This window comes from Platichthys flesus, chromosome 5 (genome assembly GCF_949316205.1).
Source record: "Platichthys flesus chromosome 5, fPlaFle2.1, whole genome shotgun sequence".
Lineage (NCBI taxonomy): Eukaryota > Metazoa > Chordata > Actinopteri > Pleuronectiformes > Pleuronectidae > Platichthys > Platichthys flesus.
Window position 1 is genome coordinate 8,769,029 of NC_084949.1, and position 65,224 is coordinate 8,834,252.

General features: G+C 42.1%; 1 protein-coding gene across 1 annotated transcript; it reads right to left on the minus strand.

Moving 5' to 3' along the window:
* Window positions 1-20,781: 20,781 nt before the first annotated feature.
* On the minus strand, window positions 20,782-34,014 carry slc2a15b (solute carrier family 2 member 15b). The gene is made up of 12 exons (XM_062388063.1): window positions 33,905-34,014; window positions 31,958-32,056; window positions 28,843-29,003; window positions 28,416-28,540; window positions 27,554-27,699; window positions 26,844-26,976; window positions 26,468-26,655; window positions 24,676-24,786; window positions 24,066-24,167; window positions 23,620-23,695; window positions 22,302-22,429; window positions 20,782-21,611 (listed from the first exon to the last, which is right to left on the minus strand). The coding sequence occupies exons 1-12, from the start codon at window positions 33,947-33,949 to the stop codon at window positions 21,384-21,386; spliced, it is 1,542 nt and encodes a 513-aa protein (XP_062244047.1). The 5' UTR covers window positions 33,950-34,014; the 3' UTR covers window positions 20,782-21,383.
* Window positions 34,015-65,224: the final 31,210 nt, after the last annotated feature.

Below are 65,224 nucleotides of genomic sequence, written 5' to 3' on the forward strand. Positions count from 1 at the left end.
GCTAAGCTAACCGGCTGCTAACCAGCTGTACTCTCACCTAACTCTCAAAAATGTCTGTCTGTATGTAGAATGCATAGCACACAAACCGTTCATCTAATCAGCTTCACATTTAGCATTTCTATTGTAAATGCAGGGGAAATCCAAATTATACGTTTAAAATACGATATGACATCTGGGTCAAACTTCAAGATGATTTATATTTTAGATTTTTATCATCAACTCTATTTACCATATTGGACTGAAATAGACATTCACGGATGTACTGGATGCTGAGCGAAGCACAATATTAGTTTTGCTTCTGTAACACTTTATACTTAGTGATATTGCAGAACTTTTATACTGAATAAAGGTCTGAACATTATGTCGCTTGGTTAAAAGAGATAGTCGACATGCAATGTAATTGTCATTGCAGATAAAACAGGTTGGATGAACTTAAGGTTTTCTAACCTCACTCTGCACCACACACTGTTTATAAAAAGCTCTGTACACAACGTCCAGCACACAAACAATAAAAAAGTGATAGTATATTGTAGAACTGTTTGAGGAGGACTCACTAGTGACAAGGAATAATTCTGAAGTAGCTCCGCTAGCTCAACAAGCTAACAGCCCATTCCAATCAGACACTTTTACAATGGGAACTGCACTATAATTCTGAACGGCTCTGTTGCACACAACATCGTCTCACATGCTGTCCGTGCCCCGCAGTCATTCACTGCTGTAGAAAACGTGACAGGGAACATTTGTTTTAGTACTACAGAGTCGATACATCTCTTTGACTTCATTACAGTCCACAGCAGCCACTTACAATTTAGAAACAATTTCATCTCTGCAAGCCCAAAATGGCATTTGGTTAAGGTGACCTGTCAGCCAGGTTGGGCTTAAATTCTCCAGACTGTACATGAAAGGCTCCTTCTGAAACACGATCAAAAGCTATCATTTTTTATTCTAGTGTTTCACATACCGAACTGTCTGCTGCCTCACCCCTGAGATTCTCTGGTGACCGGCGTTTCTGGCCTCCTAATGAGTTTGAGAAGAGTTGACGCAGTTCCAAGTTTTGCCCCAGATCCCCGCTCTGTGCCTTTTCTCCTGGACTCCCAGTGCTGCTTTTCTCATTTGGATCACAGTGTGCTCGTACAAAAGCTTTGGTATCGGAGTGACGTACGAAAAAACAGCAATCGCAGGACGCTGTGAAAAACAAAACAAAAAAATTGGTGAGAGAGGAACCTCTTTGGCAAATATACTCGTTGGTTATTCTTAGAAGAGAAGTGACTGAATGTCTGAAAGGGCCCCAGAGCAGACTACCATTCAGTGCGAGGTATTATTCCCCCTAGCTAATGCAAGACATAAAAATACACACTCTTGCATAAGGCAGAGCCAATGGAAAGGTAGACACCATGGAGGAAGAGAAAACACAGAGCCAGAGAGGAAGACGGGCAGAATATGAGACTGTGTGTGTGTGTTTGGATGGAAAGAAAATGGGGGATGTTGTGGTTCTAGGTGTCATATGGTAGTGGTGTCGCTCGTCGCCCAAACCTCAGTGGTTTATTTGGAAGAAAAACTCTTCAACCACCTGTTGTAATTACGCACTGCTGCTTTGCTGCAACAACGCGGACCACATAAAGTGCCTGTTACCACATCCCCACACCGCTGACTTACCTTGAACGGCCTCGAGGGTGCGCTGCCTCATGGCTACATCACTGGAAGACACAATATGTTCCTTGTTGTGTTTGACACGCAGGATTAATCACATAGATTCTTCTAATGGAAGTCAAACACTCAAATTATTTGCTGACATTGTTCACAGAAAAAAGAATTTCAACGGACAACGACAAAAATGACACATATTAAAATGGAAACCATCCTTAACAGGAGCATTTGACCCCTGACCTTTCACATCGTCTATAGGTGGTCGATACCAGTATGTGTCAACAAAGTTAGCATTACAGAGTTGGATGTTTTGCAGGAAACCCTTCATTCATGTATTACCATTTACGTAAACCTGTATTGCTGTAGGCTTTTGATTTATTAATAACATTCTTATTCCCATTTATTAATGACTTATTACATGGCTGGATTAAACTGTTGTGAGGTCCCAGGGCAAACATTTGCTGTTGGGCCCCGATTGAACTTCCACCTAGCACCCACTGTGCAACATGTGGGTCCCACTTTACCTCGAGATTCCTATTAACTCTAGGGCCAGAGAGGAGGACTAAGATCAGTGTGGCTCATTAGAGTTGATGCTGTTTTCATTGATGCATGGTCAATATATAATATACAGATAAACAGAGAATTAAAACCAGCTGACATGCAGAGACTTGGCCTTTTGTGGCACCTCAGGTGATTGGGCTCTGCTTTCAATCACTGGTTGAGAAAATAACCTCACTGGCTGACATTTAGAATATCAAACCTGATGGTTTATTACAGTTTATCACTGACTTACTCATATTTATATCAGCCCACTTTATTGTAAAACACTTATTAACAATTGTTAACTTATTAACATTTATCAGTATTGATTTGATGTTTCATTAAAAAGTGAAAAACTATGGCTTGACTTCATTGATATTCAACAGTAATATGTAGCGTTTTTCAACTCATAAGTGATGTATAAAATAAAGCCGTCAGTTATGTATAAACCCTCATATACAGTTTTTTCATCACAGACTATTATTGGAACCATTTTTCTCTGAATGGGGAGTTTTGTAGTCATGTTCCTGACTCAGTGAATTTAACTTAGTGTTATATGTCACACACAGAGCTGTCTGTGACATGTTTCTATTCTAGCTGTCATCTTAGAAATTAATTTAGTCTGATGGAAAGACAGCGTGAGAGGGACAGTAACAGTCCTTTCAAGTTAGGTCATCGGGGCGGGCTGGGGTGTCTGTCTACCTTTCAGTGAATCGGAGCTGCTCAGTCACACGGTGATTATTTGCTGAGCGCGCGTGTGTGTATATATGGTTGTGTCCCAATGCCAGCGCCTGAGAAAATTGTTACGGTGAGAAAATTTGGAAAATCAGGTCCAAGTTGTTGCCACTGGATGACGTTTGAAGTACTTACTCGTGTTCGGCGGCGCGCAGAGCTTGAATTACTTTTTAACTGGATGAAACGACTGTCTGGGAATGACCCCAGTGTGTAGAAGTGATTAAGGGGACCCAATTTTGCCATAATCTAAATGTGTTTTCATAATGACTTTGAGTGGTGTTCCGAGTGATATTAAGTAGTGTAAAGCTCTCTGGTGAAGCTTTTTACAACGGCTGAGCGTAGCACTTCTGTTTTGCTATTTCTCTTGGTCGGCCTGTTTTTAAGTATCTCGACTATAATTGTATCATTCAGTGGGTCTTAAATTACTCATTCGCCCTTGTCAGAGCAGATGAAAGTGAGTGTGATGAAGACAGAGGGCCCCACAGTGGCATCCCCGTCAATTCCCCGTGAGAATAGGTGTGTGTGTGGCGTGAAGCGCTGGCAGTGAGGTAGAAAGCGGCAAAGTTGTTGTTGGCTCAGCCGGAGCGGTCTTCGTTTCCCAGTGTCTTGGATGTTCCCCCCGTATTTCAACCCGTAGCCCCCCACCCCGAATGGAGTGTGATTTACTGTCTTGTAAACACATAGGAAGTAGCATTGAAAATGGTTTAACAAAGTCAATAAAAGCAGACATCATTCCTGGTATCAGGGGGTGGTGAGGGGGAGTCTGGGGTGGCTGAGGGCAGGTATCCTCCCCCATTTCTACACGACCCCCCCCCCCCTCCCTTGCACATCCATCCCTCCATCTTCATCTCTTCTCCCTGTCTGTCATCTGTGTCCTCTGTTCCTTCTCTCTCTCCTCTTTATGTTTCTCTTTATCCCTGTTTTCATATCATCCTCCCGTTTCCCTCCTCCAGCCTGCCTCCTCCAAACTCCCTCGCTGTTTCTGCCTTTTTTATTTCATGCGTTGGGCAGAGGACAGCCAGAGCAATGGCTTTAACAGACCTACCTGCAGGGCTGCTTAGGGCGGCTCTTTCATCTGGGCTCTGGAGAAAGAAGCCCCCGGCCCTGAAACAGCTGTGTGGACCTGGGAGTGAGAGGACCATGAAAAACGCAGAGAAGAAAGAAAGGAAATTCAATGGTCCTCTGGGAATTGTACCTCCCCTTGCCTCTCTCTTGCTCTTTTTCTCCCCCTCTCTCTCTGTATGTCTTCCTCTCCTTTATCTCGCGCATTAGAAAGTTTTCCTATTTTGAAGAAATATCATTTTAATCGTTCTTCCTCATCTCAGTCTGTTGCTCACGCTTCTCAGATACTTATTTTTTTTTAACTTTTCTCACAGTTACAACTTGTCTCTCTCAAAGTTGAAAAAACCCAGGTTCAGATTCACATTCTTCTTTCCCAGATGCTGTCTTTCATCAAATTGCATGAAAATAAAACTGATGGATAAATTATTGTCTCATCTTAAACACTGTAAATATATTTCATATATATTCTTATCTACATTATATTGTTATAATTCATGTCATTCATAGGTTTTAAACTTAGGCTGTAAATAAAAATGGACAACATGACAGCCCTCAAAAGTGAAGCCAAAACATCTGGATCATCCCCTGGTGGTTGGCTGCAGTACAGGTCATAAACCCCGCCTCCTGAAAACCCAAAAGTCAAAGTAGACATTAAATATATTTTTCATAAAGAGGGTTTCTGTCATTGTAGGTATATATGTAGGTCTCATCACACTGATGGTTGTTGACGGGTTCACATTTGGACAGGTTTGGTTTTGATTAGTTATTTGATGCTAATAATTTTAATGATTGAGTGTAATATCAATTGTTAGTTCTGTTTTGGTCTCTAGCAATTTCTAGTGTCTTGATGTCCTTCATCGCCAAATGGCTCTCAGTCTTTATATGGGGGGAAAAAAAACAAAAAACAAACAAACATTGAGTAGTTACCAAGTAGTTATCAAGTTGAGTAGATCTGCAGACGTCAGCACTACACACAACACATCCATCCATTTATTATCTCAACCACTGGAGCCAATCCCAGTTGATATTGTACAGGTCACCAGTTTATTGCAGGACTGACACAAGGAGACACACAACCATCCACACTCAGCATCACACCTACGGTTAATTTTAGACTTCTCCAATTAACCTGATATGCATGTGGTCAGATTGTGGGAGGAAGCCGGAGAAAACCCATGCAGACACAGAGAGAACGTGCAAACTCCACACAGAAAGACTCCAGCTGAACTGGGATCCGAATTGGGATTCGAACTGGGATCCTTCTTGCTGTGAGTGCTAACCAACATACAGCAGTGCCACATTTGATTCAGTTAATCACAAATTTGAATACAGGCTTAAAGATTGTTAATTTGACCACATATCACTTTGAGAGTCCTGGGTGGGCTGGAGCCAATCCCAGCTCACATTGGACAAGAGAGGGGGGACACCCTGGACATGCTGGATGATTGTTTATGTAAATCGTGTTCGTGTGGCAACACTGACACAATGCTAACCCTGGCTGGCCTCTATCAATAAAAGCTGCTTCTCAAATGCAAGAAAGAGGGACTGGAGTTTTGGAGCTGAACGTAATGTCCCTCATGCATCATCATCATCAGTGAGATCACTCCTGGTTTTAAAATTCCTCACACTTCTCCAAGAGGTGGGATAAAATATAAAAAAGAGCAATTGGTGAGAATCTATACCCCATGGGTGCTGTTTGAAAATCTTCTCTGTTTTATAACTGCTTAGTGTTAGGCAATCCTATTGTTGCCCCCCAGTACATATACCAGCCACACCATGCACAGCTTGTATCAGATGATTTGTTCTGTGTGGTTATGCTTGTTGGGATGCGTTGGTCATGTCGGTTAGGATTGCTTTAGATTGCCAAGTTTGCAGTTATGGAATTTCTAGTGTCCTATATGTATCTTTTATTGGTGTGTGTATGTGGAAATAAGATACACTGAATCTTATGTAATAAACATCCTTATTGTGCTGGATGTCCCACCTAACAGGTGTGTGTGGGTGTTGATGGACATTTATTCCTATTAATATCATGTGTGACCCATGAGTGTTTTCCTACTTGCTAGATGTTTACTGATAATAAATCACTTGTTGAGCATCTAGCTTAAGTTAGCACAAATTCTAGAAACAGGGAAAAACCATTGAATATATATAAACAAGGACAACGCATCTCTACTTTTCTCCCATTGGAAAACAATGAATGGTAATATCTATTCGGTAATAATCTGCACAATATTAATTGTCGCGGAGTGGAGATGCGATATCAAGGTCTCAATTCACATTCGTCGCCTATAGTAAGTTACTGTTGACTGTCAATCATGATTTCTGAGTCAATGTTTGGCAATTATTTAGTTTCAAAATTTGCACATGTAAAGACAGTCGAGCGTTTGTCAAGTTAAATTTGAAGACTTTGGAGGTGGGGATAGTGGCCTTCCATTGGTCACTTGGATGTTCTTCCCATCTATGGTTTTTACATGCGTAAATTATGAGACTTAATAAACACAATACCCATGTCCCATCCACTAACAAAGAGGAAGTGGGGTTTATTTACCGCTGGCAGCCAGCAGTCAAGATGTTTTGGCTCCAGTTTTGGGGAGAAGGCAAGTCGTCCATCTTTATTGTCAGTTTGTGAGGAAAATTAGTCAAGTGAAGGAAGGAAGAAGGGAAGAGGAAAAAGAGAAGTGAAAGCCTCTTCCAAAGAGCTAGCTAACATGTGTTATCATATTTGTTTAATCTGTACTAAAACCAACCTGTGGAGACTTCTTTATTTCACATTTTGGATTGATTAATTGGTTTCTGTAAATTGTTTTGGCTTTAAAGGAGCTGGTGAGATGATTTTTGTAAACCTTTGAACTGGGCTGGAGCTTCACTTTTCATCTACTGAGTTAGACAGCATACCATGTCTTCAATGTTTTGCAGGAATGTGATCACAAGTATTTTTTCTTATTATAACAACATCAACAGAACTTAAAATACCAAGAAAAATCAAAGCATACATTTTCCATTCCCATACTGTCAAGTGTTTTAAAGGCCACTTAACAGAGGGGACTTTAATAGTATCATAACACTTATGGATTAATAGTTAAGTATTCCAGCAGCACTGTTTCCTCCCTCACTTTAAAGCCAACTTTAGAAGATGTAAAAAACTGACCTGTGAATCACCTGGTCCTTCTCTCTCTCTCTCTCCCTCTCTCATTCCTACTCCCCCACCCTTCCTTCCCAGGAGGCTCCGCACAGAGAGCGAGGCCGCAAAATGTGAAACGCAAAAGGGGAAGATGAAGGGATGAGGAATATAGGTGCGGTGGGGGTGGCTGGTTAACACAAGGGGCTGAGCGTGGCAGATAACAGAGTGAGAAAGCAGAGAAGGAAAGTCCGCTTTAAAGGAGGGAGGGAAGGAGTCAAGAGAGTGGACGGGGCTGGTGTTGAGTGCTGTTGTGTTTGTTTAGTCCCCTTCAAAGGCAGGCTTAATTATTTTACCATGCTGTGCCTGCAGAGACCGCAGGATTCATGGGCTGCTCTCAGCCCCTATCTCTTCCAACCAACCGAGCACTTAACCCTTTGTCTCCCACAAAACACTTCAAATGTTCACATTCAAGAGGACATCAAGGTTTAAATAATTTGCCTGGTCAATGCAGATAATGTTGAAATACACCATAGATTATCACTTTTTTGTCATTTTTGTAAGTTTTCCACCTCTGGCAGAGTTGTGATTAATAAAATGTCTCATCCCATCACACACAGAGAGCGAGCTGATGACTGTGCAGTGTCTAAGGCTGGACTGATGCTTGCCGCCTGCAAAACAGCTTGCTTTTTAACAGTGGGAGCAACAAATGTGTGTAATAAATAAGTCAGTAACAGTGTCACAGTATGTTAAAGTGTAAACTACTCATAAAAAGGCAATCTAGACATTAAAGGAACAGTTTGACATTTTAGGAAATGCAGTAATTTGCTTCTCTTGCCAAGAGTTAGGTGAGGAGATTGATATAGCACTCTTAGTCTTGTACATCAAATATAAAGCTGGAGCCAGGAACAAGTAACTTATCTCATAAAGACAGGAAACAGAAGGGGAACAGCCAGGCTCTGTCCACAGGTAACAATATGCCTATCATCACCTCTACAGTTCAATAACACAATATATTTTGTTGATATTGTACAAGAGCCGAAGTTCTTGTCAAAGGTAATCCTTCATCTTGCGCAAAAACTTCAGTTGTTTTATAATAAACACACTAACTTCTTAATTTGTGAGTTAGTGGAGTATATTTTAAATATTAAGAAGATGTATACTATTTGAATGCTGTAATTACTATTAGAGGCCTGTATCCTGGTCTGAACCAAGGCTCATGTTTGTTACATCGTATCTAATCGGGTTAGTTTTTGTTTAACATTGTAATTTAGGTCGCCCACTAAAGACTATTGCATAACACACACACATCCTGTAGTCATCATTTGCATTGTTGGTTTGTAGACAGGCATGTTTCTGATGTTTGTTGTCAGTTCAGTCGGGTCCTTGAATGGAGAATATTAATTAACCAGTTCATGTAATATAATTAAGGTAGCTTCCCAAACTTCCAGTGCAGAACTTAACACGAGTTTGAATGCATCAAATGAATGTGCTCTCGGGTCAATCATTATATCCTTGGAGTCGAAGATTGTTAGGACCTCTTCCAGACTGAGCAACTGTGTTCATGGAGAGACAAGTAAAGCTTTCACTTCTTTTCTCGTCTATTGTTTAATGCTGTCTCAACTTCCTGTAGTTGGTCCAAAAGTCGGAAACAACCCCAACTGTTTGTTGGTCAGGGCCATGGTCCGAGGCACATTTCACACCTGGTATTTAACTTTCCCTTGAGGTGTCGTCAGGTGGATTTATTTACTTGACCATAGCCATGCTAGCCGTTTCTTTCTGTTTCCAACATTAATGCTAAGCTAACTGATGACTATGGCTCCAACCTGGTATTTTGGGTAGTATCTTTTCACTCTGTGATTATTCCTTTATACCACAGTGCGCAAAAGCACACACACACACACACACACACACACACACACACACACACAAATAGCAGCCAACTCACTATGTCCAAATCTGTGGTCACTTGACTTTACTTCTAACGTTAACAGTCCCAGTGGTTAGCCAGCTGTCCTGCTAGCTGTGCTGCTATCGTTACATTGTCGACGCACTGGATGGGTTTGGGCTCTATAAATATGTCGGAACAGAGTCCAATAAACCATTTCAATCTGGACACATAGTTAAGGAACCAGATTTGACCAGTTCTCTTTAATTTAAAAGATATGGTAAAGGCTTACACTTACTAGATATGTGACACATTCATAGCACATCTATAAACTCACCATACAAAATCTGTAATACATCCTCAGTATTATGTGTCAGTACATCTGGACCATAATAGTTTAGACGTGAGTGCAGCTGTACTGTAACTAAGCTGAAACAGCCCATTTTGATCTTTAAAAAATGATTTAAAAATGCTCTAATTTGTTTTCTGTCTTTTATGTTTAAATTGCATGGCTACTTTTCACTCCATTTTTACTGCAGCGGTGTCACACACAAAAGCACAAGGTTCTAGAACCTTTAAACTGAGAGACTGCTTCAAATAAATTGTATAACAGGAATAGTGTCAGTGATCTTGTTCACTCAGTCCTGGCAAGCACACAGCAGATCACTTTACATCAAATGGGAATGCCACTCACTTTAGGAATTTATATATATATTATTGCTGTGGTCTAGACAGTCTAGGACAGATGTCATGGAGATGTAAAATTGGACCTTGTCCATTTAAGATTGAACAATGCAGCATGGTGAAGGTATAAAAGTGAAAAATGTGTATGTTAACAAGAAAATCCTCTTTTTCTCAAAAACGTGAAATTGAGTGTCGGGTAATTCCGCTTGTTCCCTGTGTAGTATCCCTGTCTGTGAAACTCGGTTGTAATAAGAAGCACTATTTAAGTTTAACTCAAGGCGCATTGCTCCAGTATTATCAAACGAGTACATTTATTTTAGGAAACCTTTCAAGAAATTTTAAGCATTTTCTATCTGGTTTTGCAACGGTTTAATGGTGAAAACACTTCTCCCCACTGACAGGTTTAACTCCACTTTTTTTTTTCTTAAAAACTAATATTTTAAGAGTCCTTACTAGATTAAATGACTTGTAAGATTTCGTGCTGTGTGACAGCACCCAGGGTGATTTTTCTGGGAATACCATTTTCTGCTTCATAACTACCAATAATACAGACTACAGCTCATCGGGGTTTAAAAAGAAATAAATACTCTGGGGACTCGCAAAGTCACTCCTTCATCTGCTGAACAGTTCCAGATTTTACTTCTCAATGGCATCACAGCTTTGAGGCTTTACTGGCCATTGTGCTGAGCTTGTTCCTTGTCCCATTGACTGTACAAACAAATAATGTAAACCAATCAGAGAAAGCAGTCACAACAAAGAAGATGCTCTCTTACGTGCCTCATATTTTATTGTTTTCTCTTAAAGCTAATTAAATCCTTCGTGTAAAGTCTTTAAATTGCGATTGATAGCAAAACATGCTCTCCACAGCGCATGGAAATTTCATTAGCTCATAATGACTTCTTATAGTTATAAAGCTATTTTAAGGTTATGTTTTTAACAAAAGTATATCAGAACATTTAAGCAAAACCCCAAATATGTCAAAAGTCGAGGTCCAGTTAGCCAAAATGAATTTACAGACAGTTTGACATTTAACCTGAGGTCCATGTTTGAGCTCTCCTGAATCCCAGCAACTCTGATCAAGGTCTCCTAGCTCCGGGGAGGCTGCTCGGTTCCTGACCCTGCTCTCTCAACAATTTCCTCTTCAGGGATTGACATGCTATCACAAGAAAAAAAAAAACGGAAAAGAAAATCCTCACTTCACCACCTCTGATAGACAGCAAACAGGTTTCTGTTGGACAGGGAGCACCATGATAAATACAAACACAGACTCTTCTGAATATATAGTATCATCGACAAATTGTAAAGGTTATTATTTTCTCGTAAATAACAACATTATGGCAAAATCTGCCCATCACTCAGTGGGTCCAATATTTAAGTCTGACATATCTCATTAACTACTGGATGGATTGCTATGAAATTTTGACCAGGAATTCAATGGATCACTCCTGATGCCATATGGCCACCAACTTTTCTTTCAGCCCGACCATTCTGTTGAAATGTCGGTTGGAGTGAAAAGATGTGTTGCCATTTAGTACCAATACATCGTAGCCTATATGCTGTATGCCATTCTGCACTAAACAGTAGTGAGACTTTAACTTTCCACATAGCACCAGCATCAGGTCACGGCTTTAATCTGTCCAAATTATTTTGCTGATAAAAAAAACAGTTTCGACAAAAATAAGCTAATTACGCACTGGCTGCAGCAAACAAGGGTTTTCCTCTGCTTGTGGAGACATATTTACAAAGTAAAACAGCTTCACCTGCCTTTTCCCTGAAGTGAATTTATGTGTCTTAATGTTACATTAATAATACAGCACAGCACTGGAGACTGACAAGTGACACCTAGCAACCCTAACCCTAACCCTAACCCTCCCACTATCAGATGCTCATGCAACTGTGAGCTACCGTCTGCTGCCACTGTGTTCCATAAAGTTTTTATCGTCCGCGCAGACAGTCAGTCCTCATGCTTTTAGCTGCAGTAGTGGAATGCAATTCAGTTCTTTCTTTCACGTTGCCACTCTTTGGTGTGTGTACCTGTCACTCGGACTCTGAAGCTCGTGAGAGTTACCTTCGTGGACCCAATAGATTGAATGAAATATTTGGGAAACGCTGTGATATTAGGATTTCGTTAAAACCATCAATATGTCTAAGTACAGCCTCATAAAGCTCCTTGCATGACTATATAGACTCTCTTGTCATTGCTTTCAGACTGAAGGGTGATAAGCACATGAAGTTTCCATGTCAAATTGTCCCCACACATTTTTATTTATTTATTTATTTTACTTCCCTCGATCTATCTATAACATTCTATTATGGTACCTAGGGCTGGAAGCTGCTGTCCAATCCCACCAGCTCTTTTTGACAAAATCTGTCTCAAAACTGCAGTAAAAATCACTGTCAAGCAGTTGTATCATGGAAACAGAACCCCTCCACTCCTCTCCTTCTCTTCCGATTTCACTCCATCTTTCCCTCTCTTCCTCTCCCCTGTCTTTTCCATCTCTGATCTCATTTTCTATCACTGTCTCCTATGTCCCCCCCCCCCAACTGCCCGATCCCTCCTTCCTGTACCCTCCTCTCTCCCTTTCTCTTTCTTCTCCGACCATTTATCTGTCTCTCGCTCCCTGCTGTTATTCTCCCCCTCCTCCTCTTCCCTGTTCCCTTCTTTCCTCTCTACTCTGCAGCCTGTGGAACCAATTAGAGCTTGTAAGCAGGGGCCTTTTGCCCCTGTCGTGTGGTCGGTTTAACCTGGTGCTCCAAAAGGACCTCGCATGGTAGCGCGACCACCACCACCTTGCCTGCCTCAGTGGGTGGGTTTGGGACAGTGGGGTTGGGGGAGGATGGGTGTAGCTATGTGACCGTAGGCGCTCAGGGACCACCAGGCCTCTCTTGATCCACTGTCCTGGGCTTGACTTGTTTTAAAAGAGAAAAGATGACAGCTCGTTGAAGCCAGGGTTGATTTTTGAACCATCAGTAACTTGAGATACTGTGTAATAGGCTGTAAACTTTTCATCAACTCGCTCCATCCTTATCTTTTCTAGGCTACGGGGAGGTTGCGGGGCAAGTTAGGATATGGTTCATCCTCTTCAGCAGTAAACAAACTCCTCTTTTAGCACCAGACCGTCTCCTTTCACCCTCTTTTCACCCTCACCCCAACTGTCAGGAATGCTTTTAACAATTCACTGTCGGACGCGGAGCAACACGGGACTCTGGGAGATTGTCGCATTCCAAAGGGGAGCGTTTTTTAGTTGCTCTTCACGTGTCAATCAGCGACGCTATCTCCTTGTCACCCCTTTAAAACCCCCCCCGCTCTAAGACACACAAACACCGACTCTTTGAGCCTGCAGCCCGCTTTGCTGCGTCTCGGTTTGAGGACGCAGTCATCGATGTGTTAAGAACCTAAGAATGCAGGCCTTATGGCGGGTGTAGGACACACAAACATAGTTTTCTCAGACTTCACACAAAGGACTCTTCCACCTCCAACATCTGTGATGTGGGTCACTGAGGAGCACCTCTCCTCTGGTGACATACGCAGCAGAGTAGCAGGTCGCTTTTAACAAAGAGTCTCTGAGAGAGAAAACTGAAACTATAGGTTTCCAGCCACATAACTTGTCAATGTGTTTTTTTTCCACGCATGATGATTTCATGTGGGTTTGGTTCCAGACACTTAACCTTCTGGCGCTTTAATCCATAGAGACGATACTAAATATTGCAAAATCAATCCAAGTATGCAGCTGATATTTATTTCTGTAGCTTGATCTGGAATGATGAGCAGAAAATTGTGTCGCAACTGGAACACACACACACACACACACACACACACACACACACACACACACATCCTCCCCCGTACAGTTGGGATAACAGTCCTGGTGAGATTCCTTGGCACATTATCAGTGCGTTGAAAGCACCTGTCTGGGATGTGACAGTGGCAGTTAGTGACAGTTCCCCTTTAAAGTGGGTGCAGTGGCGGTGGTGCTGATGTCGGGGGTAAATGGTTGATCCATCTGATACAAGTCCTGCTGAATACTTGACAGAAGCTGTCAGTGAGCCGAGGGGTGGGTGGTGCTTATCGATCAAACACCCCTCCTATCTGCTTGGTGACCTTCACGTCCTGAGGAGGGCTGTTTGGGTTGGGAGGTTTTAATGGTTGACACGGTTGGGTGTCGTCCTGTGATTGTGAAAGTATATTCCTTACAACATCATTAATTAATGTGTTTATGTGAAAGTGTTGCTACTCTGAATTTTTTTAATTACTGTATGTGCTCTTTAGAACGTATATATCTGGAAAAAAATGTTTTATTCTAAATAAAACGCATATTGACATCTTATTAAGCAACTTATTACTTTGTTAGTTAAGTAAAGATATATATAAAACCAAACTGAATTTCCTCACTTATGTATTGTTAAAATATAATGTATTAAGACTTCAATTAAAGGGTAAAACGTCTGCACCCAACTAAGATTTATGGTCAAGTGTACTGAAGTACAGAAAACTTAATGTATATATTACGTTTCTTTTGACAATTCAAATTATTATACATACTGTTGCAGTTTTATAGTATAGTATATCTGTAATGCTACAGTATATCTGGTTTAATTAAACACAAACACTCAGGAAATTTGGGGCTTAGTATTGTTTTCTATAAGGAAATCTAAGATATTACCACTTATTACTATTCTTGCTACTGTAACTTTAAATTATATTTACAATATAATAAAATGGTCCCAACAACTCAACAATCATTGATTAATTTCTCCCAATCTCTTTTCACTCAAGTTAATCAATTTCTCTGTGCCCCCCGCGTGTTCAAATAGTTTGTGTCTTCAATCCAAATCTTTACAAAAAATTACAATACAAAGATAAATGCAAATCTTGCCACTGAGAAGCTAAAACAAGCATTTTTAAATTAATTTTAAGTTTCAGCTTCAATCCCAACAAAGAGATCCCTGATTTTCCAACTTTGTGAGAAAATGGCTTGTGCTTGATAAATTATTGAGCCAGCACATTCCTATTTTTCTGACATGTTTAACTCTAGCGATGCATCACATATGAGCTAATGGTACATTTTATTTGTTAAGTCTATAACTTACTCTAAAAAAAGTCACTACAGCTGTTGAATAAATTCAGTGGAGTCAATAAACAGCTCCCTCTGCAAACTATGTATACATCTGTAAATCTTTCAATATTGTAAATAGTCAGTATCTTAGCAAATATGCTAAATTACTCTTCATCTATTTCTTCAAACCTAGTCCTTCTGACCAATGCCAAGGCTGCTTCTCTGACCTCCACCTACGCACACACACACACACTTTCCACATACACTATGACCACTGTAGGTGATCCTGATTTTTATTTTATTAACCCTACTTTCTTCAGATCTGGTGCAGTCCCACAGGTTATTTTGGCTGGAGAGGTGGACGCTGGTGAAACCGGAAGCATGCAAAGAGCTGAAGAGAGAGACAGAAAGAAGAAAAGTGAGACACAGGGACACCCAGTCATCTTGCGGTTGACCATAACCAGTGTTTACCCTGGACAATGTTGGGCCACTGGTCATCACAGCACCATGCTGCACGACTTTCAAAACACAGGGACTGCGTGTAACCGAGTGTGAGTGGACGGTTTCAATTTGTGGCTTTTGAATGGAAGTTTGAAGCGTCTGATCATCCTGATGAACTGCTCACTTGAAAGACGTCTGTCTCCACCTCTTGGTTGTGTGAAAGGCCGCACAGCCCTTTCAATCCAGCCAAGATGTGAGCGTAGACTGAGCGTAAGGGGTCTGATGTGTGGTTAATTGGCTCCCCCTGCTGTCTCCTGAGCTCCTCACCACTCTGTGACGGCTCTGCATTAAATGGCTTCATGTTACTGCAGAGGATCAGCTCAGCTCGTGTGTTAAAGATACATTCACAATTTATAAGACGATATGAAGACGTACAGATAAATATGTTCCATCACATCTGTATTTCTGTGCACACGCAACCGGGACACACATCCTGCCACCAGGCGTCCTCCCACTTTTCTCCCTCTCTCCATCCTGATCTATAAATACTCTCTCATCAGCAGTGGTTGGCTGCGAGAGGCGTCGACCCCGGTCTCTCTCCGTCCAGCAGAGCTGTGATTTATGGGAGCTCAGGCTGGCGCTAACCTTGCACTTGGGCCCTGGCAGTATAAATGATGGCAGGTCAGTGCCACTGTGGATGGAGGGGAGAGACTCTCTTCCCCCACCTCCGCCTCTCTCTCCCTCTCCCTCTCTCCTCTCTGTCCTGTTATCATCAGTGGGATGGAGACATCATCATCGCCTCCTGGGAGTATAAATAGTGCTGGATCAGGTGACAGTGCCAGCCCTGGCCTTTGATGGGGGCTTTAATTTCATGCCTAATTTCTCTCGGCACAGAGAGGATCGATGCTGCCCTGCTTGTGCTCCCGATCCCTCTGCTTCCCTCTGCTGCAAAGACAGAGAGCAAAGAAGGACAAATGCCCGCTGCTGACTGATGTGCACGCACCGAGACATTTAGCTTACCTGTAAACACACGTGTGCGGACATCCTTCACAGGCCACACAGATGGTGACAGATAGAGGAAAATGGCAGGTTAAGAAGCATATGCCGAGATCCTTTTTTCCCGCTGCCACAGATGACTTCAACAATCAATACAGCCGGAACAGATAGCTTTGGAAGTAAGAGCAACAAGCAAAATATAGCTACCCACCTGTGTGTTGTGTGTGTTACACATTGCCATGGTGATAAATATAAGCCCCCTGTCCCCGCTCGCTGCCCCAGGGAGGCATTGAACTCTAGCCCCTCCATAATGACTTTGTCTACCTATCGATCCGGCTATGATCCATGTACTGTAATTCTTATATCATCAGCCCCGGCCCCGGCAATAACTCCAAGTCATATTTCGGGGCCTCCCGTCCGCTTGACAACTTAATGATGCAGGGGTCCTTGCCGAGTTTGGACTTTTACCACCCCCTCCACCTCCTCCCCCTCTCTTTTCCTACTGCTCCTTCCCCTGCAGGGCTCTAATTTCACCTTGTTCTCCCAGACTAATATCAGCACAGGCACAGAAAGGCTGTTCTCTCTAAGGCCTTCCCACTTTGAACCACACATCCTCTCCTTTTCACCTCTGCGTGTTTGCAGTATAGCACAGGGTTAGTGTCTGGGACTGCTGTGCATCTGTCTCCGATTTGGAGCACAGCCCCTGCAGGCTCCTGAGGAGTCTCAGGCGTCCCTCTTTAGACCCTGTTCTTTTTCTCCCTTTGAGCCACAGCTATATTTCATTGTCATTTCAACCCTCTCTTCCTAGCCTGGATGTAATAGCGAAAGATATATGGGCCCCTGCTTCTGCGGCCTTCTGAGCTTCCTCAGCCTTTTATAAAACACTGTCAGAGTGACAAAACAGCAGCCCTTGGGTATTCGGGCACAGATGCCCCCTCATCCCAAGGCAATTTCTCAATATCCTGCGCTGATCCTTTTAGCAAAGAGATAACATCTGGGTCCTTGGACAGGAGGAGTTGGAACAGTCATCCTAGACAGAGTCGTAGCTCATCTCTATAGCTCTGTCTGCCCATGAGCCATAGGCTGTCTGTCAGCTCTGTTTTTATAAGAGCTGATTTAGGGAGCAGCCCTTGAATCCTGCTCCAATAGAAAACTACAGGAGCATGCAGGTCTGATCCAGCACTGATGCACCTGATACGGCTAAACAAGGAGCTCCAAAGTGTCTGAGCAAGAATTTAGATGAGGGGGGGTATGTGTGTGTTTTAATCCACCACCGTCTCTGTTATAAAGAGTCTAATGATGTTCCACCTGGCCGCAGAGACACATAACAACCCTATACCTCTGAGACGTGGCCCTGATTGAGATGTGAGTAAGAGAGAGCAGGATAGAGGGGGGGGGGGGGGGCAGATGAGTCTTTGCAGACAATTAAAGCTGCACGTGTCTGTCCTGGCTCCTCTACTTTGTTCCTGTCACTCGGCCTCATCCCGGTGACATCCATCCTCCTCTTATATGCATCTACCTCATTTTCCTCGCGGCTCCCACAAATTCTATCTTCTCCTCATCTCCATCTCTGCTCCTCTCAACCCCCCCCCCTTCTCTCTCTCTCTCTCTCTCTCTCTCTCTCCCTCTGTCTCTCCCTCCTGCACTCCGCAGCCCTCCCTCCCTCCCTCCCGCCCTCCCTCTCCCAGCCTTAATTGGGAGTCAGGGAGAGCAGTGGAAATCGCATTAACGCGGGCCCTGCCTGGATGTGCCATCCATCTTCTTTTTTATTACGCCGCGCCGGGGCAGCCTGGGCGCTGCCGTTCGATTTGTCACCGGCCTCGTTCGCTGATAACAGGCATTTGTCATCGCCTTGCCTCCCTGTTAATGTTATCATCTCCTCCCTGACAGCCGCCCTCCGCCGGGGAGCGCCGGCGACAAAGCACATCCGTCAAGCGAATATTTCCACGGCTAAGGGGACCGCACACTGCAATAAGCCACATTAAAGCACTTATGAAGGGTGCGGGCACGCAAGTGCGCGCGTCTGTGTGTGTGTGCATCTGCGTGCGTGCACTGGTGCGCGCTTGGCACTGTGCGCCGCGTGCGTGCCCATACGCATCCTTGCAAAGACGCACGCACACTCCAGGAGCGTGTAGTGCGCTTGTCGAGGTGGGGGCCGACAGGGAGAGGAGGAGGTAATTTGTTGCAATTAATTACGCGGTGAGTGTGGCTTTGTTATGTGGGAGAGCATTTTATCTGTTGGAATGCTTCCTTCTCCAGACTGTGATGCTATTTGTTTGATTTATAGCTTCTGCCTGCCTGAGGCGGGGTGAGCCTGCCCGTGTGTGTATGTGTGTTTTCACATGTGCACAATACTGTGGCATTATCCACAGAAATATACTGTAGTGTCGGTGACAAGGAGCCCTTTGTTTGGGAGTGATGTTACATATGAACAGCCACACAGTCCCTGTTTGTGTACCCCCCCCCCCCCCCCTCTGCAGGAGTAACACTCTCCTATGTCCATTTGTCATTCAGCAGCAAATCACCAGCACCAGAGGTTGACCTTCCATCGACCACCTTCGCCCGAAAGTGCAGCGACGCCCAGATTTACTGCGGCACACCCCGAATACAATTCAGAAGTGATGTTTCTAACACAGGCCCAGTCGACCCTCCTCTCCTCTCGTCTCTGTGGTGTCAGGACAAGCTGGGATGTGACAACATTTATCCGTTCTGCCTCAGCCGGGGGTTTGCCGGGGCCCCTCTGCAGGGGCTGACAGATGCATCAGCCAGCCTAAAGGCAGTGGGAAGGCATGAGAGAGAGCGGGGCGCCGCTCACCACCCATCCTTCAACATACTGTATGACTCCCAAATTTGCCAGAAAACATCACATGGTGTAGCAAATATGCAACCTTGGCAGAGAAGTGCAGCCATGAGACGGTGGCATCGTCACCCACTAAGAGAACAGTGCTTCATGTGATACCCTTCAAAATTGTGATCACACGGTTGAAAAATACCCTCTGAGGAAGACTCCGAGGCCAAAGAAAGCTTCCCTTCACTGAAATGCAGCTCGTCCGTAAGCATTTGCAACCCTAGACAAAAAACAAGATTATGTTTAATTAAAAACAGATCGATACAGTGAAGAGCGGCAAGCATGTTGATTGGTTTCCTGTCTCTTACAAGTGAGGTGCAAAGGCATTTAAAGACGTTTTCCTCTCTTTCAAAAGGTCACATGTTGTCTGTTTGCAATCAGTCATTCCCAGAATGAAACAGTTCACATGAAGGCTGGAGAAGTCTTAAGAAGACAATTTAATCACTTACCTAGAGTCAAATCAAGTACCACAGATCTCTGAACCACTGCCGACTTATTAAAAAGTGATAAGCCCATCCCCTAATGGTTAAAATAGATAAATACTTGGTAAAAACATACTGTTTTTTTTTTTACATTATTACACCAACATAAAACACATGTAAATCTTGAGCAAACCCTCTCACCCTACAGGTGCACTTAGTAGCCATCCTGGAGTTTTTTATCGTTTACAATTACCAACAAATAGAGCAGTAGATGTTTAAAGTCCCACCCCAGTAGATTATTACACCCCCAGAAACTCCTGTTTGTTCCTCAAAAAGGTTTGTCATGAAACGCATCCTCTCCACGGCACTGAAATGGCTGAAATGTAACTCTCCACATTCCTTCCTCCTATTGGATCTATGAAGATGCTACTATGTTCGAAGTCGACCCACCCTCACAGCGCCACCTGCAGCTGAGGAGACGTTTTCCAGCTACTGAACCCCACCCACAAGTTGACAGGATTGGTTTCTTAGGTTTGTGACATGACAACCCTGGATGTCCGAAGCCGTTGTTTTTAGCTCTCGCATTTTTCTACTGCAGTGTTAAAGTGGGAATAGTTAGCCATGGTTCTGACTCCTCTTTTCGATTTTCACTTGACGGGACTTAATGTGTCTCTTTTTTTTGTTGTTCTAAATCAAGAAATGCGTTAACTCCATCTACTGATGAAGGTCATGTAATAGGACACATAAAAGCAATTAAATGGACCTTGTGGTGAGACCTGTTTCCTAACCTGCTGTTTCCTGGTAAAATAAACGTTGCACTTTACAAGTATATTATTTGTTAACCAATAAGATAGCTGTTAGTGATCACGTTAAAACCCTTTATAGATTAAAGTGTGCTTTATTAGACTGTTGTGCCTTTATTTGTTTTTTGTTTCAGCTTGAAAGGAGGGTTTATTCAGGCGCTCAGTGTTTCCTCTCTATTTTTCTTCGGTAATGTCAGTGCTGGGAAATGTTTTACTTGGGTATTTGCTTCATGATGTATGGGTATGTGTGCTGTAAGTGTGCAATTTTGTTATGTTTATGGTTGTTTTTGGTGAGAGGCAATAAAGCCAGACTGTGATTTTTAGCTTCTGTGTGTGTGTGGGGGCAACATCCAGTTATTGGCATCACCACAGCCAATTGAATGTGGAGTAAACATTGGCCCCAGAAGAAACTAAATTGTTGTGGTAGCTCAGAAAAGCTGTGTGCTGGTATTTTGTGTGTTAGTCAGGAAAACAGTTTGCAGCCAAACTCTGCAGAATGATAAAGACGATAGAGATTTTCATGTTCAAACATCCGTACATCTTTAATAGTCTTAATTTAAAATTATATATCTCATTGTCAATCCACCATATTTTATACAAAGAGGTCTTGTGAAACATGCAACAGACAAAAAAAGAGAAACTTACACAGTACATGGCTCAAACTTGTAAAGCTGCTTTGTTGTGATATATTGATTCATTATAACTCGTTAACAAGCTTTACAACATTATGCCGATGTCTGGACAGGAAATATGAGATGACTACTACAGTAGTCACAATATTCAGCTCTCTTATGTAAAAAAGAGATAAAATCACAGAGGGACGAAAAGAAAATACAAAACAAACATGAGCACAAGTTTTTGGTCAAGGCATTCACTTTGAACTCAACAGTGTAAAAATGCAACAAGAAGCAAATGTGTGACCTTTTAACCACTGCGGGAAACGAGGAATGCTTCCTCATCACACTAATCAAAGCGCTGTTGTGATGTTGTGTATGATGCTTCCGTTTGTGTGCATCGGTCGCTGTTTCACATGAAGCAGCAAATCCCCTTGTGGCCACAGTTCCATGTTTGTCTGGGCCTTACTGATCAAAGAAACCTTTGTTGAAAGGTCCACCTCCACGTTCCTTCTCCATGGGCTCTTATTTTTCGTCATGGTGGCCGAGGGTTCCGTAGCCATTCATCATAGCCATTTTCAAATGGCCGTTGGCTGTCAGCTCCTCTTCATCTATCTTGTTCCTTGCAGCGAACATCTGACTGATCTCCATAAAGGTTTTGTTCTTGGTCTCGGGAATGATGAAGATGGTGTAGAGGGCCACGCCCAGGCAGATCACGCAGAAGATCAGGTAACAGTAAGGACCTGTAGCGTCCTGAGGAGGGAGGACACGCAGAACAACTGTCATTAAATAATAAAAATACTTTTAAAAAAGTGGGAAATGCTTTCCACCTCAAAACACCTCCTGCTTACTGCAAGGAGACATGAAATGTGGGCAAAGAAAGAATCCATAGACAGTGACATTAAAGTGAATAAAAGCTGATCCAAATATGACAACAGATCTTGAAAAGCAGGCTATACTCTTGGATTTCTACAAACAAAACTGCAAGCATAGCTCCAAGTGAAACAATTGTCGTCTGACTGCTCTGAAGCTTTTTTTTTACATTTTGTCTGTGAAATTAAAACAGAAAGATTTAAGACCACATGGCCTCATAGCAAACTCATATTTTTAAGCTCTGTGTCCAGAATGTATGTGGGTTTGTATTGTCTATTCCCACAGCTCAGGCTCTTGTTCTCCGGATCTGTTTGCCCATAATGCCGAGGATAATGAGGGAGAGCAAAGCTGGGGTTTTAATTGGTAATTTTATTGGTGTTTTGGGAGTCACCTCTATTCGACTGAACCAGACAGCCCATATGCTGTGTGTCTGACACTGAGCCATAACAGATCCTGGATTCAAATTCAAGATGAACTCACCGCCTCACGATGCCAAACAAATAAAACCTTTCCGAATCATACGTCAACAGTCATACGCTTTGAAGCAAAAAGAAAGAAGTTTCCTCTGACCTCTAGGAAGGGGAAGACGAAGCCGATGGTGAAGTTGGAAATCCAGTTGAGGCAGCCAGCCACAGTGTAGGCAGCCGGTCTGTGCGACTGCTTAAACAGCTCCGCTGTGATCAGGAACGGCACGCCAGCTTCGCAGGGGAGACAAAGTCATTTCATTTCACATTTTGACAACAGCAACAATCGGAGCTAATCATGGTTCACTCCACAGTCGGTTGGTTTGATCTAACAAGGCATCCCATCAAGCCGTCACAATACAAATCACATTTAATCACTCAGTGCACTTGTGTGAATCTATTGGGTGTTGTGAAATTAACTTCAACGTCTTCCTTCATCAATTAGTTTATCAATATTCCCACTCAGGACTGTTCTTTGGCAGTCATTCAAACCAAACCAAACATGAACGGAAATGATAGACATTCCTCAAGCGCCACTGTGCTATTATATTACTCTCCCTTTATTCTGCATGTACTTGATTATGTGATCATTATTCCTCAACGACCAAAGATTGAGAGGAAGATGTTTTTCAAGTTGGCCAAACTCCATCTCTGAGCCACCAGGAAAAGAAAAGCTTCATCCGGACATGTGTAATATGTTGGAGTTTTGTCTTTTAACACACAATCCCTCATGGTTAGGAGTGAAAGCTGCGACGGAGAAATATACATTAGTAAAAGCTCTAATGATGAGCCTTTCCAATGACGTCCTCATTATCTGTGCATGATAATTGCACGGAGGAAGGTTTAATATCAGCAAACCAATAACTAGGCCGTAATTTGTCAACATCTGTGGTATGTATGGGGGGGGGGGGGATTTTGTGCAAAGCCAATCATATTCATCATAGCTAACTTATGAACAATGAGCCATTAAAGGTCTAATTGCGGCGCGAGAAACTTGTACGCGTTCCGAAGTATGGATTTTGCCGACGTGACGGATGATGCTATGTAAACCGCATTCGTCCCAATTCATCATCCTCACAGGTCCGCTCAACGTGGCACCAACATTGTAAACTACCGCCTGTTAATTCACTTCACTCAACTTATCCGCAGTACAAATGGTGGAGGGAATGGATGTGGTGTGGCAGGTCTAATTTCCTCATTTACAAGACTAATGAAATACAATATATCTTCACAGTCAATGGAGGAGGAGTAGGGAGGGAGGGAGGGAGAGAGGGAGGGAGGGCGCCTGCTGTTGTGCGAGCATCCAGCAGAGAGCAGTGCTACCTCGCACACAGGAATGCACAGAGCTCGTGTGAGGAGCTGGAAAAGTTGAAAGTGAGTGTTTGAAACTAGTTTTCAAGTGAGGAGAGAGAGGGAGTGTTTACCTGGACCTATGCAGAAGCCAGCGATTATCCCAACAACGCAGCCCACACTGACGTAGCGCATGAAGGGCAGCTGCGTCTGTGATTGGTCAAACAGAAGTCACGAGTTGAAGTCATGTGTTCAACTGAGTTTTTCATAATTATTCATTTTACTATATTTAATCATTCTGATTATGCGTAACATGAGAGACGTGATTAGTAGCATGTGAGGCTCCTGACATTCACTTCATAATTAAACATAATTACACACGTATAGTAATTACTGTGTTGTTTGGTTTCATGTTGTAAATAAGAAGAAGAAGAAGAAGATGTTTTAGTTTATGCAAATTTTCTTAATTCATTAATGTCCTTAGCCGCATAAATAAACACTGAACTGTTAACCCTGTGTGACCATGTGCAGACTAATATAATATATTCCTACAGTAGCAGGACATGTGGGGACATTGTACCTGGAGGAGGACAGACACAGTGATTCCTGCACAGCACACTCCCATGAAGAGGAAGCCGCCAATCATCAGAGGTCTCCTGCCCACACGATCGATGGTGAAACACTGAAAGAAAGGACAGAGGGGCAGGAGCTGCTGTGATTGGCTGTTGACGTTACACATCATCTAAAAATCTAGACACAGTGGGAAAGTTGAAGTTTCATGTTTACAGGGATAATACAGGGATGTGAAACAGTAATTTCAAGACAAACAATGATAGATAACCAAATAAAAACTAAATCAAAAGTATATGATCATTCAAGACTGCATGACAGATTCATCTTATAAACTATTTCAACATTTTCATCATAGTCTACTGGTTTGTTTTGACTTTAAAAACTCTACAACCATAAAACCTAAAGGTAAATATTTAATTCGCAATGTAATAAAAATTGAGAAGAGCAAAAATAACAATGAAAAGAATCACAAACTGTTAATCACTTTAAACTATTAAGTTGTTGGACATTATCTGTAAATTGACTAATGGCTTTTTAAGCAGAATATGAAATATATCTATGGATGATGTTAATGTCATCTTAATGTGTTTACAGTGTCATAGTATCCATCCACTCACCCCCAGCACCCCAGAGATGACCTCAATGGCTCCAGTTCCCACAGTGGTGTACTGAATATGAGGCTCTGGGATCCCAGCATTACTGAATATTTCATTTGTGTAGAACCAGATCTGAAATTGGAAAAGATATGTTTATTAAAATGAAAGACACACACACTCTCTCTCTCACACACACACACACACACACAGTGAGATCAACGCTTTGTCTTTTTTTGGTCTTTTCTTAAAGAACCAAAAAGTGTCTCTTATCGTGAGTGATCACGATCATCAGCCGACCATCACTTTTGCATTTGAGGTACGGCGCTTCATCAGTATGGACTCCTGACAAGTGCTCCCGTAGAAATTAATTTGTGTACGCTCATTAATCACACTTTGCTGATGCAACCTCCATCATTGATGAGGTGTGGACAAGATCGTGATCGGTGTGGTTAAACGCTGTCTCGTTGATTTAGTAACCACACACGGAGCTTTTCATCACCATTGCAGCACTGGAGTATGCATACACAGACAATTAGAAAAAGTTATGAGTTGGTATCAGTTTTAACACAGGAGTGGTCAAGAGTATAAGCTGTTAATAGGATAATAGTTAATAATTACTAATTTTAAATACTGAGTTTCTGATCAACTGAAAATTTTGCATTTGTACACACTTTTGAGCAGTTATATCACAAAAGCATTAGATGCTGCTCAACACAGGAACCATCACGATTGCTGTTTGAAAACGTTAACCTCTATAAAATAAAGTATGAATCTTTTTTTACCTCTGCCAAGGAGGTTCTGTTATTCTAACATGGCGAGATTGGGAGTTAGCCTTCAGGGAGGTTTTCCTTCTTCAAGCATCCTTCCAGTTTTTCTGACAATATTCATTCTCTCCCGGGCCAAACATAATCTGTTTGTAGACCAGCTGACGGTCTTGTCCCCTTGTGGGTCTACATCAACATGTGGCTCCCAATTACACATAAGGAGGGAGGCACCTTGAGGCCCAATGCGTCTGAACCAACTTATCCATCCATCCATGCGTCCAAGGCTGAGCTGTGAATTCTTTGTTTGATCTTGTGAGTAAGCGTCAGAATGAAGACTCACAGCATCACTTATGACAGTTACAATTCATGATTTTTGCCTTTGCATGTTCACCTATTTTCTGCCATAAGCCCTGCTCCACATGTTTTTCCCCCAACAATATCTTGTGACAGAGTTGTGTTATCTCTCTTGGCAGGATCGCTGGTTTGGATTATGTTCAGTTATGAATACCCAAAAGTTTTGAGCAAAAAACAAGCAGACTTTTAGGTTTTGTTGAAATATCATAAAAGATCTATTGTACAAAGTGCCTGGACTCATGGGCCCCTACCTAATGAATGGAGCCGTCCCGTGTTCCTGAGCGTAACATCTAGAACCGCGGGACTCGGCAGGGTGTTGCCCTGCTGGGAAATGATGCTAGCATGTGAGCAGCATGCCTACAGCTTCCATCCACATGGAGCAATGAGTACAAAGATGTGTTTGACTTTGTGTGTGAGTGAGTGCGGCTGGACCTTCTTATGTGGGGTAACACTGGAGAGAGAGGACCAGGAGATAATGAGCCGTGGTCCTGTGCCCCCCTGCTCAGTCACTCAGTGGCTGCATGTGGGACTGTAATGTGTGAACAGGAAGAGATGCAAATGGGAGGAGCACAGCTGGGGACTCCAGGAGCTCTCACTTTCTTATAATAACTGCACAGTCTCTGCACATCCACAGCACACACACACACATGCAGACACACCAAGACAGAAAAGACAACAATGCTTCTTCCACGCACCGCGTCGATGCCTGACAGCTGCATGCCGACGTTGACCACCATAATGGTGATGACCTGCCAGCGGACACAGCGGTCCCTGAGCAGGCCCCAGACAGAGATGGTCCGGATGGACGATAGAGAGCGTTGCTCCTCCTGCATCTCCTCAACCTCGGCCTGGATGTTTCCTTTAGTACGGAACCACTTTAGTGCTGGAGAAAGGAAAAGAAAGCTTTTAAGATGTGACAATAAAAATAACAACAAGATGTAACTTTCTGATCTTTGAATAATTTTAAAGAACAATGAGAAAGAAACGTACATTGTTAAGACAAATTCTGAAAGTCTTTTTTCCATGTGATCAAACATAAAAAAAGAAAGATAGAAGACTCCGCCTTCTGACCTGCAATGGTGGCGTGCACATTTCCCTTCTCTATCAACAGGTACCGTGGACTCTCTGGAAACCATGGCAACAGCATCACCTGGACTAGGGTGGGTAGCACCACCAGGGACAGGAGCAGAGGCCAGTGCTGTTCCTGTAGGGAGAGAAAGCACGACACATTACTGAAGGTAACATTCAGCAGCTCACATTATGCCACTTAGAATCATCATATTAAAAAAAACTTCACAAAGTCAGAAAGTTATTCAGAGGCAGCATTTTTTAAAGTCCTCCTCATATTTGAGCTGTTCCACAAATTGGCACTGCTGTTTATCAGACATACTATAGATGAGGCAGATGTTCTACAACATAAATCAGAAAAAACTAAATGACAGGTGAGGAAAGCCTGACGCATAGCTTGACTTGTTACATAAACAATTTTTGTATATAACTACAGAACAACTTCTTCTTATATTGTATAATACAACATTTTTGAGCTAGTGAGTGATACGAAGAGGTTGCATTAATGTTAATAGTTTCAGCCCCACTTCTGTGAGAAGATTCAAGCATCAGAAATGCACATCAGATGTTTCTCTGTGTTTTAAAGTCCCATGTGCTTCTGGAACACAATCGCTCAAGTCTACACTGAAGACACAGTGGGACCAGCTGCCTGAGCTAATGTCTCTGCCTGAAAATCACCAGCAGAGGTCAAAGGCCTCGGAGGACTTTCCTACCTCTCCCAGCAGTTCGTGGAGCCCCAGCACCTGAGCGATGAAGACGCCGAGACAGATGTGGATGCTGGGAACGAGGCCCAGGAAGCCTCGCAGGTTCTTGGGGGCGATCTCACCGAGGTACATCGGCACCACACTGAGAGAGATTCCTGTCGACAAAAAGTGTGATTACACACAAGCTCATGCTGTGATTTCTTCTTTGAGCGACTGTAACACTTTTTACCTACGATAATTGATAAGATGAGAACTTGTGTATGAATAAGTAAGTATGAAATAGAATAAAATAGGATTCAAGTCTAACTGTTTTAAAAAAATACAAAGAATTTGTACAATATATACATTTTTCACTATAGATGAAAATAGTATTTTTAGTGAAACGTACTTCAGTGATGTGTAGTGACACAAGACAATCACAAGAGGATGTATACTGTGTTTGTGCATTATGAATAAGAAAATATATTGATTATAGTTTTTGGTTGTAATTCCTGTCTAATCCTAACCCCTTCTTAAACATAATGAAAAATGTATACAAATAAGTCCAGGATTTTATGTACTCTGCCCTGACAAAGGGGGAGAATATTTGGGTTTGTTACTGTGTTCTCACATCTGCTATTCAAAACATTCTATTTGATCGGATTTTTTACAAGGGGTCTTGTTGGGGGTCCGGAGGTTCTCTCCAGGACATTTGCGATTCCTTCACTCAGCCCCTCCAGAGGATGTCAATATATTCCCTGCATCTCCTAAACAGCTTTAGTAATGTGCTTATTGTGGCTTTGCGTCTACTCACATAAGAAAAAGTAACGTTTTTTAATTTGCTTAAATCGCTTCTAGTTTGTTTTATTATGAGGATGACCGACCGGCCTACCTGAGTGTATTCCCATGATGAAGCGACCAAAGATGACCATCGCTGGCATCCGGCACCATCTGCTGAAGCCCATCATAGCTCCTGCTATAAACACCAGCACACTGGATTTCACCAGCGTCCCTTTCCTGTTTGGGCACACAGTCATCCCTCTTTACTCAATGAACTTAATAAATCAGATGTTTGTAACTGCCAGATGCACGAGGATAATGGCATTTCAGAAATACAGACACACATTGAGTACTAGCCAGAGTACCAAAAATCATCCACACACACACACACACACACACACACACACACACACACACACACACACACACACACACACACACACACACACACACACACACACACACACACACACACACACACACACACACACACACACACACACACACACACACACACACACACACACACACACACTAACCTTCCATATTTTGTGACTAGTTTGCCCACAAGCAGGGCCCCCGTCATTCCTCCAATAGCAAAGATGGACACAGTGATGGAGTATAGTACAGTGAGGAACTGTTCATCTGGAATCCAGTCGTAGGTATCGATGATTGACTCATTGTAGAAGGCTTTGATGTACTGGTGGAAAGAAACAGAAAAATTCATTAAGTTCATCTTAACATTTCCCATCGGGAGAATAGATACATGTATTCATTACAGCGAGTGCAGTGTCCGTTCTCGACCTGCCTGAAATGTTCTGTTCTCTTGGCCTGTGTAAATACTTCAGAATTATTATTCTACTGATTATTATTAATCAGCAGTTTTGTAGTTGTCTTCCTCAAACAGTTCTACAACATACTATCACTTTTTATGGTTTGTGTGCTGGACATTGTGTACAGTGATTTGTATTAAGAGTCTATGGTGCAGATGTGAAGCCAGATAGTACAAAAACACAATCAGCATACAGGTAATAATATTCAACACTTAATCAAGAAACCTGCAGCCTGCAAAAACATCAGGCTGAGCAGGCCAACAGCTTTGTGTGTGCACTCTGGGATTATGAAGGAATCTTCATGTGCTGTATGAACGTATTTTTTTAATTTATCAGCGGACAGGAAGTTCAATGATCTCCCGTTCCCTGTAAAATAGGTCATACACTGCATGTTAACAGCGTTTATAACACATTCATGATGTCGAACATGATATATCGGGTAAAGAAAAATGAAATGCAATCTCGTCTACTGGCAACGGGAAAGGAGTGGATTGCCCACCTATACCTGCTGAAAAAGACAAATCACTCATCAATAGTTGCCATTCCCTCATACTAAAACGATATTTCACAGCAGGAGCCACAACATTTTCCTGTTCTGCTCTGTTCATTCACTGTGGTGTCACTCAATGTCGGTGTAGAAATAGTATCTCATAGGTACTGTTCAGTCACATTTTGGATTCCCTGTCCTCAAGGCACATGATAAGTCAGTGAGGAAGTGGAAATGATGCACCAGTCGGGAAAAAACTCATTAAAAGTGGCTCGTCACTGATGTAACTAACTGTACCTGCAGTAGAGACCTAACTCATGTGATAGCTAAAGCAGGGGAAGGGTTCATAACTAACACGAGGGGAAATTCACATGCGATCATCTGACTCGCCCTGAAGGTTATCAACAAGCTCCTCTGGTTTAAGCTTTGAATTATCAATTGAACTGTTGGAAGAGTGCAGTAAGAAAGAATTCAGGTTAGAACCGACTGTTGCTTCCAAAATCAGAGTAACCTCCTAAGAGGACAGGCTTTTGGCGAAGAGGCAACCGTCAAATCAAATTACAAGTTAGAAGTTGAGCAGGGGCGATGTTGGAGTCATGTGACAGCGGCGTGGTTTGTTTATCGCCTCACATTAGTTTTTTGCTGCTGTTCATTTGCGAAGATTATCCCGCTGAACAAACTGTGTAAGTATCCTGAACCTTTTTGTCACAGAGGCCGATTTTCCATTGGCTTTTTATCAAATGTTACCAAAAGATGCAATCGATTACCCCGACGCACAAAGTCAGACAATCACCTCTCCCGTGATCTCCCGTGATCAAAAACCGTGTGCCAAACCTAATGTAAATTTGGAGGCCACCAGTGTAACTACTGTCATATGACACACAGTGGTGACTCCAGCAAAGGGACTGAAGTCACATGGACCATGGTTAAAGGTTTCACCTCACTGTATCAGCTGTAACTTTGGAATGAATGAAGAAAAGCTCTTCTCAGTCGTAGCTCTTTATTCCAAAAGGAAAAATTTCTCAGGTTGTAGAAATCTGCATGGTGCACGTGAGAGGGGGAAGAGGTAGAACCACATGAAAGCTGCTGCTTGTCCTATGCGCTTAGCTTCTAGCTTTAGGAATGGTTTGACCTCCTGGGAAATATGCTGCTTTGCTTTCTTGCAGAGAGTTTTCAGAGAAGCTTGAAACCCCTCTTACTGTACATCTGTGTGTTAAATACACAGCGGGAGTTCAGAGGTTAGCTTGGATTAGAGGCAGGTGGAAAGAGCTATAGCTGTGTCTCGGGGCATAGTTCTAACACAGTTCTAGTTTGTGCGCAACATTGAACAGCAACTTTATTCTCAAAATGACATAAAAGCTAATTTGATTTACTACGACTTTATTATCAATTATCATTTTCAATGTCATCCCAGTTTTGTTGGTGGAAGTCTATCTCTCAACTGGACACGCTTTTCTCCTCTAGTGAAAGTGAAGAAAAAGGGTGCGGGATGAGGAAAGCTTGAAAGTGAGGAATCACGAGCGAAGCAGCAGATGCAGCTCTTTTCATATTAGTGCCTCCTCTGAACACAGAATGTGGCCCTCATCCTCCCATGCTTCAATGTGAGGGCCGTCCATGGCCAAACAGGAATGGTTCACAGCTTAGTCACCGCACCGCAACAAATCCAACATAGAAGGATCAGAACAGAGTGCATCATAGAAACGACAGATCATTGATGACACAGTGCGGCGTACAGTGGCTTCTAAATTTGATACACAGGGCCACATGCCTCCACATGACAATGATATAAAATATCTGATTTGTAGTCGGTCCTCTGGGGATAGCCACAGAGGAGATGTGGAGTAGCAGTTGGAAAACGTAGCCGGCCGGGGGGGGTCCAGAGACCTGTCCCCAGTAAAACATTACCGCCTGGAGCCTAACATCACGACTATCATATATACTGACCTCTTTGGAAACATGTAGTGAATTAGGCTTCTCGTGCATTCTAGCTCATGTCTGCAAATCAGAATTTTTGTAATTAAGAATAATTCAATCGTTTATGTGTCATTCTAGCTTCCTCTTGAGCCGTATCTTTTCTTTTCCTTCTCTTCTGTACGGACATATTCCAGACCAATAGACAGTAGGTCTAATTAATAAAGTAGCCAACTGAACTGAAGTGAGTAATCCAGTAGTCAACTGTTTGGCCAGCAGTCAGCGCTTAGGAAGCTCTGTGTCCATTACCTTAGAAAAATTCATTTTAAGCTTTGTTGTATCGAACACCATCCACTACTACCCCCAGTGTTCATAGGCCTATTTAAAGAGATGAAGCTCTGTTGATGTTGTAATAACACAAACCTGTGCAGGAGAGTTGACCACAGCTAAGTTGTAGCCATAGAGCAAGGAGCTGCCGAGCGAGGACAGGAGAGCCACTGCCAGCAGTGACTTGGTGAGAGACTGGGGAAAAGAGGAGGAGAGAGACCAGTGAGAAAAAGAGTAAAAATGTCCTGAGGCCAATTTATTAAAGCAAAGCAAGAATAATCTGATGAGATCTAATGTAAAATGAAATCCAACTAGATGACTTGAGTATTAAGTTAAATTGTGTGTTTAAAAAATGTTGTCATTGGATTGCTTAATTCAAAGTACTAGAGCTTGATGGCTATGGATTGTTGGGGACTAATGACGATAAGATATGATTAACATGAAAAACATACAAATATAGAACATGATTAAAAAGAAACATTGACAATAAATCCAAACTCATCGTCATAAAACCCCTTATAACAGATATATGGTAAATAACTTAAAAAGAAGAAAATGCAACCAAATACATACAACCTGAATTTTTTTTACATATATGCAAATATTTGCTGCATTGTTTATTCTGTAAACTAAAAGTTCTTAGGTATATTTTAACTGGTCTGGCTTTACCAGACCAGACCAGTTGGTCAATTGAATAGGATTCAATTCAATTCAATACTCATGAATTGAAAAGATGAGTTTAATGATTTAAACTTTAATCCTGTGTCCATTTCTACTGTTTTCTATTGACTGTATGTGCATCTAACGGTCTCATACTAAGGGTATAAGCTGCATATGAGTCTGTGATATTTGCAGCACGTCTGTATGAGCACTGAGCAACAAGTGTCTGAATCAGAAAAAGAGAAACAAACCCAGAACTGGACACGGATCCCATTAGCCTGCTCTGTTTGATCACAACACATTTATAGCACATTGAAAGAGCTGAACAGTTCTCTGCTCATGGTCAGTTAAATCCAAATACCGATTTACTGCTGAGGCCCAACTGGAGCTTTCGTCGCACTTCAAGAAAATAACCCGACTGACGACTAAAGATGACTTAAGTTCTCCACATGGCAAGGGGGGGGCTCACAAATGTTATCCATCCGCTGCATACCAGTGAACAACCTTTGGGTGACTATCCAAAGTCACATGAGCCCCCCACCCTGTGTAATGGGGTCAGTCTACAGTAGTTTCATCAGTGTTGGCCTGGTGCTACCCTCTTGGCTGCCGTCCTAGATTCCAACACCCCCGTGCTAAGCTGACCTCCAAGGTGGAAGAAAAGCAGGATTACATTGTGTTTTTAAATGTTCTTACGTTTGAACGGTGCATGAAGGAAACTGGCATGCAAGCACAAATGACCACAAACTAACCCCACCTGCAAGAGCCCCTCGCACTGTGATGGAATGAAGGTTAACGAAAAACCCACAGATCCTTATTAGCTTTTTGCATAATTTGCACAGGTTGGTGTGTGGTCAGAGCAGAGAGTTCCTGTTCTGATCTGGCCAAACAAGGACAGCACAGAGGCCTTGAAGAAACCTAATTTAGCCTAATGGAGAGAGTGATACAGCTACACGTGAAAATAGCTCATGGCAGACAATGCTGCCCAGTGACCATCCCATTAGGCTGATTATCTGTAAGATGCGCTGCTCTTCACATGCCAGACCAGATCACTTGGGTCAAGGCTCTGGGCAGCCATGTTGTAAACTTTGACTAAAGTCTTTGGTCATTTTTGTTTGTTTCTTTAACCAAAAAATACATTTTGACCATCCTGGTAAACCTTCCCATGCCAAAGGTTGCTAGGCAACACCTAATCTAAACCATACTTTTTGGATTATGGTTCAAATCAAATGTGTATATTGATATTTCAGTTTTTGTTCAGGTTTTTTTCTAATATGATTAAAATGTTAATGAAAACCGTTGGTTGATCATCAAATCAGTGAATCCCACACAAGTCCCTCCTCAGTAACTCTCTTGTCGTTTCCAACACGCGCACTGATCACTCACCCCATGCATTTTCGCATCGCTTTCCGGTAACAGTTCCTCCGCCATTTAAATCACCAATAATTCCCTCTCTAGTGTGATCTGCTCGTTGGTGATGAGAAGCAGCGCGTCTGCAAAACTTTTCAGAACTCCTCCAGCCAGGATCCCGGATATGTAGCCGTCAGACACGCTCCTGGTCTCCCGGAGGAGGCGTGTCGGTGTTGATGGGAGGAATCAAACCAGCCACTCTCCAATCACCGGAGTGGGACAGTACCAGCGCGTACGTCGTGGTCCCCGCCATCAGTGGTCACATGAGACAACTGGTCAGTCTCGTGCCCTCGACGTCAGTTTGACTGACTGAGTGCAGGGCTGTTCGTAGGATGTGCACACGTCAGGGGCTCAGAACCAGGGGCACCTTCACACAGAGGTGGTCGGGGGTCTTAAAACTTTGAAAATTAACTTTATGATCAAAACGAATCCTCTTTGAAAACCCTTCTACCCACTTTTGAGAGATTGAGCATCCCTGATATCATATCTTTTCTCAAATGAGTCTTCTGCTCTATCCTTTTTCTTTTGCCCAAACAATCTTCTTTATTCCATTTCCTGTACGTTTCGATAGATATGTTTCATGTTTCAGGTTACAAGTGTTATTTTTCATATGTAAGTTAGCACAGAGTCAACATACAATGAAAGGTGTTGGAAAGAAGAAGCCAGCCAGCTCAGCAGGGGAATAGTTAAAGTCAGGGAGAAAAGTACAAAATCAAAAGTATGCTGGACTGGCCTGGTGCTCTCATTCGTGCATCGACTCTCAATAGTTATAGACATAGTGAAGTTAAAACACTGAAAATGACCATTATTGTGCATCAAAGCAAATCTCAACACTCCATTAGCATATTGCCTAAAAAAATTGGTCTCAAAGATGTAATATTACCTACGTTACAGGCACTATTTTGTTGACTTGTGTACTTACGTTATCATTATCAACATTCTATGTTCATTCCCAGAGAAATCCCCAATTTTATTTAAAGTCAGGGAGGTTTTCATATGTCTCAAAGAGAGAAAGTAAAATATGCACATATGTTATCTAATTGCTGGCTCTGTGTCCAGACTGAATGGACTGCTCCACTCCCAGTCAAAAGGCCAAACCCACTTCACACCCTAATTTAATTGGACAGTGACATGTCTGTTGACTATATATATATATACATGTCTTCAATATAAAATTGTGTAATTTAGTAGTTTGTTGCCTGAGGGGAACGCCAAGAGGGTGGAGATAAGATTCAAGTCAAAAATATTTTGGATGACATAAGTGTTAGTTGCTCTATTAATAATGTTGTGTCTCAATATAAAGGAGCGTTTCATTTGACTTCATCTTCCAAATGATAAAAAACACCTTTTGTGTAACACTTAGCTAATCCAGCTGAAACTAAAAAATTATGTACTTGTTAGTTACAAAAGACGTGTACAAGTGATATAATAGCCTATGAGATCAAAGTTAAACAGAATTTTTAAACTTAAAAGTACAGTTTACTGTTTGTTCCTTCATTAAACAAGCTTGATATAAACATATAGTATGTATATATTGTATAGAGCTTTGGACTGATCTGCTTTAAATCTTTATTCAGTCTGTTTGTTATGAGTCTACACGTAAACCTTTTTTTTGATGGTAGAATATTTCTTTCCCTTATTATGTAGTTGAACTTTGCCATTTTCTACCATTACTGATTGCATTACAAAACTCACTGCGATCTCACTGCGAGGACATCAGGGGCAGACTGAAACTATGACTAAACTATTATCCATGCCACCCTCACACAAAGCCTGAGGCCGGGAACTTTTAAGTTAACTTTTGGTTATAAATTCAGTGGGAGGAGGACTACAACATTTTTTGTAACATTTTGGATTGAAAACAATATTTCTAAATAATTTAGTAATTGTTATTGTTTAACAATTCATTCAAAAATAATTTACACGTTATTTCATGAATAGATGCTGTTATAATCATAGCAGAAATACATAGGTTACAATTAAATTATGCCCTTGAACAAATCAATATGAGTCGTAGTGTAGTTTCCATTACTCTCTCTCTCTCTCTATCTATCTCTCTCTCTCTCTCTCTCTCTCTCTCTCTCTCTCTTTCTCTCTGTTTCTCTGTTCATCTCTCTCTCTCTCTCATTTTCTCTCCCTCTCTCTGTGGTGTTTGCTATTGTGTTGACGAGAAAGGCCTTTTACAGGGTTTAAAGTTCCTGTATAAACATTTATCGTGCTGCCTATTTCAGGACTTCTATCATTACTAGAGTTTATTTTGTGGCTTTCAATTTCAAATATTCTTTATGACCAATTGAACTAATGGGTTTAAACATGTGGATACGAGAAGGAAAGAGCACAGATGTAACTAATGGAAAGCACTGAAGCATAAGGTGAACTAATTCAAGCATCACTTGCTCACACATGACTGTCTTGCATGCATTGATGTTTGGTCACCTCTTAATGAGCTTTGGTCGCAGTGTCCCCTGCTCTACTTTTGCATAAACTCCATCTCTCTGAGGTTTCTACGTATTTTTACCCTGTTAACAGTTTTTTTTTAGTAGTTTTTCCTTACTCTTGCTGAGGGTTAAGGACAGAGGATTTCTCACCATGTTAAAGCCTTATGAGACGAATTGTAATTTGTGAATATGGGCTATACAAATACAATTTGATTGATTGATTGATTGTAAAGTGTCTCAGATTTCATTTCCTCCATCCTGTTGAAGAAAGAAAACCCTTATAACATTGACATACATGATATAATTATAAATTATATCATTGATAACTATAAATTATATCATTATCGAATCATATTATTACAGTTAAATTAACATAATATTTTGATTTGTTTTGAAATGAGAGAAGTTTTGAAGTCACACCGCTGTTCTCTGTGTACCTGTAGAGCTGTTTCTTATAGTCAGATACATCAAGCTGCTTATGTACATAAAGATGGACGACATGACTGCTGTTCAAAAGTGAAGCCAAAAAGTCTCAATGGCTGCCTGGTGTCTGGCTTCAGGATAGGGTATAAATCCCACCTTCTGAATTCAAGTGGATAGAACTTTGACCAAATTAAAAATTCGTCTCCACGATGTTGTCTGTCCTCTTCGGTAGTTCTCATCACAGTGATTCATGTTCAACGGTTCATGTTTCTGTTAAGTGTGGTTATATTTCGTTATTTGAGGGAATTCAAACAGGGTGAAACATCATGAATTACCAGCTGGAGACTGGATCACGTTTGGTAAAGTGTGGGTATCAAAGGAACCTCGTGACCGCGGCTCTACCACCTGCACGTTTCGCCGCAGACTCTGGGTCCAAATGCACCAGATGGTAGTGTTCGTGTCCAGAATATTGGGATGAAGAGTCATGTCAGACCTGTCATCCATCTTTAAAAAGTCTCAGCATGTATCTCAAGTTGATGATTTATATATAAAATATAATTAAACTGAGATGTAGTTTATCGTAAACAGAAAATAAACTGAATTAATGAAATTAAAATAGTTATGTGCTCCCTACTTTTTGTATATTTACACAGCACAATCAATACAAAACCAATGAACCCTCGGTCTTGTCCCCGTGTAACTTTAACGAAGCACGGCAAGTTGAGACGATCATGCAAGTCAAATGGCTTGGGTCATATGACTTCTATCACTGTGAAATGTCTCTGGCATCATGCGGCTTTTGTGGAAAAAATCAATTAGACTGCAAAGAGGGACACAACACACAGCACTGCAACCATAAAGGAAGAGAAGAGGACTATCACGGTTTCACAATAACACAAGACACCCTGAAGACAACAAGGGAAATAAATTATGAAATGTTTGTCAGCTTATTATGTACACTGGTACAATTAAATGTTTGTAATACACAGTGATGCTCAACACCACATGACCTCAGATATGATCAGAGTTTGAATAACCTTGAAAACTGTAGCAACAGGAAATGAGCATTGAGCTCTTAAAGAAATAATGCTTATCATTTTTTAAACAATACATTTTTTCATTGATACTGTTTTTCAGATTATAGTCTATGTTCCCTGTTATTCATTTCGAGCCTTTTCCTTAAGTCTTACCTCACAGAAATGTAATAAAAGCTTTTGCATAATGTGCCCAAAGTCCTTTTCTTTGTTTCACAGCAAAATAGTTTGTGGGACTAGAAATTGACTATGCAAACAAAATCCTGCCCCTTTGAGTTTTGTTTTTAATAACACGTTTCTTTGGGTAGAACTCACTTACCCGTTAATACAGCCATAAAAAATAATGGCTGGTTTGTGTGTTTGTGTGTTTGTGCACTTATTCGCAGGACAACACTTTTCTGTTGTTTAAGTTGTGCTAATTGATTTTTTTCCTGCTACTTGGGGGCAGTGTAACAAGCTTTAAACACAATACACACATACAACACAGTTGTTATCATGATAATACTGGAATTGCACAGTGTAGAGTCTGGTGGTGAATAAAGATAAGCTAAATGCTGTAGGTCAGGTGGTTACTTGCAGGATGCTGTTAGCTTTTAGAGCTCATGAAAAACGTTAAAATATTAGTAAAATGAATGAAACATTTTAACAATTCTGTTTTACAAATAGAGGATTTGTAGACAAACACATTTGTCAGGGTAAAAACAGCCCTCCCCAGAACAACATGTGATATAGAATTACACAGTGTTAATTTTGCTTGCTGATTCTTATAGAACAATTGAATTGAATTCTCTCTTGAATATTCTGTGTACCTTAATATGTGTTTATGTATTTTATGCCTTTACTTTACAATTAATTTTATCTTATGTAATTGTTTTATCCTTTTTACTTTACTTTGAGCTACATTTTATGAAAGCGATAAAATTTGCTTTTAATAATACTAATAATAATTGAAAAATAACATTATTCTTTTAATATTTTAATTTTTAATTATTAGTAAATGAATGTAAAATGCTGATTCCTCTAACGTGACCACAAGTGACAGAGAGGATTTCATCTGAGAGCAGCTTTGCCTGAAGTTAAGCTGAGTCGTTGGAAGTGAATGAAAATGCTGAGTCATGTCTCATTGACATCAGTCAGTGTCAGGTCTACACTCACTTGTTGCCCACTGGATTTTTGGAGTTTGTTACAGATACACTAAAAATTCCAGCATTTACTGTTTATACTTCTATGTTTTTACAGAAGTTGGCTCTTCTCTTTCGCACACCATTATTCATCCGTTTCATGACTGATGCTGATTCTCCCTCACTCCTGAGACTTCAGGGTTTGTGGGCGTTCACACTCCGAAGATGAAATAAAGTATCTCCCAAACTTTCCCACAGCAATTCCGAGGGTTGACCTTTCCATCACTGTGATGGTCCTCCAGATTTTCTCTGTTGTATATGTTCATTATCACAAAGACTGACAGAAAAATCTAAAAGAGACATGAAAGTCAATGAAAAAAAATAACAGTGAAAAAATAAATGAGCTCTCGCTGACAAAACTCACGAGAGGGATATCTCATGATCATAATCAGGATCTGGGACTCCATGATTTGATTTCCTCTCAACAGACTGAGATGTCATTTGATAAATTACCCATCAATACCAAACAGTAGGGGATGCTGTGCTGGGGAATATGGCTTGTGCATATGAATGTGCGTGTGCTTCTGTGTAAGTCGGATTGTGAATGTTTGTGTGCACACACACACACACATACACACACAGGAAAGACATTTTGCTACAGTCAGTGTCCTCACGAGCACAAGTGTGTGTGAAGCAAGTGCAGAGTAACCTCACATTAGCAGCCCATTATTTCAATAAGCCTCCTCTTGCATCCCGTTGACAGATCATCTGCCTAGAAAGGCAGATATTGTGGCCTTTAATCAGTCAGCCCCCTCCGAGCCGCCGTAGTCTCTTGTGCAGTATTTAAATTCCTCATTTACTCCGTTGCAGGCGGGACGTGCCTGTCCCCCATTGTTCGCCCTGAATAAACTGGGGAGCTGATCGTGTTAAGTGCAGCTGTGATTGATGGCTGCTGATGGAATCTAATATACTCGCCCCATGCCATCGTTTAGCAGAAATAGGATTACAGCAAAAAATATCCAACACGAACATGATAAAAGGTGGAAATGTATTTAATGCTGCTTCCTCCGATTTTTTAAGAATTGAACAGTCCGCCGCAATCGAGCAACTCCAAACTCTGGGACATTAAACTGTTGAGGGATGATGAACACGAGTTAGGGAAATGAAGTGTTGTCTTTGTTGACTCATGTGAGGTCACCCGTCACAGACTCATTTAAAGAAGCATGAAGTGGAGTGACTGTCATCAACCAGTCCTGGGATCCACGCTCATTATTTCCCCAGTTGTTATCACAGCTATGATTATCTCCCCCGTGTTTGTAGTAAGGTCAGCTGCTGGCAGAACATTTCTAATCTGCACTTTCACATGCATATTTAGGTTTTGTATTAGTGCAATGGGGCTGCAAACAGCACATGACCGTGCCGCATCACTGTTCATTGTGCTGATTGACATTTGAGAGGGCGAGAGCTCTGGAGGACTGAGGGGAAGTGAGATTTTACTGACCCCTTGTGGGAAGTGAGCTTCAGTTCATGATGGCAGGGTGACTGTGATTGTGGCCTGAAAAGGCTGTGCATTGGTTGGTTCAGACTAATGGTGATGTTTCAATGAAATATCAGTGATTGTAGCTAGACAAGGCGCGGTCCCACCGGCAGACAGACGATGCACACAGACTCAGGAGCCCACTTGAAGCAGTCATAAGTCTCAGCGACACCCTGTCCTCCTCTCCGTGCTCTGTGTCTTACCCACTTCACCGCTACATTACCACTTGATTTGGCTGTAATGGATCTCCCTCCTCCCCTCTCGCCCGTTCCCATTGGCTGAGGCTGGCCCCCAGCCCGGCCCACCTGCTCCTCGGCGCTCTCCTTAATGTGACTGGCAGAGGGTGATGGATCACCCCTTGTCACTTCCACCTCCTCCTCCAATCAACAACCAGCCATGGAAATTGATTGTTCTAATTTGCTCTCATTATTATTATGATATTAAGCACAATATACAGACACAGCTCACTGTCAGATCTGGGCAACGCTGTCATTAGTTACAGGGGCTGGAGAATACGCCTCGGCGGGGGTTTTCTCCCACAGACGCCAAGATGTAAAAGAATCAGTGAGCGTTGGAGAAACACTCTGCTTTTTCTTAATAAGATTTGCCATGCAGCCCCTCACTGAGGTGATGTAGCATCTAATTAAGTTCAATTCGGTGCATCTGGGAAAGGAGGAAAAAAAGAAGATATGATTAAGTTCCTCGGCGTCGGATGCAGAGTGTTCACACGCAGCTGCCGGATCCGAGGAAATGGGAGGTGCCAGCGTGAGGCGAAAACTCATCTTTACATCTGCAGTGACTGCGAGTGGTACAAATCTGCGGTTAATAAATGTGTCTTAGTGAGAGGCAATTTAGATGCACGACTGCACAGGCCCGGGGTGAATGGGGCTGAGCCGAGATGAGAGGACACAATCAAGGAAATGTCACCGTTAGTTGTGTGCTTGCGTTGTCTGATTCCAGAAGATACTGATAATACCAACAACACACTGACGCAGGCCTGAATGACGAGCTGCACAGGTTTGGTCAGTGACTTTGGGTGTGACCTTTCTCGTTGTTCTCTTAAACCTCTTCTGTCTTTGTCATCAGGCCTGCAGAGGAGCAACCAAAGGTCAGCGGTATTATCATTCTGAGAGCTAAAGGCCCGCTCCAGCCCCCCTCCGCTGTGTTCACAAGCCTGGTTTGAGATGGTACAAATGAGACTCCAAAAGGCCAGAGCAAATACCATGGAAATCTGCTGATCCTGATATTACCGCAGCAGCCCCTCCAGCTGTATACTACTCCTATGTTCCACGGACCAGAGTGTATCCCCAGCCATGCTGTTACCAGCCCAGAGTATATTGGATAGTGCTTACATTAACACACAGTGTCTAACAAACCGCTTACGCTCCTTTAATTGGATTACAAGGAGTGCTGCATTCCCATTGGTGAGATTAGGAGGGTCCGGGCATGCTGCCGACTCCCCCTCCCTCCGCCTGAGCTAGCGATCTGATTCGTCGTCGTCCCTAACGACCCGCAGATGCCAGATGTTTGATTGGTGGAGTGGCGCTGGCACGGGTGTTTATTGGTCCATGACAGTGTAATAAGGAGGGATGCCAAGTCGACTGTCAGGGTGTTAAAGTGTCTACTCTGATCTAGAGGTGATTAATGAGGCTCTTTATTTATTTAGTGGCCTTAAATACAGTTTGTGGAGATACTTTTCTCTAAGTAGATTTAAAGGTCAGCTTTGAAATACAGAAGAAAGGATACAAGCATCAAGGCTCAGTTCTTATTTGACTTTTAAAAATGCAATAAACAGTCACAGAGGTTAGCGCTGTAGAATGGTACTTTTTAGGTTTAACGTGCAAAGCCAACACAGGGATTATTAAATATATTTGTAAGGTTCAAAACAATGATAAGCAAATACCAGGGCTTTAGTTACCATAATAGAGACTGATCTCCTACACTTTGTACTTGTTTGTGGAAATTCAAGGAATGTTAGCTACACATGTTGAAATCTATATCTTAAAATGAAACCTTTGCACCTGTTACATCTGATTTATTGAGTATTCTTTAACATAATATATTTACATTTCACCTTTGGGCCGACTAAATAAAGAGATGGATGATTCATGACTTTTTCCCCCGACAGAAACAGGGAATAAAATAGAATAGAATAGAATAGAATCAGGGTTTATTGCCTAATTTTATTCATACAAGGAATTTGCTTTGGTGTGTTTGTGCTAGCATAAAAATAAAAATACAATAATAGGGAAGAGTATAAAAGCCTTCTCAACACTAAAGATAAGATGTGTGCAATATGAGAGATATATATTTAGTATTTGAAACAGTAATATAAAATAGAATAGAATAGAATAGAACAATTGTTATTGTCCACTTGTATGGAAATTAGCTTTTGGTGTGATGAAATGCAGTAGTATCAGCTCTTCTTGATTTCTGGAAGGAAAGGCAAGACTCTATAATATAATAAAGAGTAAAAAATATACATACATTTTATTACATTATCTCCCAATAATACATTTTTGAAAACGTAAATATAAGAAATGCAGTATTTGTATATGTTATTTGTAATTTATGTGAACCGACCCTTAGACTGGGCATTCCAATGGAGAAAAGGAGAAAAATGTGAAGCCAGCTTGCATTAGTGATTCTGGGTGTTTAAGTGTGCATGTATGCATGTGTGTGTTTAGAGAGAGAGAGACAGAGACAGAGAGAAAGTACTTCTTCTGACCTTCCACAGTTTGACCCCCCACCTCCGACCTCCGCTGTAAATCTCATGTTTTCCAGGCGTCTTCCGTCACACATTACCCAAACCTCTGACCACTAACTTATGTGGAGTCCTCGGCGCAAGCTGCTGAAAACCTGGCAGCTGCTGGCCTCCTGTGAAGGAGGACCCTCTCCATCATGGCGGTGACACCTTAACTGTCCTGCTCTCGCTCATTGAGGAAGGCCCCCTGCCACCACACACACACACACGCTTTCTCTCGTGGTGGTGAAAGGACAAACACAATGACACAAACTGCGCGCACTCACTTTCTTTTCTCTTACAGGTGCAAAAGTAAATGCATTGTGCACAAGCTCGACCAGCGCCAACGCCGACAAACCCATGCACATACAAACACACACAAACTGCCTTTGAATCAAAGTTCCCACACTGCTCACTCTCTCTACATGATCAACAGAAACAATTCTCCTTTTGATACCCTATTTCACACACAAATACACTCACGCACACACACATTGGAGCTCGGCTATTATGCCTTAATGTACTCTGGCCTGTCCCTGCAGGTGACCTGACCCTTACTGTCCTGTTTGTCAGAGCGAGAGAAGCCAATTCAGCCAGATGGCCGCGGAGCCGAATGGCCGGGAACAACAGGCCGAGTTAATATGTAGCTTTAACCATTGTCTCCTCTGCCTGACAATGGAGCGAGCAGGGAGGGAGGAGCTCTCGCCGGAGCTGCGGCTAAAGATGGACTCGGCGTGTATTCTTGGAGGAGTTCATAAAAATGGAGCTAAACCCACTTGATTCATCACTGTCTCATTTGGGCAGGAAAGCAAATGGACAGCAGGGGGGATGCAGTGTGCTAGTGTTACCTCTATTGAGAGGTTCGAGGATGAAGAGCACAAAGGCACCTCAGTGTTTCCTTGTCTTGATGAAGCCTGTTTAATCCATTCATCCCAACTGGAATGTGAGGGAGGTTTGTTTGTGTTCGGGCGTGAACATAATGAAATATGTTTTAATCAGTGTTGTGATTATGTTCCTACATTAAGGTAAATACAAAAACAGAGATCGCAGTGCTCTCTTTCCTCAGTGCAACAACGCCCGCTAACATCCCCATTGTCAGCCTCCGTTCCTTGGCGCTATCACTTTCCTAAAGATGAGGGTAATTTTCTATGCAAATGGGCCGTCGTCATTGTCCCCGCCTCGTTAATCTGGGCCTGGGCTCCTTTGACAAACCCCTCTCTGATTGATGAGGCCCTGACAGCTCCAATGTGTGCGTGCATTTCCACAGATTGACATCATCATTAAGGAGCGAGAGCAGGGCCTGAATCACTGCGGATCCTCCCCACCACCTCCCCTTCACACACACACACACACCCCCTCGCCTCAGCACACACACACACACACACACACACACACACACACACACACACACACGAATGTACAAGGGTTGATGCTTGTGTGCATGCAGGAGGACACACAAAAGCAGCTCACCATCCGTCTAACAGCTGAGGTTTCCCTTCTGTACCAGCAGAGCCGGGCAGGCGGCAGAATGCGAAGCGCTCACTCATTGGCTGCCTGAATCTGTCATGTTGAAGTTAATTGGCGTAGGCTTTAAGCAAATTTCCAGCAGGACCCCCAGTCACTGCACAACTTGATGGGTGAGCCACTGTCATATGGCACCTATTGATTCACCCGGGGGATGAGATGACTCCCTCTACACTCGCTATGTCAGTGTCACCCTCTCGGAGAGCGGCCGATAGCCTCTGTGCTCCCCTGTCTGTTGATGTAGATCCCAGACATGAGTATTTTACATTTATTAGCTTTATTCACATTCATTCAATCTGGAGGGGATCCACGGGCTGCTTTTTAGTGTTTCAATCGGCTAAAGTCCATTTTGGAGTTCATTTGAAAATGGAAAAATCGTTACCTAATCCTATTGCTCTCGCCCCGAGCTACAACATAAGAAACATGGCGTGTGCTGGCAGAGCAGAAAAGACAAGAGACACAAACACTAACTGAGCGGAGGCAGCTGCAGATGAGCAAATAAAGCATTCAATATTTATGACTGAAATTAAAACCAGATAAAGATGTCACATATTACCGCATCCCCGCCCTCCTCTCCGCCCTCCCGGGCCTCTGGCCCTGACTCCGGTGCTCACAACTCTCTACTCTCTCTCAGCGCGATTGAAAGGGAAGCATTATTCCTTCCCAGGCCAATGTCTTCAAAGACAGTAATGAATGCAATGCAGTGACCCAGAAAATGGACTTTAGAGAAGGAGAGGGAGAAAAAAAAGCAATCTTGCGTTTGTGGCGGAGCATTATCACTTTACTCCCCTCCCCTCGTCCTCTCCCCTCCCTGGGCTGGTGTGTGCGTTTATATATATATGTATACAGTATATGTGTGTGTGAGTGTGAGTGTGTGTGTGTGTGTGTGTGTGTGTGTGTGTGTGTGTGTGTGTGCACCTGCCAAGGGCCTATGTGGCTGACTGCGCTCATGTGAATTTGTATAAGTGTGTCTGAATATGTGTGTGTGGCTGCGTGTGTGTGTGTGTGTTTGAGTGTGTGTGAAGTCTTCATCAAAGTGGAATGGGCACAGGCTGACAGGCAGGCCCATTGTGGGGTTAATTAAACACTTAAGGTTTAACACCCCATCCCTGTCGTTAACCCAAACACTGGCTCATCACTCATTCCCGCCACACTTCAGTTAGAGAGCAGGGGTGGACAGGAAGGGAGGGAGGGGGGGGGGGGACAATGGAGCCGTCCCTGCGGGTGGGGGGGTGCAGCGGCGGCCGGGTGATGTGAGGGTATCAGATAGCGGAGGTGGTTGTTAGAGTAAGAATGTGTTTGAGTGTTATGACAGGGATGATGAAATGATCCATTATAAACATGATGCCATCTAACTAACCAGTATTTATTTTAACCTGCAGCATGACTGCCAGTGAATTAGTGTTTGATTAAAGAGCTGCAATGAGGGAAGTTACATTATCTCAGTGATCAAGCTTCTGTCCCACATGTTTCATCAGAGTGAAAAACACAGAGGTAACAGATAGAGAGCGGTGGAAAGGGTTTGTGCCGCCACCAGGCACCAACACATCTTTACTGCTTCTTGGCACGGATTTACAAAGACCTGAAATTCATTGAGAAGAAGGTGCAGCGACTTTTACAAAATGATTCCCTCCTTTGGTGCTTTGGTGAAAAATAGAAACAGCATCGAATAAATTAGCATTAGTGGTGCACAGTCAAAGGATGATCTAAGGATCAACCCAATGTCTTCTATTGGTGTTGGTTCATAGTGATTGTGGAGGCCACAATCTGAATTTAAACATAAATATTCATCAGAAGCAGAAAAACCTATTTTCTTCATCAGCTTCCTCCGACGAGTGAGTTGACCTCATGTGAACACAAAAAGAAAATCTACCAGTTGCAATAGTTTTTGTTATTTCACTTGAGAGATTTTGTTTTGCTCTTGTTTGTGTCCTTGCTCTTGCTCAGTGGTTTGTAGCTCATAGGAAAACAAATCATATAATGTACTGTTTCAATGCACAAAACTTTAAGAAATAATAAACCAAATCGTGCCTTAAACTTAATTTTAGCTTGTTTCGTGATATATATATCATCATGAAAATACTCAAGATTTCAAACCAAGTTTTATATATTTATTGATATCTATATATTTACAATTACTCATTTGGGAGAAGATTTTATCCGCAGCACCTATAGTTTCCTGAACAAAAATCAGTTTTATGCCAGGGTGAGAAAACAGCAGATGGAATGTGGTGAAGCATCCATGTCATTTTCTTCAAACAATAAAAATTTTAATTCATTAATAAAACCGAGGTAGAGTAAAAAATGAATATACATGTTTTCCTCTTACCTTCACTTTATTAATTTCAACACATGCAACGTGAGATGAATGTGAAGAGAAGTGTCGGTGGTCATCTATGGGACAAACTACTACAGCCTGCAGTGTAATGGACCCTCACACCACTAGATAGCAGTACTTTACACCACTGACAACTTAACCAGGGCCACTCACTGACTGCAGAGAGTCGTGAGACCTGCTGGTGCTCAACAGACAGAGCCACTGAATATGTGAATGAGAGAAACGAGTGAATAAATGAACAGATGAATGAGTGAAGGGATTTGGAGAATATTTTTAAGAGTTTTCTTTAGGATAGCACCTAACTTTGAATAAATACAAATTTATGTGATTCGGATACTTAGGACAAATTTGTATATTCTAACTAAGTTTTTGTTTTTTTCTAGGAAATTATTATTGTTGGTTTTGAATGACACATATTTTTAAGTTTCCTTTTCCTTTAAAAATGAAATAATACACGTTAGGCAGGGTACAGCCGTCTCATAAGGCAAAGGCCTCATATATGCAAAATAATGAAGGAATGGCTTTAATTATATACAGATCACTTACACACACATACATGTTTCTACCAAGTTGTAAAGTTTCCTTAATTGGTGAACAAATAGATAATTTTCGCAATTGTCTTTTTTCTGTGTGGAAACAGGTTTTAGTTTGCACGCTGATAAAAATCTCATCACGAGGTTGTTCCGTCTTTTTTTACTAACAATTATAATAAAAAATTAATTCATAATTATTCAAACTTATATTATTTTAGCATTCATGATGTTGTATTGATGTGTTTAACTATACTTCATCATGTCGGTCCTGTCTGTTAGATGGATGCCTCCTTCATGTCCTGCAAACCTAATTCTACTGACGGATACATATAAAGTAACCAGATTCTCTAATGACTTTCCAGAAAGTTGTCAAGTCTGCAGTTGATCTTGTGTTTGTAGGTAGTTTTGGTAGTTTTCCCAACCTGACAATTGTTATAGCTGATGGGATTTAATGGTGCAGAGCTAATCCATGAAGCTTTGGTTAGTTTATCTGTAAATCATACATAAAGCAGTTGTAATATATAAACCCTAATTAGATGGTGGCACCAGATATTGTAACACGAAAATCCTTCAAGTTACCTGAACGTGCTCCCTGACCAGTGTAGCATCGTCTGTGTTAGCGGAGAAGCATTAACTGGTTGTCACCACACCAGTGCAGATCTGTCTACAGGTGCACAGGTTGTTCTTACAGCAGGTGAAGTAATGGCAGAGTAAAGTGGAGACTGTAAACAAGTAAATGAATCAACAGAGACACATTTTTATGTTGTTTTGATGGACTTCTCCGCGCATAATTAAAATTGCCCGGGCAGATGTTGGGAGAACAGGGTTTTAAACGTCGAGCCCTGGTGTTCCTACAGATTCATTAATGATGGCGCAGTTTGTGTTGCCATGTTGTCATGTGTTACCGTGCGGGTTTGTTGAGACGGAGCACATGATGCAGTCTTTCCATTAGCCATTAGCCCATTAGCCCGTTAGCGCTCAGGCTGTTGGAACAGCTTGAACGTGTGATGCTAACGCTTGAGGGATCCGACGCAAACTGGAGCCTTGGCAAAAGGCCAAATATGAGGAGTGGTACAACAACTTCCTGTACCTAGCACCCCCCCCCCCCCATACCTCCCTCCGCCGCACGCTCTTCCCTCATTGTCCCATCTCGTTTGCCGTGAACGCCTCCGAGATGCCAGGGCTTTAGCATCTTTGAGCGCCACTTTCCATTGGAGGAGCGGCGCTGTTTCAACCCCGCGCCATATGTTAGTAAGCAAGACTAATGAACACGTCCATCCAAATGTGGTGGAGACATTTTTCTCCACCAATTCACTCGCCGTTGCCCACCGCAGTTTCTCTACGGTTTGTTTTCAGAGCATTTCTCATAAAAGTGATTTATCAAAAACACTTAATACCAAACTGCCAATGTTTCATCCTGAATGATTCCAAATTCTGCTGAAGCCGGCGGTTTTTATGGCTCGGGCTGGGGAAGGTACCACTCGGGGGCATGTTGTGTTAGCTTCTTGTAAAGTAGTAAGACGCACACACACACGCAGGCACACATAAACATACATACAGTCTCCCCCCATCGGGATTGACTGGGGATGGGCGGCAAAGAAATGTCAGGAGGGATAGAGGTCATTGCCTTCCAAAGGGATAAACACACATTCCACATGGCTCCCCGCTGTGTTATCATTTACTGCCCTATCGGACACGTTTTGCCGCCTCTGAATGTATTTATATTTATAAACATATTCTTTATTTATTTTCTCTGAGGCCACTGCGCCGAGGAAATGATTCTGAGATCTAACATTTGGAGAGCCATTGTGACTGCCAGGATGCAATTTGTGTTCTATCTCCGTGGAAAAAAGGGGGCCGTGATGCCCCGGGGCGGCCATTTCCTTCCCTGCAGTGACATTTTTAACAGGGCGCCTGCAGGACACGGGGACGCAGCCTGAGCCACGCGCTCCTCGTCATGGCAGAAGGCCTGTGCACCACACCGTGGACACACTGACACTGTCTCTCTAAGGCTCTTAGTCGCTCTCAAAATGCTGGACCAAGGTTGGCTTCAAAAGGCTACGGACGCAGTAAAGAATGTCTATGGGTTTAAAGAGTTCAGATGTCGACGTGTGTGTGTGTATTCTGCAGGTTTTTTAAAGTTTTGTGAGCTTGTGAAACGTATAAAATCAAGGTCAGAGTTAGTTTATCACATGGTCCATGGAAGCTCCTGATGCCCTTTTCTTCGTCTTCTTGACAGCTCAAGGACCACTCCTTGGGGTTTTTGTCACCTCGCCGTGTCTCCTGCCGGTAAACAGACCTCCATCAGCAGCTGGGAGACGTTAACGGTCGCAGTTGCTTCTTTTCATTAACAATGATATATACCAGTTTTGTGTGAGTTCCCTGTTCCTGCCTATATTTATCAAAGCGACATTAGGAGTGTATCAGCATCAATTTGCCATCATGAAGCATGGAGGCTGCATTCCACTCATGTGTGACCATTATACTAATGAGGTTAATGGTTCAGCTGTGCTTACCATAAGATGGATGCCCCCCAGTGGAACCTGCCCCTTTGTGTATGTGCGTGTTTGTGTGTGGGTCCTTGTGTGTATCTGCAAGCTTGTTAGTGTGGGTCGTTGCCTTTTTTGCGTTGCACGGAACGAAGAAGCGAGTGAAAAAAAGTTTCGCTTTTTGAAATCGTTTTCCCGACAAAGACATTTCTACGTCATGACTTTTCATCAGCATCAACATTTCCTCACACGCACACACTCAGTTAACTGGAGCCTCATTATCAGTCAGAGCTATGTATGGCGCTCTTCACCGTCCAGAATTATCTTTGAACTTTACAAACTAATGTGATGAACTAATGACTTCTTGTAGGCTATTACAAGAGGGCGAATTACTGGTGTTTATTTTTTGCTAATTACAAATGGTAAAACCAGTGAAGCCTTTTATAAGCTAGGATCCTGTTTATGCGTTGCCACATGCTATTCCGTCTAAAAGTGAAACAACCCTCAGGATCGAGATTGCACCATTTCTTTAACAGATGGGATACCCTAGCCATCTGCATTGTCTCAAGCGTTTTAAATGTGTTTAGGTCGAGAAGCGCTCAATCTGACTCCAGCAGACTACCTGCTAACTCTTCCTCAGCTGCCTGGGAGCGGCACTGGGCACGTCCATCATTCAGAGCGAGTTGAAAGTGATTCAACTAATGAACCTCCTCCTTATTGATTTTTCTTTATCTTGACATAAGCACTTATGAGGGTTTAGATTCGTTGGTTTTAGTTGGTTTCTAATTTCAATTTCTACTTCCACAATGGTGTCGTGGGCCAATACTTGTTTGCGCGCAACCCCAAAACCACAGTATTGCTTCTTAATTAGATTTACAGGATATTAAAAACACAGTAGGTGCTCCTAAACGATGATCATTGGAGACAGAGCTGAAATAGCAGGCTATCATACGTCTTTTTTATATTACCAGTTGAACCGTGGCAATATCTGTTTTTGTTCTTATAAATGCATTCAATTATCGCCACCAATCGTCCAAAATATGCAACATTTCAAATTAAGAGTGCAAATTTGGAAATACTTGCGGCTGACTATTATAAATTTCCTCATGCTCAGAATGGAGCCTTGATGAACAAAACGAAGTTGGCCTCATTTACTGTTAATGCAGTCAAATGCTTTTTCTCAGTGGGTGCTGCCCAATAAGCTGAGGAGAGGAAGGGCATTGGGTCTCTGGAGGGGTACAACTTTAATTGGATGATCTGAGAGTCCTTTCTTCCCAATTCCAAATGTAAACAAGGCATGTCATGGCACATCTAACACCAAATGAAGAAAGCTCCCGAAGAAATGCCTTTCAGAAGTTTAACAGGCTTTCTTTTTTCCCCTCTCTCTCTTTCTCTCTCTGTCTCTCTCTCTATCCCTCTCTGTTTTTCTCTCTCTCTCTATCTCTCTCTCTCTCTCTCTCTCTCTTTCTTTCTTTGTGTGATTTTGTTTGGAAAGGGGTAAATCAAATACTGAGGAACATTGTGCAGGACCCTCAGTTTTTCACTTTCTGAGCGATATTAAATGAATTAATATTTAAGTCTTTAGATATTATGTCTCTTTGCACCAGTTGGTTACCAGGCCTTCTAGGCGTATATTACATACTTGTAACTAATTCATCTGTTGGACTTAATTTCAGAAATTTTAAATATCCACAATCACAGCTTTCCACAGACCACTACTTGTTGTTCCATACAATGTTACAAAACATAGTCAAAGATGTAAAAAAAGAGGAAGAATAAAAGAAGCTGGGACCAACAAACATTGTTTAATAATCACGTTTAAGTTTAAAGATAAGTATAAATTAATAGGCAGCTAATTCTCTGTTGACTAATTGACTATTTGTTTAAAACTGAAATGTGACCAATTTCTTTGTTTTGACAAGGACGAAAAAGTTTCCATGTGCATTTTATCATTAAGTCCAATTTTATTTTATTAAATTGCTAATTATATGGGCATGCTGTGATAAACTGAATGGATTAGATGAGTGGATCGTGGTCGTGGTGACAGCCGATCGTGGACTACTATCTACAACAGGACTGTGTGATATACAATATGTCTACTCACATATTCTACCATTACGGACAATAGCTCCTCAATTCATTTGTCATTGCTGATCCCTTCATCTCTATCAGACATTTTCCTTTTGCACTAATACTTTAAACATTGACACACTTGCCATTTTGTTAAAAACTGTTTTGTCTGATCAGTGTTGTAAATAGTGTTCTTTTGTGTGTTCAGGCACACGTGGCATCTATTCCACGTCCGTCCCGAGAGAGGGATCCCTCACATGTGGCTCTCTCTGAGGTTTCTACGTTTTCTCCCCCGTTTTTGTTAACTTGTTAAGCACCTATGAGACAAATTGGTATTTCTATATATTGGCTATGCAAATCAAATTTGATTGATTGAATCATTATTAATTCATAATTTATGAATTTATAATGTATTTTTTATAATGCTGTATTACTATTAGTATTTTAAGCGTGTTTATTGTAATTCATATTTTTATGTTTATGATTATGATTCACATTATTCGTAGTTGTAGTAGTAGTAGTACTAGTATTAGTAGTATGTTATGCTTTATACACTGGCCCTGAGAGTTTTCTCCTCCAGTAATAAATTAGAAATAAAACTACCAATGCCATATTTATAGGCTGATATACAATACTGTTTTCTTCTTTTTAATCCTATTTATTTAGAAAAAAGAAAGGGGTCATATTAGGGTCAATACTATCATTTACTATATCATATACATAATACATAATTGTGCATTATGAATTAATAGTATGAATGTGTGTTAATGTGCAGGTCTCTAATCCAATTTCAAAATATATATAACAAATGGGTAATCTATAAGTATTTTTTTTAAAGTTTAGCCTACTTGTTTTACTTTCAACTTTTGTTAATCATCTCACATATGAACAAACAAGCCTAGCTCAATGTCCAGTGTCAGGCCTGGAGGACGCCAGACGCCTCGAGGTGAAGGCAGCATGTAACTCAGCATTAATAAGCATTATAATGTGACCTGACCACAGGTATAAAACACTGTGTTCAGTCTCACATCTCATATATTTGAATGCATTGAATTAAACTAGAGGGAGACCAGTGTTGACTGCTAATTTTTCTCAGCAAATTGCCAGCACAAACTTATTATTAGAGGATAATTAGTTAAATAAATAAATAAAAGCTAAATTTCCTCCTCATGTTCCTGCAAATTGAAGCATTTAACGTTTTGTTTAGATATCTTTTACATTGGATGTTGTCCCTTTTTACCCAAATCATACAACACAGTATATTGTTGTTATCAGTTTTTTTTGTTTATATATAGAACCCATATACACAAACTGCTGACACAGAATGTTGTTACTCACAGAAGAAAATGCTCCTTAATCATTTCTTCACCAGCTGGGTAGATTTATCCTGCAGGCATTTAACCCCAAGAATGTTGAATTTTTAATTAAATGATTCTTTTTTTTTACATTACGGCCCTTATTTGCATTGTATGAGTTTCCTCTCTTCTCATCTATTTCTTGCACCACAACCAAGAATGAAACTGTGGACCAAAGAAGAATGACTAGGATTTTACATTTTTACCATAATATGGGAATGATTGGACCACACAGATGTTCTTAGCTGAAATAAAGACACAGAAAGAACAAAACAGGAAAGAAGCTTGCATGTTCTTGAACCCATTCTGTGGAAGAAGATTCCTCAATTAGTGGGAGAACACAGAGGGTAAAAATAAATGTCTCCTGCGCTGTTGTGTTTCTCTCCTTGTCTACATATGGGTGATAATATCGGGCCTTTAAGTTTGTTTCCCAGTGCCTCAGCGAATGTGTTGAGGAGCTGAGCTGAAGAGTGCTGAGGCAGTGAGTTAGCTTAGCCGACCCTTGGGCCTTTAAAGCTGCTGAGCACAGCACAGCACTTTGTGCGCACACACACAGACGAACACGCATACACACACACACACACACACACACCCACACACAAACACACAAACACACACAGACACACAGACACGCAAACCGACACACGGCCCTGATAGCACATAAAAAGTTTTCAACCCTTGAAAACAGTTGTGTATGCACAGCTCTATCTCAGCTGAGCAATTTAACAAGACTTACATCAACGTCTCAAGGACGTGAAATATGCAATCGACAGACAACCAATTGTACAGGAAGAAGAGTGTTCCATAAAGTTCACGCTGGTCCCTGCTTTATTGGCTCTTTTAGGATCAGTGAAACTCGCAGCCAATGGGAGCGCCGGAACACAGACGGCATATTAATTCATCGCTATTCGTTAGGACCTCCGCATGTGCTAAAGATGGTAATCTTCAGTAATTTGTTAGTGCTGCATCGGCGCTTTGACTTTTTAGAGCGCTACTTGACAGCAGCGTTAGCCCCTGGGCTCCTGTCTTGGAAGAAAGAAAAAAAAACGATGCTCCAATTTGCAATTCATACACATTGGGGGAAATGTTTAATTCCATGGCCGTTATTCAACTCAGTTCATTAATTAAAGAAAAAACGCTACCATTCTCTTCCCTGCTTTCCCGCCATCTTTTTGATGAGCTTTCTTCAGGAGTAATTGAGTCCGTTAATTAGACAGAATTAGGCTCTAATTATTCCAAAGGCCCAGTGCCGGGGGAGAGAAAGAACCAAATGTGCTATATTTCACTGCCTTGCCACTCCAATGGCTCCCACTGAATCCCCTTTAACTCTCTTTGATGTCCCCTACACCGCCGGTTTCACAGGAAATGGATTAGATATCAGGCCGGTTAATTCTGCCGCTCTGCTCAACAGGAGAGCTCTTTTGACGTTTGCACTCTCTTCTGCCTGATTTCAAGCCCATGCTGCAGTAAATGCACTTCATTACAATGGGGTGTTTTATTTTCTCCAGCTCAGTCTTTATGTTATATTAAAGGGGACGGGCATCCGTCTTGTTTATGTCCTCCCTCAGCCTCTCAGTCAGTGGCACTTCTTTGCTATATCACATTTTTATGGCCGAACCTTTAAGCAGCTCTCTGTCACACTGAGCCTTTGGATTTAAAGACACCAAATTCATCCTTTGCAGAAATATTCACAAGATAAGTCGTCTGCGCGTGTGACATATCACTGATGTTGACAAAAACTCGTACTTGTGCTCAACCATGTTTGTGCAAATAAGATCACAGACAAATCTTAGCAGTATCATTTTTATTCAACTTGTTCTAAATGTTCTAAATTATTGCAGGATGTGTCTATATGCTGGAATTAAATCCAGAGAGCTTGAAGTCTATTCACACATCCTTGTATTCAGTCAGCCGTTATTCTTATGTATCTTATAACATTGTACATAGCAAACTGGAAGATACTGTTTCAGTCTAAACAATACTTTATCAATGGTTTTTAGTTTCTACCCATTCAGAGTCCAGACAACAACAGGGCAACACCAAAACAACCCCACACACACATGCACGCGCTCACACATACAGGAGCGGGCCGGTGCACAGCTGCTCTGCCAGAGTCTCTCATGCAGATGTTGAATTGGACAGACCACCCTGAAGCACCGCGGCTCACAGTACCACCAGCCTCACTGCTGCCAAACCCGCCGTGATGGATCGGTCCGCTCTCCTGCCAACTACGACGAGCGAGCGACGGCCCCGCTCCCATTGGTCCAACTTCCACCGTTAATGGTTGTTCCCAGATTGTAGCATGAAAAGGCCCTTTAGCTGCTCTCATAAATATGGTAAGGATGTAAAAAAAAAAAAGATTGATCTATCACATGTGCTCAGAAAAATTGCTGCTAACATAACAAAGTATAGTACATTGTTTAATATTAATAACTTACATTTTAAGATTCAGGGATCCGTCTTTAGGAGTCAAAAGATTACAGACACGCTTGTATATCAGCTTTTTATTGTGCTTTGGTTCCCTGATCCGAGCTTTCCCCTATGATCAAAGCTAAAGCTGTCACCTGGTGTGAAAACAGCCATAAACCAAGCATTGTTCAGAGGTATTTTCCTCTATTTTCAGATGCCAGATGCTGCATGTTATATGAAATGCCCCCGTCGTATTTTTCACAGTGACAGCACCATAGCTTACTCTAAGGGGACTGGGGTTAGTTTATCCTCAACTGGTGTATTACTCTTTGAATGTCTCTAAGTTAAACTGCTGGTGACAGCTTATCAGTCAATGTAATGCACAATGCCGCTATGTGTGCGGAGCAGGGGAGTAATTCAATATCCCTGTATGATTCAAGGCAAAAAGAGGGAAAAAGAGATTTATGCCTCCAACGGTGGCAAGGGACATTAATGTTTGCGGAGTCTGAACTTCCCGCAAGAAAAATCCATCGCGGGCATCAGTCTTCCATTTGTAATTTATTCTAATATTAAATTGTGTTTACCAGCAAAGACAAATGGAGAGCTCAAACACATGCAAATCTGGGGGAGAACAGGGACAGGAAATATGGACTGTAAATAATATTATCACTTTTTTTTCTGTCTGGGTTTGTGCTGGATGCATTTCTTTATTGTTCAGCGGTTTCTTGCTTGGTCGCTGAGCGGCAGAACAAACAGTTTCTCTTTCCTCTGTGATGTTTGCCCCAGTTATTCCTCTCTGTTTGTCCACTGTTTCTATTTGGGATCCTCTTTGTTTTTGCACCTCCGCGGGGCCACGCTCTCTCGCAAGTGGCCCGGTCTCCGTGTTAGCCATGAAATCCCACCGTCGTGACCTCTGGCCTGCCACTAAGCCCTTTCCCCAACGCCAGCCACGATAATAAACAAGAGTGTCAGAGAGCATGTCGCTGTGGAGCCCATGCTTGTTCATGTGTGCGTGCGTGCCTACAGAGCTTCACATATCCCTGTATGTATTCTGCTGCACGTAACCTGATTCAGAACTCTGCGTGTGCGTCCACCCCGAAAAACCGACAGCCGACTGAAATAGCACAAGGAGGTGGATCGCACGTACGGACACACAGCACGCCAGACTTCTCCATCACTTCCAAACGTGAATTCTTGACATTTTCTTTTTATCCATGGCACCTCCGGGTTTACGAGCGGGGTCACGATTGTTCGTCTCATTGGACCAACCTCGCCCCCTCTCACGATTTCTGACTCTGGGGGAGAAGAGATCAGAATGGCCAGCTCTTGTTTGAAACGCTGCACCTGTTCCAGCACATGTATGAACACAGAGGCCTGATTATCTATTTTTACATGCAACATATATGTTTAATTGTAGCAGTAGTTCAGTACCAGAAAAGCCAGAAGATATTTTTCTACATTGAGCATTAAATGAGTTTTTCATTTGTCCTTCAATATGATGAACATCTGCACTGTAGTTTATGTTGAGTCAAACCCAGCTACACTGTTCTAATGCTGTAAATCCTCACTGGAGCCGCCACTGTGTATTAATGAACATTTCAAAATAGATCCCTAACAAAATGTACTATTTACCTCTGTTTGAGGAACATTTCAGATTGCCCAGATGTTTTTAGAAATTACTTGGTCTTATTACCTTTTTCATAAACTCATAATGCATTAATGTTTGTAAAGAATTACATCTCTGGTGACTATGAGTTGCGTGTTGGAGAAAACATTTATAGGGTAAACTTTCACATTGTTGATGACAGTTTTATTATGAGATCTAAATGTAGCGACAAAAATAAAAAAGCCTTTAAAAAGCTGTTCATTAGCCCTGCTGCCAGCAGGCCTGGTTAAAAAGACCAAGATGCCATTCACAGGCCAAATCTATTTTTCAAAACCTGGACCTGGTAACCCCACAAGATGCTTTTATCAATAGCGTTTTAGCAGGATCAAAAGGTATTGTTATGAATAATATGTGGGTTATTAATAATATTATGTTCCTGAATATTATATTACAGAATGATTAAAAAAATAAAAATATAGAAGCTATAAGTTGTGTTTTATTTTAGTAAATAAGTCGTTTTATGATAAATCTACATTTTGCATTACAACAAAACAGACGGGTTAAAAAGTAGTTTGAAAACCCACAAACACACACACACACACACACACACACACACACACCCAAACACACACATACCATCTCTCTCGGGGGTGAGTATGCAGGTGTTTGTAAGCACAGCAACATAAGTTGTGTGGTTCCTCTCAGCAGCTGATGAAACACAGCCAGCCTCCACCATTAAGAGTCAGTAATGAACTCCACATAATCAGATTAGCCAGCTTCCTTATCTAAACATCTACAAGTGTTACTGACCCGACCTAATGCCATCTTATAGCCTGAGAAAAATCAACACCCAGCCGTGTGTTCTTTAAAGCGGCAATGGCCCATTTACAGGCTGTTTAAAATAATCGTGGATAATACACGTTGTTTTCAGAGGAGTTTTTTGGGGATCACAGGCCTGGAAGGGAAGCGGATACTCTCTTAATCCAGCTGCCACAGGAGCATCATTAATTCCCTTAATGAACCTGTAACCTGAGAGAAGTTAACCTGTGAACTTGTCGTCCCGAACACACATTTTTTGCGGCGAATCACAGAAATGGGGCTTATCTCTCATTCGCAAGGAACTGGCAGTGGAGGAGATTTGTTTTCCGGGGGGATATGAGCGCGGTGCGGTCACGGCCGTTAGTGAAGGCATTAGCAGAGTGGCGCAGCCAGGCCGCTTCCTGCCACGCAGGGTTACGGTGTCACGCCTTGAGCTCTGATTGAGTTACAGTCCAGAGAGAGAAGGTCACGGTGCCTCTCCAGCACGGCTGCCACTCACATTTGTCCAGACTCCAGAGGTACAAACACGCACACATGTGGAAATTACACACATTCACAAACACACACTCACACACAAACACACACACACACACACACCTTGCAGCCCCTCGAGCAAACCTTAGGTCATATGAAACTACTGTGTATAAGTTGATGGTTCAAGGGTGTTTTACTGTTCTGACATGTTGGATCAGAGGTTAGTTAGTGTATGGTGGGGCTGGTATTAAACTTCAGTATTGTGTAAAACAAATGTTTGTAGCACCAATTATCTAAAATGACAAGAGCCAGAATGAGTGTGGGACAAATCGGTCACGTGGGCCTTTCAGCTGCAAAGCTGTTTTCAGACATGTTTCAGGTCGGACATTTTCTGGACTTTACCTTTCATTTTTGAGTTAGATGCGTTCATAACAGCGAGAAAATGTCTGGAACATACAGGGGAAGGATGAGGGCTGTGTAGAGAATGAAGGAGGTTGGACATAACCACCCTTTACACCAAAAGCTCTCAAATCTCATCGTCTTTCTGATTTGACATCTTCATCAGCTTCCTCGCCCTGTGTGGCTCCTCTGTTCATCATGTAAATGTTTTAAATTGAACAGTTCCAAGTCTGTGGTGAGTTGGAAAAATGGTTAAAATGCAGATTTTTAGCTGTGCATTTTCCAGACATTCTCACGCTGGCTCACTCGGACATTGTTCGGACATGCTACCAGGGGACAAGCAGTATAAGTTCCTGAAAATGTCCATGTCACATTCAGCATTCCTTGATAATTTCAGACTTCAGTGCATGTCTTAAAGCAACTTAAGTCTCATGTTTGTGTAATACATCTCTGCAAAAAGAAATGAGCAAATCCACCTTCACATCAAATTTTAACTCATACGGAGCTCAGATAATGTGTAAGGAGCAATACACTGTTTGTTTGTATCAGGTTTCACTTGTTAATGACCCACTGCAGAGATGTGACACAACAAAAGAAGTTGATTAATCTGCTGTGACTGAGGTCAACGGTCAGAGTTAAGATATAATGTGATCCCCAGTCGGAAGGACGGCAGATTCGTCTCTGCTCCCTGTTCACTTACAGGGAGTAACGCCTTTTTGCAATCAACACTTTAACAATAACTTCTCAAACAGTCCATTTATTAAACAACATCTTTGCTAAAATATTTGTTGGAACCTTCTGAGTAATGAACAGAAGAATTGTTGATAACGCAGCAGAAGTCATTTGATAAAGTTCTTTAGCTCAGCTGTTCTTATTAAAGGAGTGAGTTGTTTCTCAAACACCATTTGATCCTATTTGTTGAATTCCTCTTCATGTCTCGATAACCATCAATACATAAAGTCATCTGAAAAAAAAAAAAAAGAATTAGCTGGTGCTCTCGCAGGACTGTAATAAACATGACCAATCAATTCATTCGGATTTCATCAATATCCTCATATATATCCTCATATACGTGTTCAACTCTGTAACACGTACAAATCCACCAGTTCACGAGTGGATACACAAAAGTTGGGTTCTAGCAGTTGTCAGTGGACGTTCAAGTGTTTTTGGGGCAATGGTTTGATGAGAGGGCCAATGGGAGGGGGTGGGATGTATATGTTGCATATCTGTGAGTGTGGTGTAGCCTCCTCTTGTTAGCTTTTCGAGGATTACCAACCCTAGCTTTAAGACAACATTTGACATATGAGAAATTTGGTTAATAACTTTTAATAACAAGCCGCCCTTTGGTGTGTATTGTTAGGATTTCAATATTATGGTTATATTCTCTGTCTGACTCAACTCTAAATGAATAAAGATAGAAGCAGTTTGAGGCAAATATAAGGCCTTCACAGAAATTATTAATAATAACCTTTTCCTTCCTACTGTTTAATCTTGAAATTAGAATGTGTGAGCGCCAGAATGTGTTTCGTTGTTTTGGTTAAATTGTTTTGAATGTCTGTATAAACAGAACATTGTTTGATATAGCAAGAACACAATAATATTTTCTCCAATTGTCAACACCATTGGCCCACATGCCATCAGCTGTGTCAAGGCCTTGGGATTGGCTCGTTGTCACTTTCTTAGTCCAATACCAAGAGGATGGCCTACGCCTGCGCACTTTCAAGGAGGAAGAACCAAGATCTACTGTTATAAAATAGACAGGCGCCGGCTGTTTGAGGCGTTCTGATGGCTCTCGTGTTCTGATGCGACTTGTTGGATGCCCATTGCTTTGCTGATTGATACCTTTCATTGCTTCCTAAATAAATACTTGATTGAACAAACCGAGTTCGGCTCATCTTCTCATATTTAGGATAAACCAACACACCTAACAGTATCTTCTCCGCTCTCCCTCCCCCTTTCAAGCCTAAACTCTGTCCTATCAATAAAGGCCACAGTGCCAACAAATATCTTTAATTAAAAGTAATGTGAAATGTTCTTATTTTGTAGGAGATAAGTCATATCTAAACTTTACATAAACCTAAACTAAGCAGTTATCCTTATAACCCTGACCAAGAGGTTTCCCATATTCAAAGTGACACAATGCAAGATTCCCTTTGGGCCATACTGGTGCACCAAGTTCTTTGGCTAACTTGCTAAACCTTTATCGAAATGGGTTTACCGACTTCACGCCCAAGCAAGTAGAACAAGATATGACCAAGTATCCCTCGGCCTCTTGTTGCTCTCAACAAGTGAAGTATGCTCCAATGTTCACTCTTGTTCAGTTTGTTACTAGCTCACCTCCCGTTTTCTCATCTGCATTTCCTCTGACTATCTTTCCCCATGATGTCCACCCTGAGAATGGCGAGCTGGTTGTCTCTTATAGCTTCGCTTCTAGCTCCAGCTCTGGTTGTAAGTGCATGATGTATGTCGTAAACCAGGTCGTCCAGCATGGTACACCACAGTTAGATGGTGCAGTTCCAGGCGTCCAGGGGGCGCTGTGGCAATGACAAACATGCTATTCTCTCTATTATAAGTCAGTAGACCATCAGAAGGATTTTGAGGCTGTTATTTGAAGGTATAAAAACTACTAGTTTTGTTTTAAATTATGTTATTTTCAGTCCATCCCTGACTGAAACTCAACCACTGAGGTGGCAGATCACAATATCATCTTGTTGTCATGCATGCATTATGTTAATGACAAACAATGTATTGTTATTCAGTTCGGATGATTTGTTTCTTATCTTGTACGTGATCTTTAAAATACAGACATCAGCAAACAATGCATCTCTCCTCTGACAAACAAATATATCATCAAACATCTGCATGTGATCACACAGAACAGGAGAGTGCTAATGCTCACACTTGGGTAAAAGCACCTGCGCATGTGCGCGCGCACACACACACACACACAAACACCACACAATCAGATGATTGAGATCTCTTCCCTTAATAAACCACTGATTCAGCATAAATATAACCATTGATTGGTGACTTAATTCCCAATTCAAATTATCATCCTGGGTCCCTATCCAAGGTTGACATGAGCCTTGAGCTTCGGAGCAACTAAATTATACTCCACTCCATGTTAGCCACCCCCACCCTTCTCTCTCTCCCTCTCTCTCTTTCTCTCTCTAGCACATACACACACACACACACACAAGCACAGACGCAGACTCCCAGTTCCCCCATCTTTCTCCCCTGTATACCTCTCTCTCGGTGAAGCCCAGGTGCTGATACAAGCAGAAATCCTCCACGCCCCATCGCTCCCAGAACACATACGCACTTACAGACACACACACACACAAATACACACACACACACACATACACACACACACACAAGTACACAAACACACATACAAAGTAGGCACACACAAATACATCCACCCACCCACATACACACACACAGCTCTATTCACCGCACTTCTTCAAGAAAAGCCGAGGGGAGGCTGCATTCGTCTCCTCTCCATTTGCTGTGTTAGCAAGGAGGCAATATGAAACATAGGAACACTGTAGTTTTTCTGCTCAGGGACGATGGTGCTGCTGCATGCTCGAGTGTGTGTGCGTGTGTGTGTGTTTGTGTGTGTGTGTGTGTGGCGGGAGGCAGAAAATAAGAGATTATCACTGTGATGCATTGGCGGCCGTAGTCTTAAGTCACCCAAGGTTGTGGCCCTTCTCTCTCAATGAGGATGTAGTGGCCAATAACGGCGCTTTGTCAGTCCAAAGACAGAGAGAGTTGAAGGAGACAGAGGGGAGAGCAGGCGGAGGAAGAGTGAAAAGTAGTAAACAAGAGAACGCAGACAAGAGGAGGAAGAGGAGGAGTGGATTGAGTCTGCTATTGTCTCTGCTTCATCAATATCCTCTTATATAAATGTCAGCTGTACCATTTCCCTCATCACTGTTTCACCACCCCACTGGCTTTATCCTCTGGTACAAGGGGAGGGACATCACTCTCGCTCATCTCTCTTTATCGTTTTTCTCCCTCCCCACTCCCTAAATCGCTTTACTCTTTCTCCCTTTTTTTCCCCTCATTTCTCACCACCGTGTTTCTTTCCCTCCTTTCTCCCTCTCCCTCTCTCCATGTGCCTTCTCCCTTTGTCATTCTTTATCTCCCCCTCTTCTCCCTCCTTCCTGTCTCTCTGCCTCTCATGGCAATGCGTCACTGGCCTGCCCCCATGAAACAAGTCAATTTTCTGCCAGCTCGGCGGATGAATAAATCTCCCTGGCTCTGCTCAGAGCGATGGGGATATTTATCTAAGTGGAGTGTGTCCTCCTCGGCTCAACGCCACCGACTTCTCGTCTAAGGCCCCCCCAACCTCCCCTTTTTTTTCCTTTTTTCTTTTAAGGGAGAAGATGGAGAAAGCGATTGCTAAGGAGGGATGTGAAAGGTAGAAGAGGTGACAGCATGAAAGCAGGAGAAGGAGGTGAAAGAAGCTGATGATGAGAGGACAGACATGAAGCTGGTGTAAGGAAGAGGAGGAGGGGGGGTTTCACAATTAGGAGGAGAAAAATATGAAAAAGATGGATAGAGGGGGGAAATGAAGGCGCCACCTCGAACAAAGCCTATAAAGCAGCACCGCGTCAGGGAAGTGAGGCAGGGGCATTAGTCGAGCCTGCTCGGGTTTAAACGGCAGGAACAGTCACAGATCTGGATGAATGGCGGCCCTCCTCCTTCAGGCCACTCTCATCAGTTAGAGAGAGAGAGGAGCGATAGAGAGAGAGAGAGAGAGAGAGTGAGAGGGGCTCTCTCTGACAAATACTGCACAGTATCCTGAGACAAAGAAGAACAGGGGAAGAAGGGACTGAAAACAATGATTGACGGAGGAGGATGCCGTGGTATTTTCTCCCTCCATCAAAATACTACTAATAAAAAAACAGGCATCAGCAGTAGAAACCAGATGCTGCATCTTTCTGATTAGTGGGATAATCAGCATGAGGTGGATTTGTCCAACTCGACTCATATCTCTTGAATTTTTTATGCCACATTGTATTTCGCAGAGTAACAAGTCCAAAGATTTAAAAAGCTTTGGGCAGCAGCGGGGGTGTTTGTGGCGAGGAGGAGGAGGAAGAGGAGGAGGGGGGTCTTTGCTACTTGCCACAGCATTAAAGCAAAGTAAATAGCTGTTGTGTCTCATTACCATTCATTTTTAAAGGGGACTGTTAGTATAATGAATGCCCGCCCTATCCTCTCCCGGTCCTCCTCCTCTTTCAATATTAAGAAGAGTAATACTATCTTTCACGCTAGATAAAGTGCAAAGCAAATATTTCCTTTGCAATTAAAATGGTCAATTTTGCTTATGCACAACAGGCGCTGTATAACACCAAGTTTTGAACTTAATTACCTACAATAACAGTGCGATGATATATTGGGTGTGTGGTTCTTTGCAGGGAGAGCATGATATGAAACAAGACGCTTTTAATAAACTCATAAAGACAAGCCCGGGCCCTGTGGAGCATATAATGTGGTGAGTGTGTGTGGGAGTGTGCAGTCTTTAATTTGTTTGCACACACATACACACACACACACACACAAACTCAGACACAAAGATGAGCACCTGCATCTACAGTCACTCTCACACACACAGAGGAAAGTCACACAAAGCTCCATTTTTAATTGTGAAATAAGCTCTCTTCTCTGAACGTTCTCGCGTCTCACACAAACCATTTTTGAATCGCTGGGTAACCAACCAACGCTGACATGCTTTTCAATTATATCAGGGTTAAAGGTTGAGAACCTGCCTCAACCCTCTCGCCCCAGGTTTTCTGCTGTTTATGTTCCTACCAATGGTTATTACCATTAACAGTTTTTATAGAGGGTGCCATCAAACGCCTCTTAGAGCGGCTGTAAAATTTATGCTGATTCTGTTGAATCTGTCAGAGAGAAATTGCTGAATTAAGCTGTCATGTTGCACAAATCGGATTTCTGTTTCACTTATAGAAAGGAGG

What these genes read in the sequence shown, in the direction of transcription:
- slc2a15b (XM_062388063.1), bottom strand. Translation starts at nt 33,949, where the DNA reads ATGGCGGAGGAACTGTTACCGGAAAGCGATGCGAAAATGCATGGG. An exon ending in GCGATGCGAAAATGCATGGG is followed by an intron (nt 32,057 to 33,904) that starts GTGAGTGATCAG and finishes TCTTTTCCCCAG; the next exon opens with TCTCTCACCAAGTCACTGCT. An exon ending in TCATCTCTGGGGTGCTGGGG is followed by an intron (nt 24,168 to 24,675) that starts GTGAGTGGATGG and finishes CCTTTCTTTCAG; the next exon opens with TGTTTCACCATCGATCGTGT.